The 67,186-nt window shown below is 36.9% G+C and overlaps 11 protein-coding genes and 1 pseudogene across 19 annotated transcripts in view; 5 read left to right on the top strand and 7 right to left on the bottom strand.

The window, feature by feature from the left end:
• The window catches only part of LOC147564784 (polyol transporter 5 pseudogene), a 6,078-nt pseudogene extending 5,329 nt beyond the window's left edge, over nucleotides 1-749 (bottom strand). For all 3 annotated transcript variants that reach the window (XR_015228109.1, XR_015228111.1, XR_015228112.1), the window contains exon 1: nucleotides 1-749. This exon is cut by the window's left edge. The product of XR_015228109.1 is annotated as a polyol transporter 5 pseudogene, transcript variant X1 (transcript).
• Nucleotides 750-6,709: 5,960 nt separating this feature from the next.
• LOC147564783 (uncharacterized) lies at nucleotides 6,710-8,600 on the bottom strand. Its single transcript, XM_086649986.1, has 3 exons — nucleotides 8,075-8,600; nucleotides 7,473-7,811; nucleotides 6,710-7,298 (listed from the first exon to the last, which is right to left on the bottom strand). The coding sequence occupies exons 1-3, from the start codon at nucleotides 8,381-8,383 to the stop codon at nucleotides 6,822-6,824; spliced, it is 1,125 nt and encodes a 374-aa protein (XP_086506112.1). The 5' UTR covers nucleotides 8,384-8,600; the 3' UTR covers nucleotides 6,710-6,821.
• Nucleotides 8,601-8,816: 216 nt separating this feature from the next.
• Nucleotides 8,817-12,307, top strand: LOC147564782 (outer envelope pore 24B-like protein). Its single transcript, XM_086649981.1, has 4 exons — nucleotides 8,817-9,236; nucleotides 9,300-9,654; nucleotides 9,767-10,126; nucleotides 12,049-12,307. Exons 2-4 carry the CDS (start codon nucleotides 9,448-9,450, stop codon nucleotides 12,127-12,129), a joined length of 648 nt encoding a protein of 215 aa, XP_086506107.1. The 5' UTR covers nucleotides 8,817-9,236; nucleotides 9,300-9,447; the 3' UTR covers nucleotides 12,130-12,307.
• Nucleotides 12,308-13,471: 1,164 nt separating this feature from the next.
• On the bottom strand, nucleotides 13,472-15,698 carry LOC147564781 (putative indole-3-pyruvate monooxygenase YUCCA5). Of its 2 annotated transcripts, none has more exons than XM_086649971.1 (4): nucleotides 14,640-15,698; nucleotides 14,302-14,550; nucleotides 14,035-14,157; nucleotides 13,472-13,846 (listed from the first exon to the last, which is right to left on the bottom strand). In XM_086649971.1, the coding sequence occupies exons 1-4, from the start codon at nucleotides 15,252-15,254 to the stop codon at nucleotides 13,649-13,651; spliced, it is 1,185 nt and encodes a 394-aa protein (XP_086506097.1). In that variant the 5' UTR covers nucleotides 15,255-15,698; the 3' UTR covers nucleotides 13,472-13,648. The 2 variants fall into 2 exon arrangements, with proteins under 2 accessions (XP_086506097.1, XP_086506100.1); XM_086649974.1 differs by having other exon boundaries at nucleotides 13,472-13,842; nucleotides 14,640-15,602.
• Nucleotides 15,699-17,449: 1,751 nt separating this feature from the next.
• SLO2 (Pentatricopeptide repeat (PPR) superfamily protein) lies at nucleotides 17,450-20,391 on the top strand. The gene has a single exon (XM_086649923.1). It carries the CDS (start codon nucleotides 17,651-17,653, stop codon nucleotides 19,712-19,714), a length of 2,064 nt encoding a protein of 687 aa, XP_086506049.1. The 5' UTR covers nucleotides 17,450-17,650; the 3' UTR covers nucleotides 19,715-20,391.
• COP8 (Proteasome component (PCI) domain protein) lies at nucleotides 19,943-26,454 on the bottom strand. The gene is made up of 15 exons (XM_086649933.1): nucleotides 24,446-26,454; nucleotides 24,146-24,335; nucleotides 23,899-24,053; nucleotides 22,989-23,092; nucleotides 22,836-22,896; nucleotides 22,647-22,739; nucleotides 22,442-22,542; nucleotides 22,084-22,192; nucleotides 21,581-21,625; nucleotides 21,384-21,452; nucleotides 21,052-21,143; nucleotides 20,909-20,951; nucleotides 20,552-20,611; nucleotides 20,425-20,484; nucleotides 19,943-20,262 (listed from the first exon to the last, which is right to left on the bottom strand). The coding sequence occupies exons 2-15, from the start codon at nucleotides 24,273-24,275 to the stop codon at nucleotides 20,188-20,190; spliced, it is 1,197 nt and encodes a 398-aa protein (XP_086506059.1). The 5' UTR covers nucleotides 24,276-24,335; nucleotides 24,446-26,454; the 3' UTR covers nucleotides 19,943-20,187.
• LOC147564778 (putative protein phosphatase 2C 55) lies at nucleotides 26,409-30,609 on the top strand. Its single transcript, XM_086649926.1, has 5 exons — nucleotides 26,409-26,754; nucleotides 26,982-27,887; nucleotides 28,611-28,935; nucleotides 29,480-29,629; nucleotides 30,049-30,609. Exons 2-5 carry the CDS (start codon nucleotides 27,151-27,153, stop codon nucleotides 30,343-30,345), a joined length of 1,509 nt encoding a protein of 502 aa, XP_086506052.1. The 5' UTR covers nucleotides 26,409-26,754; nucleotides 26,982-27,150; the 3' UTR covers nucleotides 30,346-30,609.
• A 796-nt stretch (nucleotides 30,610-31,405) lies between these two features.
• LOC147564777 (deSI-like protein At4g17486) lies at nucleotides 31,406-34,374 on the top strand. Of its 4 annotated transcripts, none has more exons than XM_086649961.1 (4): nucleotides 31,406-31,760; nucleotides 32,424-32,641; nucleotides 33,257-33,544; nucleotides 33,908-34,374. In XM_086649961.1, the coding sequence occupies exons 2-4, from the start codon at nucleotides 32,431-32,433 to the stop codon at nucleotides 34,153-34,155; spliced, it is 747 nt and encodes a 248-aa protein (XP_086506087.1). In that variant the 5' UTR covers nucleotides 31,406-31,760; nucleotides 32,424-32,430; the 3' UTR covers nucleotides 34,156-34,374. The 4 variants fall into 4 exon arrangements, with proteins under 4 accessions (XP_086506087.1, XP_086506076.1, XP_086506081.1 ...); XM_086649950.1 differs by having other exon boundaries at nucleotides 32,382-32,641; XM_086649955.1 differs by having other exon boundaries at nucleotides 31,406-31,765; nucleotides 32,382-32,641.
• Nucleotides 34,375-34,482: 108 nt separating this feature from the next.
• Nucleotides 34,483-36,531, bottom strand: LOC147564776 (Ubiquitin carboxyl-terminal hydrolase family protein). Its single transcript, XM_086649935.1, has one exon. It carries the CDS (start codon nucleotides 36,364-36,366, stop codon nucleotides 35,074-35,076), a length of 1,293 nt encoding a protein of 430 aa, XP_086506061.1. The 5' UTR covers nucleotides 36,367-36,531; the 3' UTR covers nucleotides 34,483-35,073.
• A 1,959-nt stretch (nucleotides 36,532-38,490) lies between these two features.
• On the bottom strand, nucleotides 38,491-42,132 carry LOC147564775 (mitochondrial phosphate carrier protein 3, mitochondrial-like). Its single transcript, XM_086649938.1, has 6 exons — nucleotides 41,357-42,132; nucleotides 40,319-40,680; nucleotides 40,201-40,244; nucleotides 39,722-39,936; nucleotides 39,514-39,638; nucleotides 38,491-38,908 (listed from the first exon to the last, which is right to left on the bottom strand). The coding sequence occupies exons 1-6, from the start codon at nucleotides 41,651-41,653 to the stop codon at nucleotides 38,839-38,841; spliced, it is 1,113 nt and encodes a 370-aa protein (XP_086506064.1). The 5' UTR covers nucleotides 41,654-42,132; the 3' UTR covers nucleotides 38,491-38,838.
• Nucleotides 42,133-46,125: 3,993 nt separating this feature from the next.
• LOC147564774 (Phosphoglycerate mutase family protein) lies at nucleotides 46,126-52,053 on the top strand. Of its 2 annotated transcripts, XR_015228108.1 has the most exons (7): nucleotides 46,135-46,314; nucleotides 47,229-47,389; nucleotides 49,465-49,564; nucleotides 49,663-49,842; nucleotides 50,064-50,166; nucleotides 51,144-51,261; nucleotides 51,679-52,053. XR_015228108.1 is itself a non-coding variant. In XM_086649966.1 (6 exons), exons 1-6 carry the CDS (start codon nucleotides 46,253-46,255, stop codon nucleotides 51,748-51,750), a joined length of 693 nt encoding a protein of 230 aa, XP_086506092.1. In that variant the 5' UTR covers nucleotides 46,126-46,252; the 3' UTR covers nucleotides 51,751-52,053. The 2 variants fall into 2 exon arrangements, 1 of the variants encoding a protein (XP_086506092.1); XM_086649966.1 differs by lacking the exon at nucleotides 50,064-50,166 and having other exon boundaries at nucleotides 46,126-46,314.
• A 14,886-nt stretch (nucleotides 52,054-66,939) lies between these two features.
• LOC147564773 (uncharacterized) overlaps nucleotides 66,940-67,186 on the bottom strand; it is a 3,849-nt gene continuing 3,602 nt past the window's right edge. The window contains exon 3 of the mRNA XM_086638164.1: nucleotides 66,940-67,186. This exon is cut by the window's right edge and continues 1,188 nt beyond it. Coding sequence (XP_086494290.1) covers nucleotides 66,940-67,186 — 247 coding nt within the window.

Raw genomic sequence — 67,186 nt, 5'->3', positions numbered from 1 at the left:
TAAAGACTTCGGGAAATGAGGTTAAGAAACCGCGAGAAGAAGCGGGTGAGACTTCCGCGGTGTAGACAGGGGCGATCATAAGAGCGTAACCGACACCGACTCCAGCAACAAATCGGCCGACCATTAGGAAAGCGTAGTTAGGGGCTAGACCCATCATAAGAGCACCAATAAAGAAGATAACGGCAGCGAGTACAATGGTGTAACGACGTCCAATCCAATCAGATGTTCTACCAGCTAAGGCAGATCCAATGAGTGAGTAGAGGTTAAGTACACCAACTAATACTTCAACTTGTACGTCTGTTATTTTAAGATCATCTTGGATGAATAAAACAGCTCCACTCATTACTCCAATATCATACCCAAGTAAAATAGAAGTCATGGAGGCCAAAATTGCACAAGCAAAGGCAAACTTGTTTCTTTTGGGAGGTGGTGAATCAGTGATAATGTTGTTGTTTGAGGTGGTGGTGGTGGTGGTGGGAAAAGCATTGTTTTCAATTTTCCCCTCATCTGCACCCATCCTGCTCTTACTTAGAAAGAGAGAGATTTGGTGGTAGCTAGGAGTGAGAAGATATGAGGTAGTATTTGGAGGGATGGGAAGATGAGTTGTGTATTTGGACTAGTTATATAGAGCCAATAGAAGTAGTCTCTTACACTAAGTCAGTCTTACAGCTTACATCATCACAAGACTATTAGTAGAGAGAAAAAGAAAAATGATAAAGGTATCTCCCTCCCACTCCCTAATCTACTTCATTGCTTAGGTGACTAATAAGATGAACAAAAGTGGTGTTATGTCCAACCAAATCCCGACCGAAGTACTTGAACGGGCATGATCGATTGAGAGAAAGTCAATCACTTTCTTTCATCAGATCTGAACCAGCCAAATAACCTGATCGCCATTCGACCGAGATATTGGTCAGACATAGCATATCCCTCTGAGATAAAAAGTGTTTTAGTCTTTTCACAGTCATACCCTTGTCTTATTAGAGGGAGTGCACCAGGAATTGTGGGACAGAGTCTCCCTTTAGGGTTGGAGAGAGAAAGACTAGAGATAAATGAGTTTCACTTCCACATGTTTTATGAGAGTCCACCAAATAATTTTGGGTTGGAAACTAAAAATGAGAGAGAGAGAGAAGATGAGAATCTTAATATCCCATTTTTCAGTACACTTCCAGCACTACAACTAAGTTAATAGTAGTAATTAAGATCAAGTATTTGTTTTTCTCAATTTTGGGGGTACCACATCACCACATGTATAACATTCAAAGTTGGCAACTACGATATACTAAAAGTTAGATCTCAACTCTTGACCACAGGAAAAGAGATAACTATATATATCTTTACATACAATAATTTAACCATGCATAATATATAGTATAAAATATATATGCATCCCAAATTTATGGGCAATTTGCTAGTTGACAGAGAAATGCCGACACTTTCCCAGTGTTTTTTTTCTTAGTCATGCTCATAGTGTTCAGTGTTCTTCTTTGTCATGACCTCAAAATAGCGTGCCCTTAAAATTGTCAAATTTGTAGTCATCCAACTCAAAATTAATTGACAATGAGTGGAGATGACCTAGACATTGTATGTTTGATTGCTAGATAGATAGTCCTTCTCCCATATAGGATTATCCTCACAAAAGTATCAGTCTATCTCTATGTCGTTCCTTCTTTTATTCAACAATCTATATGATTTTGGCGTTCTTCTGTAACTTAATTTAATGAAACATCTTAATAAAATCAGATATACGCCAAAATATGTTTAAATAAGAGAACGAAGAAAGACTAATTTTAAATTCTTAACTGCAATAGCCGGCACCTACTTTACATAGACAAATATAATTTATAGGATAAGATATTGTTTGATTATATTTTACTCATTTGGAGAGATTTATAATATGATGAAAGTAATAAAGAGAGGTAAGGCAGTAATATTGTAGTTATAAATTAAGTCAACAAATCAAACAGAAGTTGAGATAAGAAAAGAGTATGAGAAGAAAGGGGGGATTGGGATGGGAAACTGAAAATGCATGCATATTTTTAGGTTGTCTTCTTCACCCAAAGAGATAAACAAGGTAATTTTGAAGGTCAAAAGTGATGGGGTGTCATCTCCAAATGTAGAAACACCTCCTCTTCCTTGTCTCTTTCAAATATCTTTTTCTTTTCCAAGTTGCCAAGAGACACACTATGATTCCAACTTGTCTTTCCTTTCAACTCTCAATTATTGTGGTGATTTTTTTTCAATTATTTATTTTTTAATTTTAAAAACATTATTTTATATTTTATTTATATTTTAAATCGATATTCTCCACAGTTTTAGGGATTTTAGTTACGGTTCTAGAGATTCTTACAATTAGTTGGCCTGGCGCTTATAGAAACACTCTAATTAGTTTTCCCCTCTAACACAAACAAACTGATTAATTAATCCTAACACCTAACATAGTCGAAAATGAAATATTAATTCATTATGAACCAAAACCTCAAAGAACACGTGTTACTAACATTGTGGTTTCATAGTATTATTGTGATTTTGTTTTGTTAAAAGTATTATTGTGGCCGGTTAGTTCAATTGATTATTATTAGCCAGTTAGTCAAGAGTCAAGACAGAGTGATGTATTAATTTATCATGATTAATTAATAATAGAGCAAATAATAAGGTAATCTAGTTACATCACACTCAGTGTTCCTCTGTATGAGGACATGCCACGTCATTTTTTGAATTCAATTTCAAACTATAAAACGTCTGGCTTGTCAAAACTAAAATATTTGTGTCAATTATACGCTTATACCAACTTATATATATCAACAACAAATAAACGAATAATGTTGTGGCATGTGGTTTATAGACCGCTCCACGTAAGAAAAGAGAAATTATATTGATTTCCTAACTATTACATAAATTCTTTATAAAGGATTACACAAGAAAGCAGTTTTATCAATTTGACAATGTCGGACTATAACTATTCTAATACTCCAACCCTTAATTTCAAACTAATTTGAGTTTCAAAATGGGTTAACGCTGAAATATTTTGGATACACTAGTAGCGGAACTTTAGATAGTTACAAAACCCTCAATTTTAAGGGTTGAAGCCTTAGTCTTTAGTTTTTTTTTTTCTTCGATTACACGTAGAGTTTCTTTACATCAAATGAAACTATTTTTCTCAATCCAAAAACTTACTTTTGTGTAGAGAAGGGATAATAGACAATTGGGACATGGAGAATAGTAAAAAGTAAGGGGGGGGGGGGGGGGGGGGGGGGGTTGTGGAGCGGGACTTTCACAGACTTTTATAGACATAATGTCCCGTAGACATTTCAAGACATTTCAGATGACTTATTATAGACAACATGTGTTCATAGACATTTTCAAGACATTGAGAGTTTGTAGACAAAATGTCTTTATAGACATTTCAAGACATTTGATCCATAGACAAAATGTCCTGGGGACATTTTAAGATCTTGAGTCCATTGATAAAATGTGTAATGCATATTATATTTGTGCTAATCAAAAATATATTTTTCGACTTTTGTAGACATCTGTGAATATTTGTGGACATTGATGGACATTTGGTAGACATTTATTATTTTAATATTATTATTATTGTTTAATCACATGAAATAATATATTTATACTAACATTTCAAAAATATATTTTTCGACTTTCGTAGACATCTGTGAATATTTGTGGACAATGATGGACATTTGGTAGATATTTATTATTTTAATATTATTATTATTTTTAATTACATGAAATAATATATTTATACTAACATTTCAAAAATATATTTTTCGACTTTCGTAGACATCTGTAAATATTGTGGACATTGATGGACATTTGGTAGACATTTATTATTTTAATATTTTTATTATTGTTTAATCACATGAAATAATATGTTTATACTAACATTTCAAAAATATATTTTTAGACTTTCGTAGACATCTGTGAATATTTGTGGACATTGATGGACATTTGGTAGATATTTATTATTTTAATATTATTATCATTGTTTAATCACATGAAATAATTTATTTATACTAACATTTCAGAAATATATTTTTCGACTTTCGTAGACATCTGTGAATATTTGTGGACATTGATGGATATCTGGTAGACATTTATTATTTTAATATTATTATTGTTGTTTGATCACATGATGGACTTCAAATGTCTCTTGTTTTTTGAAAGACATTTTGGCTTCCAAATTTGTCCCAAATCCTTCACAAATCCATCAAACTATGAACTCCACCAAAGTCTGGGACATATTTTGTCTACAATCGAATGCCTCGGACTTTCATAGACTCTCAAATGTCTGGATTTGAATGCTCAGACTTTCGTGGACTCTCAAATGTCTGGATTTGAATGCCTCAGACTTTCGTGGACTCTCAAATGTCTGGATTTGAATGCCTCAGACTTTCGCGGACTCTCAAATGTCCACGAAAGTCTTGCTCCACTACCCCTCCCCCCCCTAAATCACATCAGATGTCATTCGAGTATTGACTAATGTGTTCCTTTGTCATCAAAAAAAAAAAAAAAAAAAAAGAAGACTAATGTGTTCCTATTAACTACCATAGATTATAAGAGTGATAAATTATATAATGACAAAGTTATATACATATATTCAACGGTCAAATAACATGTGCAGGTGATTTGAAATTTGAGTTTCAATTCAAATATGTCACTTTTTAACAAAAGAAAAAAAAAAAAAAAAATTCAAATATGTCACTTGCATAATAACTCTCTGACTACTACTGCTTGTACTACTACTAGTACTATTAGAGCATGTCCAACCCCAGCCGGGCTGAGGCCATAAATTCAAATTTATGGCCTCAGCCCCCCGCTCCAAACCCAGCCGCTTGGAGCGGAGGCTGGGGTAGGCCATTCAGTCGCCCCTAACATTAGGGGCGACTGAATGGAGGCCCCAAGTGACCGTTGGGGCCCCAACGGTCACTTGGGGGACAGATCTGGCCGTTGGTTTATCCAACGGCCAGATCTGTTTGTTCTTTTTTATTTTTATTTTTAAAAATTAAAAATAATTAAAAAATTATAAATAACTTAAAAATCAAAATACATTTTTTGTAATTCTAATTAGTTTTAATTTTTTTTTAAATTCTAGAAAAACATAAATATTAGTAATTAAAATACATCCCACCAAATGTCGGTCCCCGAATATATTTTTTTTCGAAAAATAGTTCAAACACGTATTTTATATATACATAAAATCACACACGTTCTTCGCACACCAACTAAAAGTGCACACACGTTCTTCGCACATGAACAAATTTTCGGCCTCAAGAGAGGCTGGGGCTGGAGCTGAATTTTAGAGGCTGAGCTGAGGCCAATAATTTTAGGTGAAAAAGTGGTTTTTTCGGCCTAAGACAGGCTGGGATTGGACTTGCTCTTAGTATTCTGATTTTCTTGTGGTCTTTAATTTAGCTTTTGTTTTTAAGCATAAGGTCATAAAAGTGTAAAGAAGAAGATGTTCACACTTCCACAAACTATCATTCATGTTTTGTTTTCAAACAGTTAGTATTTTTTTTTTTTTGACATCAAATGAATTAGATGCATCGTAACTCATAAGGCTTGGATACCTCGATACGAACTCACAAGTTTTATTAGAATCATCCCATAAAGAGAAAATTGTCCGTGTAGGTAACAAGAAACCTAATTGTCTTTACAGAAAAATTAGCACCTCATCAATGGGAGAGAAAATTATTTGAGCATACTTTGAGAATATGGAAGATAAGGAGAAGGAAAAGGTAAGGTCGACTTGCGATTAATAATTTAATTGAGAAGCGTCTTAAGTTGACCTGGACCATGACATTTGTCGTTAACGTTATATTTATATCCATTATCGGAATTCTAAATCATTTAAAAAAATAAATACTAATTGCTTCAATACTAATTTACTAAGGTCTAATGTATATATATAAGCACACTGCAATATTGAACATCTATGATCTTTTTTTTTTTTGTTCAACATTGAACATCTATGATCTATATTATTTTTTACCTCTTTCTATTTTTCTTCTTTCTTTCCTTCTTCGGGTGTGTCATACTCTTTATCTTTACTTGGTTTTGTTGGTCCACTCTATTCCGTGATCATGTTTTGGACTGTAACGTTGTTTTCAATTTTGTCAATCTTCCTTCTTTTCCAACCAACATCGTGTTCTCGCATTATCATATTACTTAAAAAGACAACTCTCAATAAAACAAAAGATTAGCTATCCCATTGCGGTCCAACACTCACTAGGCATACATACATACATACATACATACATATGAAAATTTTATGGTTTTAGAAATTTGTGATTTTATTGCAGGGCGATTGAACTAATGGTGTTGAGTGATACTAATAGTCACATTATTGCGTAGAAACACAATTTAACTTTTCAACAACAAAACTAAATTTATCAACAATGTTATTGAAACTAATGGTGTTTAGGAACACTATTAGCCCTATCAACAATGTTATTGAAACTAAATTTATCAACAATGTTATTGAAACTAATGGTGTTATTGAAACTAATGTTATTGAAACTAATGGTGTTTGTGATATGTTATAGTACATCATGTTCATCTTCTTGTAAAAAGTGTGGTTTTTAATTACTTTTAACTACAGTGTAGGCCTGGACTAGGAGTAAGTTATTGGACCAATTTAATTGTGTTGTATTTTGTGGTACTACAAAAAAATTGTTCCATAAGAAAGCACTACTAGATTAAAGGTTTTCATTTAATTTCAACTATCTACAAGATGAAATCTCTTTGTGAAAGTAATCAATCAATTAAGGATCTCTAATCCCTTACTTAATTCTCCTTGCTAATTATTAGGTCTTAAGATCTGCAGGAGGTAAGAAACAATCCATGGACAATCCCCAAATATTGAAATCAACTTCTTCAATAGACCATGTTTCCTCCATTTTTCTTTTATGGTTAGCCGATCCTGCTCCGTATCTGAATAACGTAACGACAGTCTTCCCACTGTGAGCTATATTTATTCCTTCGATATATTTGTAATCGTAAATCATAGATTCCATGCTTGTTTCCCAAAATACATCTTCTCCATTCTTAGTTTTCATGCTTAGCAAGTGAGAGTCCTCAAATTGAACCAATAGACCACTTCTTTGGCTGAAGTAGCCCCAAATGGTATGGTGTATAATCTCAAAAGTGTCACTGCTTCTTGCTTCAAGAGTCGCGGCACTCGCATCTAACTTAAGTATGAAGCAATCCTCATTATTGATGATTCTCTCCCCGATACATGTTGCATCTGAAAATAATTTTGACGTCGCCCTTGGGTCTAGCCCCTGCACATATACGTGTTAGGTACTTATCAGAATTTCAATATTTGAAAATGATGATTACAGTACAAGTTCACAACGAGCCGCATCCATTAGAAAGGGTTGCCTTTAGCAGGCCATTCCTAGTCCTACCATTGGGTTAGAGCATCTATAGTATACGTAAATAGGGGTTGAGTGTACCTGTAAAAAGCGACGTAAAGGTCTAGGAGGACCCCTAGAGGCATGGGACTGTTGAGTGCCGAATTGCCTCCAAACTACTTTACCATTGCTTCCAGAACTCAATTTGCATCCAGAAACAACAAGCTCAAGGTTCCAGAGGTCTGGGCTCTTTTGCCAAAGAACAAATCCTCCAATCTCACCGTTTTCCTTTAAGGTGACGTTCTCCCCGCCCATGTGGAATTCAGATGCACCCATTCTTACTTGTCCGATGGCGTACATGCTATTAACTGCGTTCAATGCTTGTTGTCCTCCAACTGCTGCTATGTAGGTATGTACTATGTACTTAGCAGTCGATGCTTGCTGCGCACACACATATATAGACATCAAAACATATCCACATTAATCAATATCATTCCAATTAAGACGCCATAACATATAACATATGGGAACATATATGCCCATTGAGATAGTGGTGTCAACAGGATCAGGCTGATCTTGTCAGAGGGTCCAAAAGGCGGCCTAGCTATCCTAGTGCTGCCGCGCCTGGCTTGGTTTATGTGCTTATTATAGGATGGATATAAAGAGAAAGATGATGGAGAAAGAGAGAGAGAGGGGTCACGTACAATGGAAGCGTCACGGATGGGGCGGTTGACGGCTTGAGTAGAGAGAACTTGAAGGGGAAGAAGAGGGGAACCGACGACATTGAGAAGGAGGTGTAGCTCAGCGGTACGACCAGCCAAGGAATGTTGGGAATTGGAAGACTTGTTTACAGAATGTGATTTCATCCAATTCCTCATGTTTTGCCATTGAATCTCATTATCATTATTGTTATTGTCTGTTTTGTTGTTAGTGAACATCTCATCCGGAATGGGTACTTCGAGTACCGTATCCAGGCCATCTTCTTGATCTAGATTTGGCCAAAGTTTCCTCATCTACCTATAGACAGAGAATCAATCAAGATGCATGCAGATGGGTTTCTAGCTAACTCCCGTTTAGATTGGGTAGATGATAGATGGATGTTCTTGGTGAACGATCGATGTGTGAGAGAAAGAGAGAGAGGAAAGAGAAATGTTTAGACGAATGAAGGAGAAATGTAGAGGGAGAGAGAGGTAACAACCAAAATAACTTTTGTTTTGTTAAACAAATACTGGTTGTCCTTTGTTGCAGGCACTATTTTAGCATAAATTCTTCCTTGTCCAAATTTAGAGGACAGAGTTGGTTTCACAAGTTAATTTCTACAACCAAAATGATAAGACTTACCCAGGTGCTTGTGAAAATTCTAATACCAAAAGATATGTGATTATGCTAATAATTAAAACATGAATCTCCACACCCTTATCTCAGATTCCCAACCCAACAAATGTTTTATTGCCATGTAAGATTGTAATAGTGTAACGGCATAATATAAAACCTTACAACAAAAAAGGAACTACGAACATAATATGAATATGGACATATAATCTGTAACCATAATGAACAATGAAATCCAATAGGAGCTCCTTCGAGAAATTGAAGCGGAAGGGAAATAAATAAGAAGCTATGGACACACCCCTAGATGAAGTCGTAGATGAAGCAAAAATATTAATTTTATTTTTTATTTTTTATGGAAGTGCTAAACAACCCATCAATTTAGTCAGCTAATCAGACATGTCAGAACATTCGACCAAGATGTAGATTGTTTATTTTAGTAGCTTAGGTTTTTATTTGTCCTAGTAATCCATAGATTGAGTTTTTTTGATGAAGGATCCATAGATTGAGTTGATATGTGAATTTTCTATTGAAGAGGCTTGAAAATCTAGTACTAGTACTTGACACGGAGCGAGGGAAGCTATCCAAGGAGGAAAATAGTGCGCAATGCGCACTTGGTTGACGTTAAAAACAACAAACAGCCCTCTATCGGGTAGCATTGGAAAATCCGCTCTACAACCACAAAACATTACTCATACTTTTAGACCTGCGGTGCCTGCCGGAAAACCCAAGTGTCTGTCAAGCAAATATGATGAAGGGTTCCGTCAAGGGTAGATATGACGCTGACAAAAGGACCGGCACCGCCGCCGCTTCCGTCGCCTTTAACGCCGGCGATATCAAGCTCAGAGCTTCTCTTACAGACGCCACTCTCATCAACGGCCCCACCTTGAACGGTCTCTCTCTTTCCCTCGAGAAACCTGGCTCCTTCATCATCGACTACAACGTCCCCAAAAAGGTAGGTAAACCACACACACTCTCTTCAACTTAATTAGGGTTTTCTTCTTCTTCTTTTTTTTTGAACTACTATATCTCAATCAAATTTCATCTATGTATCTACCCACCCACAGGATGTTAGGTTTCAATTCATGAACACAGTTAAAGTTGCTGATAAACCATTAAGACTTACTTACATTCATGGGAGAGGTAGTAACACAACGATGATGGATGGAACACTTGTGTTTGATTCTTCTAATAAAGTTTCAGCTAATTACAAGTTCAATTCTGGGAATTGTAAGTTGAAATATACATTTGTTCATGGTGGGTTGAGGACATTTGAGCCCTCTTATGATGTCTCTGAGAACACTTGGGATTTTGCTGTCTCTCAGAGGGTTTATGGAGATGATTTATTTAGGGCTTCTTATCAAACTTCAAGTAAAGTTTTAGGGTTGGAGTGGTCAAGGGATTCCAAGATTAACGGAACGTTTAAGGTATATACATTTTCTTATCATTTTCTCTGTTTTGTTGTATATTCACTTGCTTTTGCTTCATGGGTTTTTTCGATCTAGTACTTATGAACATTAACATTTGAATTACAGAAACTTGTTTACTAGATAGATAATCACTTTGATCATAACTTATATTGTATTTATTCAGTATTGTCCTTTCTAGCTAGGAAATTAGGAATAGGGTCAAGCAAGTAGTGGTTTACCTGCAGAAAGGGTTAACTTTGTTTTACGCTTTGAACGATTGTTAATGGTAATGAAGATTTTGTCATTTCTTATACTTAGTGGGAAGTGCCATGTTGTCATCCCCCAGGACTTGGGAAACTGCATTGAGGTCATATGTTGTTAGTTCGTTCATTCGATACATAAGACCGACAGTAGAAAACTTAGGAAGGTAAGAAAGTAAAAAATGAGCAGTCTTTAAATCAATTGTCGGTTTAGTTTAAAAGTACATGAAGAAATTGGTTGGCAAAGAACATCTTTGGGAGGAAAAGAGAACTCACTTTTTAACTTTTTTTTTTTTGAATAGTTAATCTGATATTTAGAAATTCAGAACTAGAAAATGTACACTTATGGGAAGGTGCCTGCAGTAAAATAAAGTTTGTAAATGTAACTTTTTTCCCCCAATCCTTTCCCCTGCCCTAATGATAGATTGTTGCCTTGATACTTTCCTTCAGTGTCTACTGTCTCATTTGAGTTTCATTTTTCCCTCAAAATGATATTGCTTCACCTTCAAACGATGCCACATGATAGCTAATTGGATCGCTTGCCATGTTTTTCTTCCTTTTCTTTTTTACCAATTCAGCTTTTACCATAATTCTAGACATTCCAGTGTTATCCTCGTGATACACCAGCACTACCCCAAACTTTCTAACATAGTAATTCCAACAAGTGGAGACTACAGTGAGATAAATCACCAAGTGATAGTTTGTTCCCCTGCCCACTCTGCACATATAGTATCTATTTACTCGTAAGACACCTTATAATTTAGTAGGTGGTTTTGTGTCATTTTCCTTGAAAGACTAACTGAAATATCCAATCATTTGACACTTTCATGACAATAAAGATTTCATTGAACTTTCATTAATCCGGTTCTCCAAAGGAGCTTCAATTGAATAGAACATGTATGTAGTAATTTGGGCGATCTAGGAATTAAGAAAACCAACTCAGTGCTTGTAAATGGGTTTCTTCGAGATGAAAAGTAACCAAATATTATTTTACTGTTCCTACATTAGAATAAGTTTAGGTGGTGGCCTAGAGGTTCTTCCTCAACTTTCACCAACCATTTCAATTTGGTGGCTCAGATATGTGATGTTTCTTCTTCTTTGTTTTGAGAATAATGTGTGATGCGGTTTAATTTTTGGTTCTTATAGTTTCTTTCCTTTGCCTTCCTGTTGGATTTTTAAATCACTGTTCTTTTTTCTAATAAAATTCGACATTTGAAAGGACGGACCTGTAACTAGCAGCAAGTGCTATTCTCAATATTCTTGTTCTTGTTCAGAAAAGAACTATAACAAGTGCTTTGGCAGGCCGAGTATCAGAGCTGTTAAAAGATTTCAGGAAGAACAGCTCAGCTAACTCTATGACTACTACCTTCTTTCGAGAACCAATTTTAGATATTGAAGTCGAACCTCTGACTTGTACAACATTTCAGCTTAATTAACTGAACATACGGGGGGAGTTCATTCTGGTCAATCTTCTGTTTTTGTGTGTGTGTGTGTGTGTGTGTGTGTGTGTGTTTATGGATTTGAAAGAAGTCCAGATATGCATCCTTATGTCTTCATCTGTTTCTTTACGTGGGTTGGGAAATGTTTCCGCTGAACCTTTCATAGTTATAGATTTCCAATTGTACTTGCAATTTGGGGCTTATGATTTTTTATTACTTTTTTGGGTTTGATTTTTTGCAGATTGCGGCATCAGTAAATTTGGCGGAAGAAGAAAAGAGGCCTAAATTGAGTGCTGAGACGGTTTGGAATTTTGAGATGTGACGCTTCCCCGCCCATCTGATAAAGTTGTTTAAACAAAGCTTTCTTCTTTATTGACCTTGAATGTTTCTCATTTATTTAGGCTGATAAATGACCAAATCAAACAGCTAGAAAATGTTTATTTTGAGGTCGTCATTTCTCATTTGAAATATGAATACATGGAATTTTGTGTTGGATCTTACACTTTTCTTCATCTTTGTCCACTTTTACTATGTTTTCCATGGAGATTCGGAACTATCAAGTATAGTTAATCTTAATTATCACGTGTAAGCGACCTAATATTCGCTTCTTCTTCTTGCTGATAAGATTTTGATGTAATCTAGATCTACTTCAATTTAGAAGAGAAGAGTGAAAATTGACTAGTTTGTTTTAAGCTTTCAATGATTGAGTATCTTTGACTTTTGAAAGCCATTGAAGGGGAAAGATCAATCATGTGTATGCAAAGATGGAAGAATATGCTTCTTCTCATGACAGGAACAAGGGCATGTCTCTTTTGGGTTGTGAGGCCCCATACATATCTTAGGTGGTTTTGCTTTTTGCCACATTAAGCACCTCTACCTAACCCATGCCGAACCACCCCAATCATTCATCCTCCGTTTATTATATACTAAGGAAGGATGATGACCTAGATGATTATAACACAATTGGTCGTAAGTACAAAAGAAACGTTTATTCAAAATCTCAGGTTATATCCATTGAAGAGCATCTTAGTGTCTAGTTGTCCTAAATGTAAATCAACACGAAAAAAGATCGCCAAGGCCATTGTCATTGTCATTGGTTGAGTAGTAACATGTGTCTCTCTACTGTGGAGAACAGGATTTGAACTATGTTCGAAATAAAAGGAGAGCCCATCAGCCCATGCTATACAGGAGTAGCTTTAATAATAAGAAGGCTGTGTGAGTGTGATGATGGGTATGTGAAATGGACCCCAACAATTATTTGCATTAACTAACTAAATGGACCATGAAGAAGCTTGGGATCTCTTTTTTCAGTAGTTGATCAATGGGTGGGGGGGAGGGGAGGGGACCAAATTTTCTTACTAGTGCTTTATCAACATACTCACAGGAACCTACCCAGTACAATGACATTGTAGCTTTTGGTATCAAAAAAGAGAGAGAGAGGATGATTTCATGCTCCACCAGGGCATGTTCGGCAGGCAATCAAGTGGCTGATAAGATATGTGACCCGCTTCGATGGAGTTGGTAGTCGTCAAAACAATAAAACCGAAAAAGATGCCCATCGATCACATGACCGTACTTAGTAGAATTTTAGATCCTGGTGTGTTTGGGTCTACTCACTCTTGAGCTAGCTATACTCAAAGGATAAGTTATCAGAGGTCTTGATATCATTGAAATGCTTTATCATATCTCTCTCTGTACAGGAACATATCACATAATTTTCGGACTAATTTATGAATTACATACACGAAAGTGGTCGATACATTATACCCTCTCTAATTTAACAAATACTAACAACTTAAAGATGCCTAGTTGTCAACTTGTTTTTATCATACTTTAGTCCTTTAAACTCTCAACTGAAAATGCTTTGTTTCAGAATTCCATTGCTGTGCTATGTCTTCTGCTACTCTCTGCGCGTCCATTGAAGCTCCCAACAGCCCTTTCTTGCTAAACCCTACACTGTATAGGCCATTCTTCCCCTTCCAACCGTTCGGAATTGTCGTTCTCGCACATCCGTCTTCTTTGCTAAAGAATCCTCCTTCCTTATTGTAATAACAACATACAAATATCAACTAAGCAGTAAGATTTTTTTTAACCGAAAAAACAACAAGAGGAAACTCGTAGTATGGAATTTCTCTAGAATTTGGTTTTACCGAACTCTATTTAGCCTTATTACATTTTTGTTTGGCTCTGGAAAAACACAGGATTGTTGATGTTTTTTGTCGCTTACCTTGAGCCAGGAAGGTACATTACTTCTATAACCTGTTGCTAGAATTATTGAATCAAATTCCCCTATTCTTCCATCCACAAATTCTGCCCCATTTCTGGTTAGTCTTTTTACACCGGGAACCACCTGAGATATAAAAGAATTAGACTATACATATAGTATTCGTGGGGTTTTCGAATGACTTATTTGTTGAATGATAATCTCTTTGTAATATACTACTTCATGCAGAGTCTAGTTTAATCTGAAAATACTGAATTTTTTGTTTGATACCTTAATTTCACCAGTCCTGATTTTGGCTAGAGCTCCGACGTCTAAGACCGGTGTCTTTCCCGTGATGTTTTTTAATTCGAGAGGGCCAAACTCGGGTCTTTTAAACCCAAGTTGTTCTACATCTCTAAGGATCAAGCACGAACAAAAGAGTAGGAATCGGTCGACCAACCATAGAGGAAACCACTTGAGCAACCACATTGATACATCAAAAGTTGATTTACCAAGTATATCTCTTGGCAAAATATGCAACTGCCAAAAGAACAGACACATATTACAGCCTTAGAAACAGAGACGAGATAGTTCGAAAAATAAAGATGAAGAGAATAAAATTGTGTTACCTTATTTCTTACAACAAGAGAAACTTGAGCACCACTGTTACATAGATCTAAGCTAATCTCCATGCCTGAATTTCCACAACCCAAAACCAAAACCTTCTCTCCTTCGAATTCAGCTCCACTTTTATACGAACTTGTATGTAAGACTCGGCCCTGGAAATCTGAAATTCCTTCGATTTCAGGTATAACGGGTTCTGCATTCTCCCCTGTCGCTACAATGAGCCACCGACAAACGAATTCTGACTTGTTAGTTTGGACTAGCCAGAATCCAGCAGTTGAATCATATTCAACTAATTGGACCTCCTCTTCAAATATGGGCTGGATGGAGAAGTGTTTAGTATATGCATCTAAGTAGTCTATAAACTGTTCCTTCGTTGGGTATGATGGAAATTGTGGTGGAAACACCATATGAGGAAGTTGACAGAATTTCTTAGGTAAGTGAAGTTTGAGACGATCGTAAGTTCTATTTTTCCACAGAGATACTACACAATTTTCTCGTTCGAGGATCAAAGAAGGAAGACCTTTCTGCTTAAGACATGCAGCTGTTGCTAGTCCTGAAGGTCCAGCACCAATTATCACTGGTTGTGAAACCCAAACACGCTTCGGTTCTGATGTCATTCTTTATTATAATACAACCATTCCATTTGAGCTTAGTCTCAAGAATCGCGTACCAGATATTGTTTTATCATAAGAATTGAGGATATAAAGTGATAATATCTAGCTAGCACAAGTCAGCCTTTCTTCCAAGTTTGCCCGAGTAACTCTCTGAGTAAGGCGAAAACCTGATCTAGTCCGTTGGCGGCGGAATCACGCAAGTGACCCTTGTAAGTAAGCTCTCTATTGAGAGGAATGAAGAAGGGTTCTTGGTGTGACTTAGAAGTTACAGAATCTCCAAGAGAGAAGGAGAAATTTTAGTTTATATGCAAGACTACTACTTGGGGGGGTGATTGAATTTAGGGTGTGGGCAAAGTGGGGGAAGAAAGTAACAAGAGATTTTATCTTGTGAAGGGCAAGGACCAATTGGGTGGGAGGGTCTGGCAAAGGAAACAGAATTACACCTATAAAGTATAAAAACCCAACTGTACTAACTTTATAGTCAGTTGATAAAAATATGACAAAAGGTCTGCTCAATTCTTTGTGCATTTTGCATGGGTTTTTGTTTTTAAAGCCCAGGGGTTGTCCAAATCATATCTTTAATGTGTCACGTGGCCGAAACCCTCGTTCACGTGAACCCCGATTAGTTATGTACTTACTCGCCCATCACCACCATGGCACCATCACCACCACCTTGTGTTTAGATTGTAGCTCAATCGAGATGAAAAAGAATAATAATCCCACATTGGATAAGAAAACCGACCTTTGTTTAGATGTGGATCTAATTAAATGCGATAGAAACTCGCTCTCTTACACCAAGACTTTATTTATTTTTTTGATAAAAACTTGCCCAACTCCGCTCAGTGGTCCAAGTAGTCTGTCATCACTTGGTCCAAATGAACTAAAAAGTGGAATCTACTACTAGGCATCCCACTAGCTAGCAGCTAGGGTTTGTAACTAGTAATGAGGAGGACGAGGAAATCTCCTCATTGAGGAATACCGGTTTTCCTGATGAGTTGTGTAATCTTCAATTACCAAACAAGTTGGCATATTAGAGAAACCAAGTGATTGTCAATTGGAGTGGGAAAATAAAGACAAACGTCAACAAAATAACAATTTTCGCCACCAAAGAGTTAAAGTTCTACGTATTTTAGTCCAAAAAGTACGTCTCTAATAAGAGTTTTAGCCATTTAGGCTAATATCTATTATATTAAAACACACTCCTTGTATGATTTAAGCCAACAAGTATTTGTTTCTTGTGCCACCTTATAACAACACATTTGCCATTTTAACCTTAAGTATATAAACATCAATAACTTCGTCTTTTCACATTTTTCTTATGTAGTTTTATCTGTTTTAAAACCCATTTTCTTTGTTGTTTTTCTCTTTTCTTTTTTGATGACAAAATTAATTTTGTTTATGACATAATTCGATAACGTTTGACATTGTCTTATTACAGAAATAAATACAGATAAATAACATTTCCTTTTACCGCTGCTAGTGTTAAGTTTTTGTTTCTCAAAACTATATATGTTTGCTTAAAACATTGTCAATACAACATAAATTGAAGCTGGTATCGTACGAAAATGCAGGAATGTCATGGCATGTGAGAATAACGCAAAAAGGTGGTACAAAATGATATTTTTGCACTTTTGGATGAAATTTTCTTAAGTTCTTTAAGTACACAATAATGGCCTCAATTTTGATGCAAACTTAATGGTTTTGGCAACAAACTCACAAATAATGATCTCAAACTTGGGGTTCTTTCATGTCTTCCACTAAAAATAGTAGGTCTTAACAAGCAAACAACTCTCACTTTATTTAAACAGAGCACTAGTCTTGAAAGCTCGACTAGCAAAGCAAAGGCAATTCTCCCGTGTCTCAAATGAGCAATTCAACATAATATTAACTAAGTGATAATCTAGGACATCAAAAACTTAAAATCTTCTTTTACCTCCATGTCTTTTCATTATATTTTTCAGAATCGTAATAAAACAACAAATATCTTCGCAATGTTGACAAAAAGAAACACATGGAAAGCGGATTTGGAGCTCAATTCTCTCTCCCCTTCACATAGTTGTTTTTTAATGAAGGAGCATCGACAATTGCAGTATGTTGTACATCAGAAGATGTGATGAGCACGATAACCATCTAATTTAAAACAAAACGAAAGAGGCCTAAAACCCAATTACATGAAAGAGGCCTAAAACCCAATTACATGAAAGAGGCCTAAAAAGCCCAACAAGTTTAGTATATGAGTTTCTCATCAAAAAAAAAAAAAAATTTAGTATATGAGATAAATCTTGATGGCAAGCTGCTTCCATTCCATCCCATGACCTTATCAGGTTAAGACGGGTGTCCACCGGTTGCACCAAATGCTGGTGGACATTACAACTTTGTAATAGGGGAGAGACGATGGGATGGCAATGTATCGAACAGTACGACGGTTCCTCGTCGTCGCCGGCGATCTCTCTCTTCCTGATTCATCATTTTTTGCCAATCTTCTTCAATCCTGCCTCAGATCTAAATCTCTACGAGATACTTCTCGTGTTCATGCTCGTCTCGTCAAGTCTCAATTCGCTTCTGAAATTTTCATTCAGAATCGACTCATCGACGTTTATGCAAAATGTGGATGTTTAAACGCCGCCCAGAAACTGTTCGACAAAATGTCTCACAAGAACACTTTCACTTGGAATTCTATTATTACTGCTTTCACTAAGTCCGGTCTCATCGACGAAGCTCTTCATCTTTTTAAATCCATGTCTGAACCAGACCAATGCTCTTGGAACTCTATGATATCTGGGTTTTCTCAGCATGATCGCTTCGAAGAAGCTATCGAATTCTTTGTTCATATGCACAAGGAAAATTTTATACTCAATGAGTACTCTTTCTCTAGTGCTTTAAGTGCTTGTGCTGGGTTAATTGATCTTAAAATGGGTACCCAAGTTCATGGTTCTATTTCAAAATCACCATATTCATCAGATGTTTATATGGGTTCAGCTTTGATTGATATGTATTCCAAATGTGGAAGTGTTTTAAGTGCGCGAAATGTTTTTGATGGAATGATTAATAGAAACGTAGTTTCGTGGAATAGTTTGATCACATGTTATGAGCAAAATGGTCCAGCTAGTGAAGCTCTAGTTTTTTTTGTCAGGATGATGGAGTTTGGGGTCGTGCACGATGAAGTTACTCTTGCTAGTGTAGTTAGTGCTTGTGCAACTTTGTCGGCTATCGATGAAGGTTTGCAAATTCATGCTCAAGTAATCAAATGTGATGAATTCAGAGATGATCTCATATTAAGTAATGCATTAGTTGATATGTACGCGAAATGTGGTAGAATTAGAGAAGCAAGGTGTGTTTTTGATAGGATGCCTATTAGAAATGTCGTCTCGGAGACATCTATGATTAGTGGATATGCAAAGTCTGTGAGTGTCAAAGCTGCAAGATCGATGTTTATGAAGATGACAGAGAAGAATGTAGTTTCCTGGAATGCACTTATAGCCGGTTACACACAGAATGGAGAGAATGAAGAATCACTTGAACTATTTTGTCTTCTGAAACGAGAGTCTATTCGCCCTACCCACTACACATTTGGAAATGTTTTAAACGCTTGTGCCAACCTTGCAAATCTGCAGTTAGGCAAGCAGACTCATACACATGTATTAAAACATGGGTTCAGGTTTGAATCTGGACCAGATTCTGATATCTTTGTAGGAAACTCACTTGTGGATATGTACACAAAATGTGGATCGGTTGAGGATGGGTATCGGGTGTTTGAGAAGATGGTGGATAGGGATAAGGTTTCATGGAATGCTATGATTGTAGGTTGCGCACAAAATGGGCATGGGAGTGAAGCTCTATGCCTCTTTCAAAGAATGTTGGCATCTGGGGAAAAACCAGATCATGTTACGATGATAGGAGTCATGTGCGCTTGTAGCCACACAGGGTTACTTGAAGAGGGTCGTAGGTACTTTCATTCGATGAGGGAGGAGCACGGTTTAGTGCCTTTAAAAGATCATTATACATGTATGGTAGATCTACTTGGTCGGGCTGGGTGCCTTGGCGAAGCGAAGAAGTTGATTGAAAGCATGCCAGTAGAGCCTGATACGGTTATCTGGGGATCTTTACTCTCGGCATGTAAAGTTCATGGTAATGTTGAGATTGGAGAAGGTGTGGCAAAGAAAATATTAGAGCTTGATCCAAGTAACTCTGGTCCATACGTTCTTCTATCGAATATGTATGCCGAGGTTGGAAGATGGGGGGAGGTTACGAGAGTAAGGAAGTTGATGAAACAAAGAGGAGTTGTCAAACAACCAGGGTGCAGTTGGATTGAGCTAGATAACAAAGTCCATGTTTTCTTGGTGAAAGATAGAAAACATCCATCCAAGAATGAGATCTATAAACTATTGAAGTCACTTACTGAACAGATGAAGCGTGTCGCATATGTTCTAGATGATGAGGGTCTACTAGTACAGCTCCGCTGACGGATGAGCTTTTGGAAGTAAACTGTGTGGCATCTGAAGGCCACGGGAGTAGAAATACTTAGACGATATCTCATCGACCTATTCAACCGTCTCACCAAGTCCGACTTGGATTACATGGTTACTTGGGTTTGTAAGTGAAGATGAGAAGATGATGAGGAACTTCGTCTACAGTAAGAGAAAAAAACTAACATTTTTGACAGTAGAATGCCTGCTCGAAGGAGATATTGCTAAAGCAGAAACTTAAGTATTTTCATAAACAAGATCATGTTATTCAAGTCTGCACAATAATATCAAGGTAACACCACAAAAGATGGAGAATATAATCGACTACTTCCATACTTCCAGTTCAACGGAATCATCAAGGTGTACTAATTAACATTCTTCCCTATCTAAAACTGCATTTCAGAGTACTACACAATCCTTCATGTTCACTTCTTACTGTCACCCCTCAGCTCAGCATTTTAAGAAGCTCGTCAGACAGGAATCGCCATTCCCTTCTTTGACATGCTGTCGAGAACATCATTCAGTGCCTGACACAGCCCTACGATCTGTAATATTGTCATCACGAAAGAGCACAAAAATGCAGTTACCATCAGTTTCCGGTCTCAGATACTTCAAATACTCTATGTTCTCTTTTACTTTTTATTTTAATCTAAATTTCTTTTATATTTTTAAAATCTCTATTATCTTATATTGACTACTGCAATTACCTGTTGATCCCACTGTTGAAGCTCCTCGGTATCGTCCTCAAAATGAATGAAGGCCTCAACCTGCAATTTCAAGTTTTATAAACCCATGCTCTAAAATCTCAATATTACCATCACAGATAAGTCATACCTGATCAATGGATCCTCTCATTCTGTCCTCGTAAATCATTCTCGACGCAATCTTCTCAGCCTACATAAGAACAATCACTAAATTTAAAACACTAATGCTGATTCCCCTCCAACCAAGACATATTTAGAAAGTAAAATGGTCTATTGTTTCCCTTCCAGATCCAATATATCATGGTGATCAGTCAAGGAAAGAGAAGTGAGGTACAAAATGATAACAGATTTAAGTTACCCCTCCACCTACTCAGTTCCAAAGACATAAGAATATCCACAAACATAAATATATTATCTCGTATATAATAAATTTTTACCACGAAGAACTAAAATTTACCCTTTTCAGTTAATGAAACATAAACAATACCTTTTGAGGAGCAATGCCCAGCAAAGTTCCTAATTCCTCAAAGCTACACAAGTAAGAAAGAGAATCCAAAGACGAATCAGCCAAGGAGTTGTTAGAAGTATTAGCTTCGCACAATCAGTAAAACTGGTTAAAAAAATGATAACCTTATGTTTGTATACAGTTTGCTTGCACTTAGAAGATTATGCTCAATCATAGCACGATCCAGCACAGTAAAATTGTCAGCCAAACGAGCTTTCTGTAGGATTAGAATAGCAAGTGAGAAAAATAGCTAATGGATAGACCCATGAAAGTTCCTGTCCTGACTAAAGGCCACTGCCTTGTCCTGTATTGCAGGCTTAGGCAGAACCACTAATATACTAGCCAAATGGACCCTGAAGTCCTGAAACCAAGTCGCAGCCTCACCCCCTTGATAGTTGATAATTTCATCAAACCTCGAATAGAGAGCGATTACTAAGGAAGGCAAAACATTTATAACCTGATGATCTTTCAGTTCTTCAGCAAATGCATCGATTTCTGGTTTCCTCAGAATCCTCTCCAGATAAACCTGGCAAGTATTAACAGAATATAGGTAATTACGTAGGTAACAAAGTACTTCACACATAGGAAAAAGAGAAAAGCGCAGGATAGATAAATTCAACTGGAGGATTTAGTTTTACAGATTTAATGAGCAACCTTTTGTAGTATTGGATAAATCTTCAACTTTGAACACCGCTCATCCTGGTAAGAAAGCCAATTTCCACAAGACACAATCAACAGATTAGCAACACTAGAGCTCTCAATAGTTTAAATATCTATCTACCGAAATGACACCATTCAACATAAAAAGAATGTGATCTGAGGCATGAATCGGTAATGAGCTGTCAATACTGGCTAAGATACATGAACAGGCTCGCGTGTGAACAGTATTGACTATTGACAACGATTACTTAATAATGGAACATAAATTAACTCCCTATTACAATAGGTTTAGACGATGAAAGTGGGTTTTGACTTTTGAACACATTGTGAAATTAAGGCGTTAATCCTAATAGTCCTAATTGCGTAGTTAGCGTGAAGACAGTTTCCTAACAAAGGTATATAAATCCCTACATAGCTTCAAGACTTTCTCGGGAAAGAATAAACGAATAGAAGAACGGAAAAAAATGCAAAGTGAAAACGCAGAGCAATATGGGCACCTTATATAAAGTGGCAAGAACACGAGATCGTTGAGGACCGGCAGCAGCCAAAATTGTACATGTCACAGCAGCAGTTAGAGCTTGCTCTAGCGCTTCCTCATCGATCCACCTGATTATCAGACCACCAAGTTACTGAGACATCTTCAACTTCTAATATTTACTTTCTTTAAATAAGAATAAACAAGATTTCATTCTAAGAAGTAAGAACCATGTATTCCGTTGTTAACATCATGGACATGTACAAAACTTATCATAACAATAAGCAAACGGATATAAATAATATTAGAAATAGAGCAAAGCAGGCTAAGTTAAAGATCAACACATATTATTAAAGACATAAGTTCCTCCGAGTACATACTCATCTCCAATTTGTCGCTTCTCAATTTGAGAAATGTCATAATAACGCAGTGCTGCTTCCAAGAACTTCCTTTTCAAATCTAATATCCTTGCATAACAAACCTAATATGTAGAAAAACTAAAATTAGAGCTTCAGATTATTTTAACATCCAATGTAACAATTCCATGAGTGACTCGGATATTTTAAATAGACTGAGAAAATGAACCTTGTACTGCAGATTGAGTACTTCATGTTGGCTAGAGTTAATCAAGAAAGAAGCTTTATTGATAAAAGCTTCTGCATTTACTGCATCGTCGTCCTGCCAAATAAAACCCACATAAATATGAGCAAAGTGATTGGTGTCAAAGACTGAGGTTCCTGCATGGCGAAGATAAAGGTTCTAAACTGTGAGTACCTCGAGATAGAGACGAGCAATTTGGACACACTTGGAGAGCTTAGCAGTCTCATCGAGCATTCTGGAAAAGAGATTTAGATTATCAGCCCAGAAAAGTTCTATCAACAATTACACAATTTTACAAATAATCAGACAACAAGGCATACTCCTGACCGGATTCCAGAGTCCAAATCAATCCCACTAAGCATTTGAGCTGCTTTTGACCATTGCTGCTCAGACTCGTATAATTCAGCGAGTTTCTCTCTGACAATGAGAACCTGTGATACAAATGAAGCACCTCCAGTATGTAAAGACGATACAAAAGAACATATGTCCTATATGACTGAAATTTTCTACTTATTCGAAGTGTTGTATACTGAAAATTACAACCGAAACATAGAATGTAAGGGAAGGAAACTAAAGGCTAGTAAAAGAATTAAACATAATCAGCGTAGTAGCAGAATTCACTAAACTGCATTTACATTTGGCCTAGGGGTCATCTTGCATACCCAAAGTAAATCCTGCGAGCTTCTTTTGCCTTTTTGTACAAATTTTAATTATTAGGCATTTCAATTACCAGGCCGTTATATTTCACTCGATTAAATCCACTCAGTCCTTCAATCAGGAAAACTCTTAAATAGCATGCACCCCATTTCAACCACTGACTTAGAATGTTAATAGCTGAGTTCAGAAGGCAACTTCCTTGGCAGACTGAAATTACCGAGACCAGCTTAAGTGGAGTAGGTTAACCTAGTCTCATATCATTAACAACAACATCCTTTCTATCCAGTGCTCCCGTACAATGAGAAGTAAAGTGGCATTCATGGGTTTGGTGCGCATAAGAGAGAAATCTGGTACCCAATGAACTAAGACCCATCCGATGCTCGGGTTCATTCTTTTAAAACTACTTTTTCCACGATTTGCAACTTTACCAACTTATTAAATCCTTAAAATAAACCAAAAAGAACAAGCACATTGTACCATATCAGACACTAGGCTTCTAATTTTCGAACTAAATGTATTACTAGTGCATAGGAAGTTGTAAAATCAATCAAGAAGAAGGGTGGGTTAGGATAAAATCTACCTGTTCTTCGAAAGAAACAACACGAGGTTGAATTTGAGTAAGAAAGTGATGAGCAATTTCCTTTTGGGTTTCAGACTCTAACCTACCCAATTCTTGAGCAAACAATTGTAGTAACTGTCTTGACACAACCAATGGAACAACATCATCTGATACCACTGCAACCCCAAAGAACCCAAACAAGTAAGTAGTAAGTAGAGTGAGAAAAACAAACTCAATCTTTTGGAATCAAAATCAAAGAAACTCTTACTGTGATCAATGAACTTCTTGTGTTGAATGATATCATTGGAAGCAATAACAGATGATAGAATATGCTTGTACTGTTCGATCTTTTGCCTTTGGTCACTAATCGCTGAAGCGTTTGCTAGGGCGCTATCCATTATCAATACTACTAATATTATAGGAGTATATCAAGGTTTGTTTCGTCGTCGGAAACCCTCCTGCGGAAAGAAAGAAAGAGAAAGAATTTGGGTTTTTAGGGTTTCTCGAGTATATCTATCTACTAATAACAAAAATTAAATTCACCGTAAAAGTTGCCCTCGTCGTCTACCTTTGTTCCTTGTCGAACGAAGAGTAGAGAGAGAGAGATAGTCGGAGTCCGTTCTCTAGGCTCTGTCCGTCGTCGTTGCTCCTAATTTTGGAAGAACAAAGGGAGGTTCTTCTATACTATACTATAGGCCCCGCTCTCCGTCCTCCGGGGTGCAAAACGCTAGAGTTTGTTTGATACGTGTGAAAATAGGCGGATAAAATCGATTTTCTGCCGTCTGGTGACCCTCATAAGTAAGAAAACGACTTTCTCATTGTAAAAGAAAGTGGGAAAATGTCTGATTTTTTTCCAAAAAATAGATGTTAAAACGGTTTTCACACGCTAAATACGCGTTATCTCTCTTCCGTCTTTCTCTCTTCCCGTCTTTCTCTCTCAACTGCCTCAAATTCTCATTTATTTTCGCGTTCTCTCTGTGTCTCAATGAAACTTGCAAGTTATTTAAGGTTGGTGATGATGAGAAGATGATAACTACTTTAGGAGAAGATGAAGATTGGGATCGGTTCTTGATGATGATGATGATGGTAATGAGTTTAATAGGTTTCAACTGAGAGGTGTTTTTCAGTGGCGGGAGAAATAAGAGAAAAATGAAATTAACGAATCTGTAATTAAACCCAAACCACTCTTCATCTTCATTATTCATTCTTCATCTCTGGCTATCTCACTTAAGAATTACTCTCTCACTCGCTCTCATCTCTACAACGTGCGAAGAACTCACGATTTCATCTATTAAAGCTCAGGCAAGAAAACCTTTGTTAAAGTTCAAATAAGGAAACCTACTAAATATTATCTTGGCAAAAGATATGAATGTAAATCAATCTCCATCAAACTCAAACAAGGAAATCTACCAAATATTAGTAATAATCCTCAATCTATTCAAACCATTAAACCCTAACTTAATATCTATAAATCCCCAATTTTTCGGAACCAAAAAAACCCTAATTTCTTCGGAGCAACAAAAAATGTCTGCATCCCTTCGAACCACCCAAAATCCTCCATTGGTGTATATCACAATACCCCAATTTCTTCAAACCACCATAAATACTCATATTGTTAGAATACAAAAAAACTTTAAACCAATTTCGATCTTTCTGTAACTTAACAGTGTGATTTGAATAGTTGAAAATTTCAACCTCTACTAATGTAGTTTCATCATTGAATGGTTGAATATTTGATTTGGTTTGATTTAATGTTATAAGTCTGTTATTAGGTTTGTGAATCAAAATTAGTGTTTGATGCAAGATCTATTCAAAGAAGAACTTTGGAAAAAATAATGCAGTTCGTTGTTATTTCACTCTTTTATGTTTATAAGTAATATTTTTGCGAAATATATTTTTGTGTTGTGGCAACAATCCCACATTGATGATGAGACGAAGTGTGGTGCTCCTCTTAAGAGGTTAAGCACCCTTCCCTAGCGATCGAGGCCTTTTAAAACCGTGAGGCCCAGGTGTGCCAAAGCGGACAGTATCACTAGCAGCCCGGAAGGTTGGTCCGCACCATCCTATACTTTTGGTTGCCAAACGACACCTAAGTCAATCTGGGGAAGAAACATGAGTTTTCTACAGGCATCTGATAGAAGTCCAATAAGTACCTCAAAGAAGTGAAATAAGTATAGTCCTTTTTAAAGGCACCTGATAATTTCTTAGGGCTCTACCAAACACCAATTGAATTTCTAATGCGAAAGAAAGTTTTTCTCTTCCCATTAAAAAATGATAGTTTTCCCACCAAGTATATTCACACGTATTAGACGGACCCTTAAAGAGAAACAAGTCATCTTCTTCTCCCTCGTGTCCTACTACCAACACCAAATCCGACCACCACCACTACTACTATTTTTTCCCTCTTTTTTTCTTTTTCTTTCCGTCCACCGTTACTTTCTTCTCTCTCTTCAATCCTCTCTTTGTTTAGTACGGCAAAGAGAAGGATTTCCATAGAAAAATATACCGTGAAAATTTTACAAAGAAACATGAATTAATTCTCCATAGATTTTTCTTTATTTTCCAGAGCTCCTTCCTAAAGCGCCAACCATGCCAAAATTAGGAGGCTAAAATACCCATCTAACGGTTGGTTACGGAGGGTTGACTAATTTCTACCATAAACATGACGGGTTCAAGGCTATTTACGGTAGCAATATATATTAGTTTAGGGTTTCTGGAGTTGAAAAAATCGACCAAAGAAACTTTCCTTTTTCTGCTTGAGCTTTTTTAAACCACACAAGAAGAAGAGAGAACAATATTAAGAAGACGACGACGCTCGTGCTCTCCACTCGAATAGGAGGATTAGGAATTACACTCAGAAGCAATTCGTTTCTCCAGGTATGAAATGAATTATCTTCTACTGATTCCTTGTTTTAATATGAAATGAAATATATTTGATTCTTGTTTATAATCTTTATCATCCAAATTGATCATTAACATTTCTGATGATTGAAGGAAGGAAAGTGATCATTTAACCTGTTAAAAGATATAATCTTTATTCAAATTGCGAATCTGCATATCTTTGGGGCAATAATAATTTCTGTTCAAATGTTTCTTTTTACCAGGGTTTTATGCATACCTAGTTTGAAGGTAGACGAGTCATGGGGCGTTTCTTTTCTTGAGAACAAATGTAGAGAGTCAGTCAAAACTTCCCTATCTGCCTTGTTATAACGTTTCCCCTTTACCTAAAGGAACACAATTTTTCAATCAGCTTTTTTTTTTTTTCTTTTTAATATGCAATCGTATATCTCTAAGCTAGCCCTAGCTACACGGCCTGGTTCCAGAGGACAAGTCCAAGGGTTCCGAAACACAATAGAGTCTCTAATTGGACGAGGAAAGTCGTTAATAGATTATTCTGGATTGAATCTTTCTCTACCACTTTCGACTCTTGGGGATGTACACTTTTTCTTGAGGGCTGGAACAGTTTTTGCTCTAAGGTTGGACTCCCATTTATGTCATCAAACGAGGAACATATCTTTTGTTGGAGCGCTTTCTCGAACATTTTCCGTTCCTTCTATTTCTGGGCCATCTTTTCAAGTCTGTGAATATCATGTAGATTCCATGGTATCAGAATCTTCCCCACTGAGCAAACTGTTAAGGAAGACACTGAATGTTACTTCTGGTTCTAAACTTTTTCCCCATGAAAAATGTCTATATAACTTGAATTCGAAGAGAGGTTTTATCTCAAATCCAACGAAACATGCTTATTTTCTCTACGGAAGTAAAAATCTTGTTAGAAGCACGAAAGCTAGTATGATTTTGAGAAACCAAGAACCCTCTAACATTGACCCTAGTCATGGGTATTTTCTTTTTTATGTAACCCATAAAAGTGGTAGCTATAACCAATTTATTAGCCCGGCGAGAAAAGGTTTTCATGGCTCTTCTTCTGCAAGTTATGCTGCTGGTGCTGCTCCCGACATTTCTAATGGATCTGCAAGCGGACAACAGCTTGGGAGCTCTTCAAGTGATCAGTATGTTCTCTTGTTCATTCTTTATATACGAGTCTATGACAATTAATACTTTTGGGCACTTATGACTATTAAGAATTTTCCACGTTGATATTGGGTAATTTAGATGTTGGCTAATAAAAGCTACTCTTTTTACTTGTTTAAACAAGTTTGCTTAGTAGTTGAACGCTTTGGTAAGATCTCGAAGCGGGAATGAGCCCAACAATGTACTTGCATTTTCCTTTTAGTTACATTTCAATTATAAATTCTTTATTACCCATTTGATCCTAGCTACAAGTCAATCAAAATTAACTACTTAAAATACAATGATTGGTTTTACGAATTCAGTTTCAAACTAGAAAGAGTTTTTTTAGCAAAAAAGTTTAACACTTGTCCGTGCCATTTCCACTTTTACGGGACTGCAAAATTGAACTTCATAAGAATATCTTTTTCAGTCCGAGTTTAATGTACAGTTCATCCTAACACACTGTCAATTTTCATTTAAAAAGAAATCCAAACAAATACCATATGTTGCCTAGTCTATACCACTTAAGAAGTCTCTTTCCTAACAGCTTTTGTATTCCGGCATTAACGCTATCACTGGCTCAGTATTCTCACGTTATTTTTCAGAACTCCAAAAACACATAATGTTATTAATGATTTAGAAATTTTGTCTTTTTATCACCTGTTCTTATAGAACCACTCCTCGTAAATTGAATTTACTTTTGTCAAATCTGTTAACTGCAGGAAGATTGTGAGTGAAAGGATGCTAAAGTTGCATTCAGGATCATGTTACTTGCCACACCCTGATAAGGAAGAAACTGGCGGGGAGGATGCACACTTCATATGTGTAGATGAGCAAGCAATAGGTGTGGCTGATGGAGTTGGAGGGTGGGCAGATTTGGGTGTAGATGCGGGACTCTATGCTCGAGAACTCATGTCTAATTCAGTGTCTGCGATTCAAGAGGAGCCAAAAGGCTCCATAGACCCAGTTAGAGTTTTAGAGAAAGCTCACTCAAGCACTAAAGCAAGAGGTTCCTCAACAGCATGCATCATTGCACTCACGAAGCAGGTATTAATTTTCTCACTATATCTTTCCGAAGTGCTAAAAATTTTTATGGTCACAATTTGGATATTGTTTCTTGGCTCTTAGCCCTTTCTTCTTTGAAATCTGGGTTTTCGCCGTTCTTGAAAGAAAGAGCAAAATGGAGTTTTTATCTTCTGGTTTATGGTCCAAATTACTTTTTATCATACTAATCTGTTAATAGTTAAAGCGGGTTCATGGTTATTCTTTTATTTCAAAATAGTCCTAATTAGGCCTGGGACGTGGGAATCAGGTGTGTACGTTTGGGTTATTAAGCAGCTGGATTGGGTTGGGAGCTAGCACTTACCCGTTTCCCGACCAGGTATCGGGTACCCACGAACCCCTTTCTGGACAGGCGGGCCTGTACTGGCCCATTTTCCCAGGCTTATTCCTACGTCTTACATCTACGCCTGGAATACAGTGTTTTGTCCGATTTGGTATTTCCACACTATTTGATGAGTTCTGGCTTTCTAAAGTTTATGTTGTCATTAGGATCAAAGTCTTGGCTCATTTTAAAAAAAATTTACTGCAGGGCCTCAATGCCATTAATCTTGGTGACAGTGGGTTTGTAGTTGTTAGAGATGGACATACTGTCTTCCGATCTCCTGTTCAGCAACATGATTTCAATTTCACATACCAACTCGAGAGTGGAAATGACGGTGATTTACCTAGCTCTGGTCAGGTCAGCTAATCCTCGTATTCTGTTCACATCTTTTAGATGCAATTGTTTTCCGTAACCATCATAATTAATGCCTTCTCCTAGTCTCCATCAGGAAATAGAAGTTTTACACTAATTTATACCCTTCCAGTTCCCTCAATTTCCTGCAACCTTGATGCTAAATGTGTCCCAATAGCTAAAATGACAATTAGACAACAATATCAAGAACATACAGAGGTAGCAAGTGTGCTTATCATTAACTTGTTATACTTACAAATTGAAGTAAACAAATAATTATTTTGTTAGGGAAATGTCGAAGATATTTATCTGAACAAATCCAGAAACATAGATAGCCATGTACGAACTCTAATATTTGAATGTTCGGCTTTTATGGTATTTGTAATCCTTGTGCTGACAGGCATCCTATATTTTGCATGAAGCAGGTTTTTAGTATTTCGGTAGCAGCAGGAGACGTCATAGTTGCTGGTACGGATGGACTGTTTGATAACTTGTACAACAATGAAGTGACAGGTGTGGTGGTTCATGGAGTAAGGGCTGGTTTTGGGCCTCAGGTGATGGCCCAAAAGATAGCGGCATTGGCTCGGCAACGTGCACAGGACAAGAACAGGCAAACACCCTTCTCGACAGCAGCCCAAGATGCTGGTATCCGCTATTATGGTGGGAAACTCGACGACATCACTGTAGTAGTCTCTTATGTCACAGGCAGTAGTAATCTGTAAAGTCGTGTATTTTGCATGGGGTGTCTCATTGTACAGTTTTTTGCAGTCATTTATGTGGTAGTTACGTAGGAGAAGTGATTGGGTGATCAGTAAACAGCATTTCTCTATCCCTAGTAAGGTTTAGGATTGTGATTTTAGATAGAAGTTTCATCCACATTTGTAGTTTGAATTTTTGACAAGTGAAAAAAGAGGTTGTATTCTTAAACCTTAACCATACATTCTTTTATAAATAAATACAAAATATACTCCTCGTTTATGATCTTATGATTCAGGAAAGCATTTTCGCATTCTTCTATGTTCGTAAATATCTTGGAGTATTACTCTCACAGTTTCTTTCTTCTCCACCATCTCTTCAGTCATTCCACAGATGGTAGGGGAGTATATCTTGATTGACATATGTTTATCCGTTTATGGTTTACACGATCGTTAGAACTAGAGGGTGAAGTAATCCGACATTTCCAATGAACTCTTTAGCAGATCTGTTCTCCCAACTCGAATGATCTGTTCTAGTATATGATTACAGCCACTGCACTCCAAAAAGAAAAGAAAAAAGTTGTAATCAAGTCAAAACTTTAGATTTCCTAGTGGTCGGATAACGTCTCACTACGACTAGAATGGGCAGTGTCTCCTCAATAACCTCATACGTTCACCACACGATGACAATATTCATAGATAGAGGACGGGCGGGGAATCAACTTCCCTGCCATTAGTTGTTTGTTGTTCAGATTGTCTATTGATCCTCCTGGTGTTGAGGAACTCTAGTCCCACTTCCATTTACCACTCCAATTATTGAACTTCACAGACAACTACTACATATTAGGAGATGAAGGATATAAAAACTTGGGTTTATTATGGCCTAAAGCTTCAATTAGTTTTACTAGGATTGAAAAGTAACCTACTCTTAAATATAAAATAGACTACTATTATCACCCCGACAAAGACCTTGTTGACTGGAAGTGGATAGAGACATATGTAGTTGTCAGAAACAAATTATATCAGGAGATATTTTTTGAGACATTTCACAATGCCTATAAGACACATTGACTCCCTACCTATATCCAAAGAAAAAGATTCAAAGGGCAAGTAGAGCTCTCAAAGAACATAATGAAAAAGAGGAGTTGAAGGACAAGGAGAGAGAAGAGTGTGTGTGTGTGTGTGTGTTACTAGTTACTAGTTGGAAAGAGAAAAGAAGGAATAATTTTTTTTTTTCCAACTTTGAAAGTTTTTCTTTTCCTTGTTTTATTCTTTTTACTAGGAGGCTGTAAAAAAGCTTTCATTTTCCTATTTCTGTCAGAAATGAACTTGGTTTCATGAGCAATTTTGCTGCTCAAAAGTGCTTTCTTTGTTCTGAGAAGAATGGAACTTCTGTATCTTCCCAGAATGGGTTAATGGGTTTTCTTCTTCTCTCCAAACAGGTAAGGTAAATATGGGGCTAGAATTGGTTTAGACTCTGAGTCTCTGATTTTCCAGTTCTATTTTTGCAATGCTGTAGTATTTCTTCTTTTGCCCATGGGTTTGGTTTCATATTAAGTTCAGATAGTTTCTCACTCTACTATTACTTCTTCCTGATGTTAGCTAGATCTGTACTTGAGGGGGTTTATTTTCATTATATACATTTCTTTGTTAATTTATAGGGAAAACAAAGTAAAACTTTAGTACTTATTATCTTACCCTAGCTGGATATGGTTTGGGAGATTTCATGGAGTCTCCTATCTCTTGCATTACTCACAAAATTTTCTTCTGTAAATTTCAAGTTGTTATTTTTGAAATTGGCCAAAAACCCCTTCTTTTATTCTCTGGTTCATGTTGAATGAGTAGTTCTAAGTAACATCTTGTGTTTGATAGATTAAGAAACACATTTATAACTTTATAGCCCACTTTGGGTTGGTGGAATTTTTCACAGTTAGGATGATATCAAGCACATCTATGGGCGATTTAAGGTTTTTTACAAGTGAAACATGATATCTGTAGTGCTAGGCGAGGTGAAGTGATAGACCTAAGTGAGATATTTACTTGGTTTCTTTCTCGTTTTGCAGATTGAGTACTAGGCATTAACATTTCTTGGTTTCTATATTCAGTACAAACATGAAAGCAGGATCAAAGAAGGGATGGAAATCCATCTTTCCTCTTCGTTTGAGGTCCAAGTCAGTCACACGTTTCTGCCTGTTCCCAAAAGTGCGTTCGACAGGTCTCAGTTTGGAGAGTACACCAGTTTATCTAAATGTGTACGATTTAACTCCCTTGAATGGCTATGTTTATTGGGCAGGCGTAGGGATATTTCATTCCGGTGTTGAAGGTACTACAATTTCTTTGTTGTATTACGTAAATATTGTGCTTTAAGAAGTATGATGCTTTTTTTACTTATATTCAAAATTGCAGGATCTATTTTTTATATGGATAGTAAACAATGAAAAATGTAGTCTAAATTGCTGACGAAGCTGGTGACCAAGTCGACCTATTAATTGTTAATAGTATTGCTTGACGGAGTGATGGTCGTTTGTGGGTTGTCTTCTTCACTTCTCTCTGTGATGGGTAGTTAGAAAATAGTCACTTAAAAAACAGCAAGGGCAAGGTCACACAATCATATAAAGCTAGCGTAGAACTATTCAACGAATAGTTCTCAAACCTCTCAGCCGGTTGAATGTTGACGTGCTTGAGTGATTTTTGTTTAACTCCATTAACTTGATTTAGTAGAATTATTAGATCAAGTATTTTTTTAAGGTTTTGCAATGGTTGGCATGGCTTATAAAGGTGATCGAGAACCCTATCGTCGTCGACCGAACCCTGCTCTCCTCTACGGAAACCAACACAGGAAATCTGCAAATGTCTTATTTTCTCTATGGATATTAAGGTTTCTCGTATCCACAAGTATAGATTTTATGGTGGCTCACTTCTTATTTTTGTTTTACAGTTCAAGGTGTAGAATATGCATTTGGAGCACACGACTGTGCAACCAGCGGGGTATTTGAAGTTGAGCCACGACAGTGCCCTGGGTTCAAATTCAGGAAGTCCATATTTATCGGAACAACATGCTTGGACCCAATTCAGGTTAGGAAGTTCATGGAGCGTCTCTCTTCAAACTATAGTGGCGATACATATCACTTGATCATTAAGAACTGCAACCATTTCTGCAAGGATGTCTGCTACAAGCTGACTGGGAATTCAATCCCAAAGTGGGTGAATCGTCTGGCTAGAATAGGTATTTGATTTGATCTTTTACTTCATCATTATCTCATTTTTTGTTGCTTAAAAAGTCTTGGATGTATCTTTGATACGTACCAGATTCTTGCCTTCTTTTTTTTATCTCCCTCCGAGCAAGAAAACAATCATCTAGTTTTTAATGGGCTTCTTGGACTTGAAATCTGAGTCCTTGTAGTTACTGTGATTAGATATATCAGAATTCAATTTAGAATGACAGTGGACTGGTTTTTGAGGATTAAGTTGGCATTAACCCTTTTTGGTTGTCTGATCAAGTGGTCTTCTTATGGTCTCAGCATTGATTTCTATTTTGATTGTTCTTCATTCAGAACCTTACTTGTTATTTTGTTTTACTGAAATATAGGATCGCTATGCAACTTCCTACTTCCTGAGGCCTTTAAGGTGCCTGGTGTGCGACATGACTTCAATAATGATGAGAGTGAAGAGAAGAGGTTGAGAAGTATATTCGGCTGTCTCTCTTCAATCTCAACGCGGCAAAAGCAGTTATCAACATCATCGCAATTACTGCACTCTCCTTTGAAAGGCTGTCTACTGCCATGGGAGCTTAGAAGGTCTGGTAGTAATAATAGTAGACCCTCAAAGCGGATGTAAACTCGGGTTTCATAATTCCTTTAACTGGAATAGGAGAATGGACACAGAACTGGGACGAGAGGAGTTTTGGCTAGTTGTTATCAGTGTAGTATGCGCGCTTTTTCTTTTTAGATACAATTTGTGGTTCCTGTATATTTTGTAGTATGAAAATCTATTTAAGTTAAGTTTGTGGATATTAAAACCAATTAGCAATGGTAGAGATCCCCAGATATTCGTTAATTTGATCTCTATTATCTCCAAATAAGCTTGGAAGAGCCATTTTTATATTTTTGAGAACAGGGAAGCATTGCTGATGATCAAATCCAAGGAAACGGAATCTGAAAAGTGTTTTCTTTTTTAGTTGAAAGGAAACATATATTAGCTAATAACGAAGAGTACCGTTACAATACATATCAACAATTAAAGTAGGAATGGAGTTCCAGATCTTGTCTACCTTTTGATGTCGAGCCCATTTCGCTAATTTGTCTGCTTGGATATTGCTTGTTATGTGGGTGTATGCCAATTTGATACCACTAAATCTGGGAATCAACTACTTTATTTGCTTCATGTGAAGAAGAGATTGTCATTCAATGATTCTCTTGGCGCCCTGCAGGTGTTGAATTAGGGGTTGATTCACTCTCTATGATAATGCAATTGTACCTGTTTTTTGCCGCCCATTTGATGCTTTATACTATTGCTTTAAGCTTCGCTTTCTTTACTCTTTCTTGCTCTATCATATACCTTTGGGGAAAGTTATAATCTGATCAATAACTTGAGATGGTAACTTGATCGATTATTATAAGCAACGATTACATCGCGCTTTTCCAATGTACCAAAGAATAGTGGTGCAATTAGCTTGTAGAGTTTCCGAGTTTCCTTTATATTGTCATTAAGATCTTTCCAAGAAATAATCCAATCCGAAAGAGATGAACCGCCTACTCAGTCGATCAGAGGAGCATTTGAACTCCTCCCATTGACAACGGGCAGGAGGACTCTGTCTGTGTTCTCTTCTTCTTCATGATCCGACTGAGCATAAGAATAGTCATCATCATCATCATCATCCCCACTCCTAATAGACACTGCTGCTTCCATATCCCTCAGAACTGTCTCCCTCTTCAATCTAACCTGCTCAGCTCTCATCCTATGTCCCTCTTTTAACAACTCCACAAACTTATCTTTTATAACTAACAACGGATCTCGATCGATCAACTGTTCATTCTCATAAGCTTCCCTAAGTATAGCAGTTCTTATCCCACCTTTCAAAGAAACATAAAATATCCCTGAATGTCTAGTAAATATATTAGGAAACGCATTCGAAAACCTATATTCCTCTTTAAATTTCCCTAATATAGGTATCGGCATTCTCTTCATAATCGAAAGAGAAAGCAATTCATGAAAAACTCCGACCGTTCTCTTCTCCATTTCAGGTGAAGCTTGATCCATATGAGAAACATCTTCATAAGGAGATACATAAGGAAGTTCCATCCAATCTCTAACCCATTCTCTCATTTCTTTCTTCAAGAAAAAACCCGGCGGAAGCTTCACGTTGAACGACGGCCGTATCGGTATCCCTGTTAACCTAGTTTCTTCCTCAGCTCTTTCTTCAATAACTGATTTCGCTAACTCTGGATTCCAATCAACTAATTCTATAAATGATTTACCTTCACCAGGAGGACTACCAATTAGTCTAAAATAATTAGGGTATTTGGGTATCAAATTGCATAATATATCATTAGGGAAACCAAATTCTCTCTTAACATGAACTAATTTATCAGCACTAACAACTTTGTTTTTACCCATCATAAGTAATTTACATAGTTTAGCAACTACAAGTTGTTCATTTTCATCTCGAATACGTTTCTCTTCGTCGAGATACGATCGAAGACGATCGCTAACCCTAAGGAATGGAACAGGTTGAGTTTTAGGTTTGATTTTATCAAGGTAAATATCGAAAAGACCAGGATTACGATTAAGAAAAGTTTTGATTTTGACTGAAAGTTTTAACCTTTCTCTTCTTTTTTCAAGATAACGAAGAGGGATAACCTGACCGGGTTCGTTAAGAACTTCTTTAACGACTCTAGAGCAGAGACGCCATACTTTATCTTGTTCCATTGCTTCGTCAAGTTTTTGATCTTTTCTCCATACAACTTTCAGGCTTGAGACTGTTGAGAATGAAATTGAAGTTATCTTCTTCTTCATAAGGGGAGTGGTTTTTAGGGTTGTTGATAACATTAGTAGAAAGCTGTTGCTTCAACAAAACAAGGAAAAGGGAGTTTAGAGATGGTAAAACCCCGAATAGATCCCTTGATATAGTAGGGTTTAGAGATGGTGGTGTTACCTTAAGATGATGCTTGAATTGAGTGAAATATATTTGCCCAAGTGAGAGAGAGGACCCTAGATTTCAAGTGGAGATCAGAAAATGACTGTTTTGTAGGGTAAAATAGTCATCTTTTTCTCTTTTTACCCATGTGTGATAAAAGATTTATTCCATGTAATTGAGGTTATATATTAAGTACATAATGTAATAATTTGTCGCGCTTCAGGGCTCTTTCATGTGTTGGAATTTATTAGGCCTCTTTCATTCACGGTTTGAATTAGGCGAGCGTAGATCGTAGTCGAATTCTCAAAAAAAACAAATGATCGTGATTTGTCTGAATGATTTGGGTTCAAGTTCAGTCCATTGGCGAGCGATTTGGGTGAATAAAGAAATTTTTCAGAGTACAAAGCTTATGGTGGAAACAAGAAAAATTGTACTTTTGTTGTCTCCAAACCCTTATATTCTTCAACTTCTTCATTCCTTTTTTCCTCTCCCACTACCACTATAAACTCCAGCGATTTCCACAGATTTCGACGACACTTCTACCATCTCCTGCATTACTTCTTCGAAGCTCAACATGCGTAGTGAACGCCTAGCCCGCCTATAGCTGATGGGCGGATTGTGGCTTCACAAAAGAAACCCGTATCTCTCGTATAACTCAAAAAATGAGCCCAATTTTACTACCTTTATTAGAAGCTCGATATTAAAAATAGGGTTTTTTGGGCTTACCCCCTCGTCACTAATTGGTAATTGAGTTTACCCCCCTCAATAATGGGTAATTGAGCTTACCCCCTTGAACTTATTATTAGTGACAAAAACACAAAGGCTATGTTTGGCGTACGTGAAATAATTGCCACTACCAAGAACAACTATTCTTCAATATGATTCATATTAGGGATTCTACTTCATTTTATTGTTTGATTTGGTCAGGAATATGATTAGTAAAGATTGATTTTGTTTATATATTATTTACTTTCTAATTTTATTATCACATACCAAACATATTCTTAGTAGTTTTGACAAAAAATCTAAATTCAAGGGGGTAAGCTCAATTACCAATTACTGAAGGGGGTAAACTCAATTACCAATTAATTTTGATGGGGTAAGTTCAAAAAACCCTTAAAAATATGTATAGGCGCCCCCAACTTAGGTTTTCAATAGAAAAAGCTAGATGTAACTACCCGTACTTGCTCCTAATTTCCACCGCTCAAAAATATAGAAAGAGAGAGATAGAAAGAGATACACCAAGAGAGAAAAACGAGAGCGAGAGACCGACAAGAGAGAAGTTTTTTTTTTGTTGAGAGGGAGAGAAGTTAGAGGTTTCCTTTTAGTTTTCCGATGCGAAGAAACAATGATTATAGGTCTTTGAGTTTCTACCATTTTATGTACAATTTTCTTGTATCTAAACTTTGTTAAGGTTTAAAGAATATATTCGTCAGATTTATAGCTTTTATCTCACTCTCAGTGTGATAATGATGATGATATTAGATATTAGATGAACGAGTTCTTGATAATGATGATGGGTTGAGGACTATAGATATACAAAGCTTTTATCTCACTCTAGATCTTTAATATATACTAGGTTTCCGTTGCATCTTACAGAAGCAGCAAAACCGTCATGACTAGTGATGATAGATCACATTTAATTCTAATTAACACCAACTAAAACAGATGATCTCTCATCAAAAAAAAAAACTAAAACAGATGAAAATGGTTAAATTTTTTTTAAAAAGAAGAAACGTAATATAAGTAATTAAGGGGCGTGCAGCTTGCACAGGCAGAATTAGTGTTGTTTTTGTTACAAGACCTGCCCTAGTGAAGATCATAGCAACTCTGGACATCAAAACTTGACTCGAGGGCAATTAGTACCCAAATATGAAAGCCACCACAAATGACCCTCCATGTGAACTTGAGTTCGTAGTTACAAGGGCATCATCAAACAAGTGCATCTCAAAATACAAACATAAAATGGACAAGAGAATCTGAAGTGAAGTTATGAGCTATAAGAAACTACAATCCCACCGAAAACTAGATCATAAGATATAAAAAACATAATTCAGGATTATTGTGGGATTTCCCCTCTTTACTTCATGAAGACACTACATCTCCACAAGTTTTGCCCCCATGGTTTAATGACTACAGATTAAGAAGTATCCCTAAGGTTTTAAGGATGAAAACAAAACCATCCTTCCAATTCCAAAAACAAAATTAACCCCAAAAGGAAAAGGAAATCCTATGTCTGTAACAGTAAAAGAGTAAACTTAGCACCTCCTAACTGGAGTAGTTGAGGCAAGCAATCAATCTCAACAACCAAACAAAAATTATTAATCAGTCTGATTCCCTTTTTCAATAAACCTACCACCTTCATAAATGGTTTCCAGTATGATTTATGCCGTCACGACCTCAGAAGCTGCAATAGCAGCAGCAGCAGCAGGCGCGGCACCTCCTGTGGTGGGCCTGAACATTGCACCAGAAGCCAACAACATAGCAGAGAATTCAGTAATGGTGTGTTTGGATGGCGGAATCATGAATCCGTGGATTCATGAGTCCTTGGGATTCATGATTCCACGGATTCATGAATTCTAGTAATATTTTTTGGCTTGTTTGGCAACTAAGAATCTTATGATTTATTATTATTTGAGTATTTTTAAAAGTCTTTAGAAAAAATATGATTTTTGAAAAAAAATAATGATTTTGAAAAAAAATAATGATTTTGTAGAAGGAAATATTTTTTTGTTGATTTTAAGTTTGAAATTTAGGTTCATTAATCCAAAATCCTAGCAAATCCTATGGGGTAAGGTGGGATTTTGGTCCAATACAATTTTTGGAATTAGGAATCCTTAGGATTCAAGAGTCCTAGGATTCTTGGTAGCCAAACAGACCAAGGATTCATGATTCCTACCAAATTCCACTTTTGATAGGAATCCTACTTAGGAATCCTGCAACCAAACACACCATAAAATTAAAGACAAAATAGTTGAGAGTTCAAAGAGAAGATAAATTATTGGGATCTGAAAAAAACAAATGTAACTGCAAGACAAAGAGGGAACAGAGGAACTTACAGGCCCACAAAGACCTTAAATGCATCGTAGATACCCCATTGTGCTCCAGTAAGTGTTCCAATCATCACAATACGCAGAGGAAGACCGCGAGTGAACAAACCCCACAAACCAAGGTTTTTCACAGCCTGAAAGATGGAATCGACAATATTAAATAAGATAGTAAATGTCAACAAGAACCTATAGCAGAAGTAATGTGAAGACGACTCACATCACCAACAGTGGCACCCTTGGCGTTGTTGAGGAATGACACAAGATTGTCAGCTGGATGAGAAACAATGGCACAGAAAACACCAGCAACATATCCACCAGCAAAGCTGACACCAAGTTGAAGTGATTTGCTGCATTGATCCTTCGGTACGGGGATCGCGTGCTTGTAAATATTTTCCACAATGGTCTCGAATGATGCAAATTTCATCATAGTGTCTGCACAGTAGCACTTTGATCAGAGACTACTTGGAGAAAAAGAGTTCCAGTGAGATACAACAAAATGTTTTTAACATTGACACGAAAGTTAACATAGACAGCAGAGCAGAACCGAACTCATACAGCCTGACTCGACGGGAGGCATCAGATCGAGTCAAAACCTTGCTATGTGGGCTCTGAACTGTTGAGCCATTAATTTTTGTTTCTAAGGAAACCCCATATAGTAATACGAAAATAGAAATTGGTTTACAGATTTCATCTTACAGGGAATTTGTCGACCCCAGAGAGGAACGAGACCCTTGTACAACCTACAAATATTTCAACAAATTAGTAAAAAGATTTGTAGAAACATAATTACAAAATCACCTGAGTTAGAACATACCCTCCATAACCCTCAGCCTTGACAAACTTGGGAAATCCATCAGACAAACCTCTAGCAAATCCAGGTTGTGTTTGGACTCGGACCTTAACAGCCTCCATGGGACACAAGGCAATATCAGCAATGACTTCAGCAGATGCAGAACCAGCAAGGTAGATCAAGGTCTTATATTTGGCTGCATTTTCAGGCCCAGCAAGGTCAGAGTAGTATTTCTTGAAGAACTCGTAGAACCCGAACTTGCATGCACCCTGTGCACTGTAACCGAGGAGGGTGGGCACCCATCCCCTAAAGAAACCTCTAGCTCCCTGTTCTTTCAGCAACACACCAAATCCAGAAGAAATGCTCTTGTACTTGGCAGGATCAATCTGAAGATTAGGGTGTAAAAGTTCATACACAATATCAATAAATCGTAAAGAAATTAAATTAGCATTTCACATCTCAAAGCAGAGCTGAAATGCTAGCTAAGTAAACAAGCCCAAGGATCACAACAAGGAGATCTACTTTCTTTCACTGCTCTGAGACAACACATTGTTTAGGTGTCAAAGACCATTAAAAGGGACGAATAGACTAAAATTAAGGGAGCACAACACAATCTCTAGGCCATCTTCGAATTCAATTTGGGATCGAGAGAAAGGGTTTACTATGCATTTGACCTAGATAATAGCTCACCCCAAAAGATGATGTGAAAGCTCAAAATAACTAGAAATAGAAGAAATCAAACATCAAATTCAAAGAGATGAATTTAAAGTGAAGGGCGGTTGTTTAAGTTTGTGGGTCATTCAACTCAAAACCAATTGGCAATGGGTGAAGAAGACCTAGACATTACATTCTTGGTTACTAGTCCACCCATTTCCAAAACAAGAAGCATGGGAAAAGCTTTTACCATCAGTTTCAAATACACAAATAACTCATTACTCCTCCGTAATTTTTACTTAAGGATAGATCTAATACTAACAGATCGAAACAAAGAAATGAACATATCAGACTCTAAAAAATGAAATCCAGAAATCTAAATCAGTAGAAAAGAGTTAAAGATCGAACCTGCATATTACACTTGACGAGATCTAGAGGAGTGACAGTCATGTGAGTAAGACCACAACTCAGAATTCCACCAACAGTACAAGCAGCATAAAATGTAGGAGAATACATCTCGATCTTGCCTGGCTCGTTTGGAGCGGCCACAACGAAACTCTTTCTCGATACACCACCCTCTGATGATGATGATGATGAAGGAGAAGGGAAACAACTACGGTTTCCGTTCACCAAATCTGATCTCCTTGGTGAAGAGTAAAGGAAACTAGGGATAAGAGATTGACGATTGTTATCAGACATAGTCATTTTTGCAGATCCAGGAATTAGGGTTTCAAAGACGCGAGATAACCAAGGAGGAGCCTCTCTCCCTCGATATCTCACTGCCCGGCGCTGGTTTATAACAGGAAGAAGGTGTGAAGAAGAACCTTTACGTTATTTATAGGCAAGAGGGTCAAAATGTTCTAAAGGGGTTGGTTCTCTCCTCCCACTCTCTTGCGTCATTTAGCAGCGGAATTCATCTATCTAATTCTAGGGTCGAACCTTGTGAAGGAATATTCTTCACATATTTTTTTTCTTTGAATTGCGTGTTAGACCATTAAGCACTACATATCCTACTACTATTTCAGTTGAATTTCAATATATGGAGGGACAAAATTTTGAGAACTGTTTGATTAGTATTTAGTCAAAACAATAATCAAGAAAAACTTTGGTTGAAGCTTCTGTTAAAGAGGAAGAAAGAAGAATTTGGTGGTCGGATATTTGTGAGCCAGCGCTTTACGGAAATCAAAATAGTTTTTGGAGTGGAAAATTTTAAAGAGAACATGTGAAATTGTGGAGATTTTCCGCAAATTTTAAGGGGAAACAAAACATTTCTTCTTCTTCATCATCTTCAACAACCATCAACTCCGACCACCATTTCCGGCCACAACCACCACCACCACCACCACCATTTTCTCTTTTTGTTTCTTCCTCCTCTCCTCACTCCCCCTCTCTCTCTTTCTTATAGTTTGTCTCTCTTAATCTCACAATCTCTCTCTCTTACAGTCTCTCTCTCTTACAGTCTCTTTCTTTCATACACAATTTCGGCGAAGGAAAGTTTTTCCTTCGCGGAACAAGACCTCAAGGAGGGTTTCGCCTAACCCTCCTTGAGGGTTTCATGGTCAACCCGCCACAAACTTTTCGTACCCCGCCCGACCACAAATTTTGAAACTGCGAGAGAGAGAGAGAGTTTAGGGATAATGAGAGTGAAATCGAGTATTAGGGTTTGGTGATCGGAGAAACCGAGATACAATGAGAGAGAGAACGAGATATAGTGAAAGAGAGGCAATGAGAGCGATAAAGAGAGAAGGGGAGAAAGAGAGAGAGAGATGCAAATGATGATGGTGGTGGGGAGATTTTGGTGGTCGGATTTTAGTGATGATGGTGGTGGGCGGATTTTGGTGATGATGGTGGTGGCCGGATTTTGGTGATGATGGTGGTGGTCGGATTCCGATGACCTTTGCCGGAATGGAGAAGAAATGATCAACAAATTTGTTTTTCCCTAACAATTAGAAAATATACTGGTCAACTAAAGTTGACTAGTTTTTGACAAAGTGTTCACACTCCAGAAACTATTTTAATTTTCCCAAAGCACTGACATATTGGTGGTGGGAGGAGGAGAGAAATCAGAACATAAAAAAGTTTTTTAATGGTCATAAAGAATAGTTGTATATTGGCAACCCTTCTTCCATATATGTAGAGATAATAAGTGGTTAATCAATTTGATTATTTTAAAATTCGAATGCCCCACAATCAAAATAATATTCTCCCTGAGATAGGAAAAAAAGAAAAGGTGCATATTTGTCAAAGGACACTGATGATCTAAAAATGGTCATTACACTTCGCCAATAAGTCAATAAAAAACAAAAAGTCCAACGGGTCAACCTATATCAAGTCAAAAAGGAAGTTGATTTTAAAAGAGGTTTGTCATTCAAACTCAGAATTAGGGGGTCAGTACGATTGTCATAGGCGCTTAAGCTCTCTGGCTCAAGTACAACCAGGTCTGCCTTGAGATTTAAGAAAAGATAAGGGGGTTTGCGTAAGTGGGTTCGATACCTTAATTTCGAAATATGGGGAAATAGGAGTGTTCCTAATACTTTACCGACTTAATCTCAAACCTATCAAAGATCCTAGTCGGTATGATCTCAAGTATTTATTAAATTTAAGGTACAATAGTCCCGCAAAGAGGCTCTTACAGAATTTACAAGATCGAAAACACTGTCCATCAACAATCCGTCAAAGACCCCTATAAAAGGTAATGTTCTCGATCGAAGAAGACATGAATACAACGAATAAGTCACAACTCCATAACTTGGGTTCAATCAATACTCAATTATTTAACTGCAAAGGCAATCTGACTGTCTTGAGAGTCAGAGGAATTTCTGATTTCTTGCAAGTTTCGTCCCTAAATCGAGAGGAGCAAAACGAGATTCAGGGCAGCAATCTCAACATCTCGAGTGATAGCGGAAGGACAAATTTTGACATTATCAAATTGCCGTTGAAAGGAGGTTTGTCTCCAGCAAACTATCATCGTCTTGTAATCGAACCCAAAACTTGATTCCTAGTTGAATCTCAGCTTTGCTTTACTTTCGAAATTTACTTTGAAATCAAACAATGTCTTCGAAAGAAGAGTCAAAAACTATTATCATTCGATCCGAGAAACAAAAAGGACTTCAGCGATATGGAATTCGATAAGGAAAACGCATTGGGTAACCCCACGCAGGAGGAAGCCGTCGTCCTGGAATCACGGGACCAAGTAATGGAAGAAGCAAATCCAAGCCCTAGAGGAGGATTGTTTGTTGATAAAGCTTGATTTGAATGCACTGTACTTTGATTCTTAGAAATTGTTGGAGATTTCTTTTTCTCTCTAAAAGTTGAGTTTCTCTGTAGAAGAATGAAGAGGGGAACAAAAAGAAGGAAGAAGAAGAGGGAAATGACCAAACTGAAAAGATTTCAAAATGTTTAGACTATTTGTAACTTATTTATATATTTTAATATAAGATATCCTAGAAAACTTGTTTCCGCTTAAGGGTCCGTTTGATACGTGTGAAAATAAGCTGAGAAAGCTGATTTTCGTAAGAAAGTGCATTTTCCACTGTTTGGTAAGGCCAAAAGCATGGGAAAGTCGTTTTCAGTAGTAAAATAAAGTGGGAAAAAGGCTTGATATATTTTCTCATTAAAAAGGTGAGAAAGTGGATTTCTCACCCTCAATGACGCGCTCTCTCTCCTCTCCGTCACAAACTTTCTGAGTCCCTCAAATCTATTTCTTCCTCTATCTCTTCTTGGCAAGAACACAACAATGGGCAAAAGAATAGTCAACGAGGTAAGTCTCTTTGATGAAATCGTTCTTTTCATTGAATTTGTTTCGAATGGTTTAATCAACTATTGATTTGATTATCTTGATGAAACCGTTATCTTGATAAAATCGTTCTCTTGATGAAACCGTTCGGTTACCGACGCCTAAGCTTCAACCATTATTGATGATTCTAGTTAAATCCTCTCATCATAAAGTCAAGCTAAATGAGTCATCTTTGTATCCATTACTGATTGATCTCCGTGATGAAAGTTTAGCCTCAAGGATGAAATTTGTAAATTTGATGATTCTAGTTAAACATGTAAAATTTGTAAATTTGTTCTTCAACCCAGTTTTGCCTTAAGGATGAAATGATTTACATCAACCGATCAATTAAAACCAATAAGAAGAAGAGAAGACGAAATTTCTAAAGGACAAAAGAACTCAACTCTAACCTCTCTCTCTCTCTATACTTGTTAATCTAATCAATTTGGGGTTAACTCCAAAAAAAAAGATCGATTTGGGGAACAAGGGTTTTGACCAATTTGGGGGAAATGATAGATCTGGGCCATTTTGGGGGAAATAAGACACGAAATTATAAAGGCACCACTGACAGTTCATAACCTTTTTAAGGCACTCACTCAGTTTTCCTACATTCTACCAAACACTTAAACTTTGATTTCACATGTGAAAGCAATTGGTTTTCTTTCCCATTAGAAAAAGGTTGATTTTCTTACTCACGCATTCTAACGTATTAAACGGACCCTAAAATCTTTTAAAATTCACATCCTCTCTTTGAAAATTTTCACCCTAGAAACTTATTTCCCTAACTTGTCGACCCTTATTTGTTGGGTTATCTTAATGGTGGGTGATATGAAAAACAAAACACAGTTTTCGCGAAAAAAATGTGGAAAATCCGAAAAACATTCACCAAACACACCCTTTGAGTCGTCAACAGAAAGTCGTCGACCGGAGATAGCCTACGACAACTGGCGATCTCTCTCTTTTGATTTCCCTTTCTCCATCATTCTATCTCTAAGTTCCAACAAAGAGAATGACCCATACGCCAGAGCCCTTCGCTTGGTAAAACCTGAGAACCTCATGTGGAAAATCAGATGAGGGTTCCGACGAAGGGCCTCCGACGTCCCATTCGTCGAAACCTAAGAAGACAGTAGAAAGAGAGGAAGAGAGAAAAGAGTGAAGGATGAAGAGAAAGATAGTCGCCGAAGTTAGTCTTGGTCCTTGCACCGGAGTTAGTCTTGGTCCTTGCATCGGAGTTAGTCTTGGTCCTTTCGTCGTAGTTAGTGGTCACCGTAGTTGATCGTGGTAGGAAGGAAAGACGGAGAAAGAAGAAAACGAAAAAACAAAAGTGGGTAGTGTTTGAAGGAAATCTTATTTCCACCCAAATTATTGTGTCCGTAAATTTTCCTTATTTCCCCAAATAATTGGTGCTCCGGTGGCCCTTAAATTTGGTGGCCAGACCAGACGAGAGCGTATTTCAACTAGGATTACTTCTAGCTCTAGTTTTGTTTTCCGCAAAGTTTCCCACAGATTTATCCTTCCTCAACTAATCAATGGAAGCAGCTTCAAATGGGTTCCGAATGCTGAATGTTTTATCATCTTCACGAACTCCCAGGTTAGCAATTTCTTCAACACCTTCTCTTTCTAACTATAATAAAGAATCTTTCTTCCCTCCTGATACAACTTCTTATTATCATCAATACCAAATTCAAAACCCTAGAAATTATGGTTCATCTCTTACTTATGTTCCATAAAACTGTTAAAAAGGGACACGATGGGACGTACAAATATTCAATTGGAGTTTGAAACTTCAATCACAAAATATGAATAACAAGTCTCCAATTCATCTCTCAATTAAACACCCACATCCTAGTTATATTCTTGTAGAGTATTAGTATCTGAAACCCTATTTTCTGTTTTCTCTATGCAAATGAATGGCCCAATTCTCAGTTCAAACCCACCACGAATTAGGCCCACTTCGAGTGCCCTTGGATGGCCCAATACGTGGGGGCGCTAAGAGTGAGGGCGGCCTACACCCTCTTTCATGTTGTTGGGCTTTATAGTGTTTATCACATCTTCATGATGTATCAATGCCTTGTAACGACTAGCGTGGATCGTAGTTGATTTCCGAAAAAAATAAAAATAAAATTCGGAGCGTCTAATAGACCCTCCCTAGTGACATTCAAATCCAATCTAAGTCACTTTTTGAATTTATTGGTGTGTAATTGCAGTAAATAGTTTACTCATACAGTCATACTTCTTCTTCTTGTACCACTAAAATATGTATTTAAAATATCAAAATTTGAAGTATTGAATCTTCAAAATTTTTGTGATTATTTTTCCCCGTTGATGAAGAAGTAGAAAAGGTGAAGATGAGAGAAGAAAATGAAGATTAGTTATTATTTAAGTGTTCTAATATAACATTGATATTGATCTCATATTGAGAAACTTTTGTAGAGAGAAAAAGAAGATTCAATGTTATTACCAAAATGTGTTAAAAAATTGAAATGAAAAGAGGTGGAATTTCAGAAACCTCAAATGCCTTCGTACCACTGCTGCTGCTCAACCATTATCGTCTATCGTCATCGAGACCAGCATGGATACCTCCTTGTCAAATTTATCACCGGTAGCTCGTCGCCTCGTTCTCCTTCGCCATGCTGAGAGCTGTTGGCAAGATCGTTCCCTTCGAGGTATTCTTCTTCTATCAATTTCAGTAACCACTCGACTAGGGAAGCAAAATCATTTTTCTCCTACAAGTAGAAAAATTCTGAGCTCCTCTCACACAAAAGAACACCATTTGGGATAAAAATTCACATAAGTTTTTTTGGACAAATTGTCCACCCCATTTTTGTTAAATTCTAATAATAGAAACATAGACATGTTCAAAATCCTGACATGACTTCAAGTTGACATAATACAACGAGAAGACCAGATCATCATATTCTGATAGATCACTTGCTAACGGGACTTTGTTTTCCCGTAGTACTCAAGGTCATGTTTGGTGCGTGAGAATGTAATGTGATTACTATGAATAACAACCCCCTAACGTGATTCCTAAATAATTGCAATACCTTACTATATTTTTTCGTTTGTCAGGATTATGATAGGTAATGATTGATTTTGCCCATATATTATTTGATTGAAATATGAGTTCAAATTCCTAGAGAAAGGGAATCACAAACCCGCCCATCCTTGAATTTGGGTTACCCATTTTTTGAGGAAGTGCATTCCTCTTCTGAATGTGATTCCTAATTCATCCCGTGCACTAGAAACCACTTTGAAATGCGATTATGCACTTTAATTACAGCCTAGGTGTTTAGGTAGAATATAATAACTATTTATAATTTCTCTCGCACAATAAATCATGTCATGAAACTATTTATTTATAGGGTTACTTCCTTTTTGGCCCCCAATATGTGACTAACTCGCCGTTTCGCCCCCGTAAGTGGCTGTTCGGTTTGGCACCCAAAGACAAAAGACGTTTTAACTTTTTCCAGAAATACCCTTAGAGGCGAAAATGAAATTAATTTTAAAAAATCTTAAAACACTTATATCCACCTCATCACTCCTTCTCTCTTCTATTTCGTCACTCCTCTCTGTTGGAAATCAAAGCTCAAAGATCTATGGGCTAGCCCATGCTTGACTAGCCAAACAGGTAAACGCCCTTGCATCTCTCTTTCTCTTTCGTACCATCTTCTTCGGCAGTTGGTCGTCGGCCGGTCACTTTTTCCGGCAACCTTCAAATGAATTTTTTTCCTTCTTCTCCTCCCACCACCATCCCCATTGGCTTTTCTCTCTCTTACTTTCTCCCTTCTTTCTCTCTCTAGGTTCCCGTTCGTCGGGGTTGCATGAAGAAGGGTTTCCTGATTGGTAACCCTTAATCTGCACGAAGGGCTTCCAGATCTGGAAACCCTTCGTGAAGAAAGAAGGCTTCTGATATGGAAACACTTTGTGAAGGGTTCCCAATCAGGAAACCCTTACTCCCGGAGGTGTTCTCGTTCGTCGAGGTTCGTGCCGGTGAAGGGGCACCTATAGAGAAAATAAGAAAAAGAGACAAAGATAAGCCAATGGTGGTGGTGGGAGGAAAATAAGAAGTTTTTTTTTTTAAAGTTTGAAGGTCGCCGGAAGAAAGTGGCCTCCGACGACTTTCTGTCGGGAAGATGTTGAGAAATAAATGAAATGGAGGAAAAAAGTGAACAAACGAAGAAGAGAAGGAGAGAAGAGGTGGATATAAGTGTTTTGACTCTTTTTAGAATAAATTTCATTTCGACCCCTAAGGGTATTTCGTGGAAAAGTTGAAACTTGTTTGGGCCGTGGTGCCAAATTGAACTGCCATACACTTATGGGGGCAAAAACGACAAGTTGGTTACAAATTGGTGACTAAAACAGAATTAACCGTTATTTATATTAGAATAAAATGCATTAATGGAATCTGCTAATCTAAAATGCTATAAGGTTCTAAATCCTGAGATATCCAAAATACATAGAATCATTTAAATATTTAGCATCTTGCTATGCAAATCTTGGTCCTCTAATGGCTCACTTTGATGGAACTCTTGATCATCCGATATATCTATTATCCTTAGTAGTTTCCATACGAGGGGTACAAAAATTAAGAAGAGGAGAAGGAAATCCATATGTGGAATCATATTTTTGTTTTGAAATGGACCATGGAATCATATTTTTGGTTTGAATTTTGAAATGGACCATGAAATCATTTATAGGCCCTCTAACGTCCTTGTTTTGTTACTTTTTTTTTGTGTAGATCATGATCGTCCTTTAAGTAAAGCAGGGCGCTCTGATGCTATCAATGTCTCGCGCAAACTGCAACAGCTAGGTTGGGTACCCGAAATTATCTTATCTAGGTTTGGTTCTCCTCATAAAGGTTTCCACTTTTTTGTTTCTTTACCATGCATTAACTACATATTTATTTGAAGATTTCCCGATTGATGAATTTGTCCAGTGATTCAACTCGGACACGGGAAACCCTTAATATTATGCAGGAGCAAGTAAAAGGTATCTTAGAAGCTGAGGTGCATTTCATTCCGAGCTTTTATTCCATTGCAGCATTGGATGGACAGACTGCCGACCACCTTCGGCAGGCTATATGTGAATATTCGCGCGATGAGATACTCACGGTGATGTATGTTCCCATTTAAATTGAATATCCTTAATTGTTTCTCTGTATGCTAGAATTATGTCGGACTATTGCTTGAATAATCATTAAGCAAGTTGCATTTGTTGAGTGCTTAAGTTCAGAAATTTGTTTTTGAAGTTCGGTCGCTAGTGAAATAATTTCGAGTTTACCTATGAAACCTTGTTGCAACTCTTAGTAGGTCTGATTACTTACCGGCTTTTTGATAGAAAAGAGAGTGAAACACTCAGATTTCTGGTGGGCTTGAATACTTCTTATGAAGTTTAAGTAAAATGGATGTTCTCCGAAGCAGTGAAACTACCTACAGATCACGTAAGTCCTTTTCTTAATGAAGAAATGAATGTAGATTGACAGAAGATGAGCGAAAAAGTATATATAGTTTTAGTTGCTGACAGAATCAACCCAACTGGGTAGAAAATTACAAAGTACGAATAAAGGCATCCAAATTCAATTTGAGATCTCTCTAAGACATTTTAGCACGAGTTGTCCTCTGGTGAAATAGGAAAGAGTACCTCGCAGCCTTCAAGACAATGTATTAAAATGTCGATTTCGGTTTAATATTCGGTCGACGTAAAAAGCAAAATCTTGTGGAAATATATCAGTCTGTGTTACAATAATAACAGATTTATACAAATGATGCAAAAGTTGAATAAATGATGGAAATATTACCTTCCAAACATCTCTTCCATAGCCTTAATATTTTCTTTCTAAAACTCCAGTATGTTTTCACATTGTTTTATGTACCATGATGTTTACCTTTGAACGGTCGTAGAAAAAACTAGTGACTTAAAAACAAAATGATCTAGGGAAGATAACTGCACCTTGCAAAATATGAAATACACGTGTAAACAAGTATTTGAAGATCTCAGGCGTACCGCGATAGGGCCAAAGAAAGTTTTCTCATCCATTCATCTGTCATCATGTGCATATAGGTAGGAGCTACGTAACATAGACTCGTTTTTAGTATTTTTTGACAGACTGTACACTCGGGCGCATGAAAACTCAATTACTCGTTATTTTAGTGTCGGTGGGATTTGCATGTACATCTTATGCATACACTGACAAAATCTGCAAGTAAAACTGAAGGATCTAAAAAATCCTGCACGCTCTAGTTACATTTTAGTCCACCTTCCATTTTGTCCCAATCCTCTTGCATCTTCTGCATATTGCCGTATATGTCAAAAAATGTTATATCAAATGCTTGATCTATGGACTTTCAGTGTTTCACTATATGTTCTAATTGTTTTTCACAGAAATTTATAGTCTCAAAATTTTCAATTCAACTACAGGTGTATGGGACATAACAGGGGCTGGGAGGAAGCAGCCTCAATGTTTTCGGGTACCACAATAGAGTTAAAGACATGTAATGCCGCTTTGCTTGAAGCATCTGGCAAATCCTGGAATGAGGTTTGGAATCTAGTGCTGCTTCATTATGATTCTGATTCAGTAATTTTGCACACACATGAATCTAATTTAAACGCGATAAGATGGTGCGGTATGCACAATATAGAAATCTTGTGTTTCAAAAAAAATATAGAAATCTTGGCTTTTAACTTTATCCTTCTGGTTTCAAAAAAAAAATTTATCCTTCTGAAAGTCGGTGTCCCGAAAATTCATTTCTCACCCTTCCGAGTAAGAACCTACAGTCCAATGTTGTAGAAAGCAGGTTTCGCTTGTTAGTATGTAAATTAGGTAAGGTATAACATACATAATGGTTCTTACACAAAAATTCATAAAAAAGAGCGTTTCTTTTGTAGTGGCTGATGACACGAATTAACTTACGTCAAAAACCACTGCAACTCAGTAATATAGTATCTTCTGCAGGCATTTGATTTGGCAGGACGTGGGGGGTGGAAGCTTCATAGCATTGTGAGGCCCAACGAAAAGAGATTGTAGAAAATAGTGTTCTTAAATTCGCTTCTGGTAATGGCCATCCTCCGGTTGCTTCCCTCATCTTTTTTCCATTGTATATCAATATCAAGGTCCTTCTTTAGCAAAGAAGTCACTTTGTAAATTGTGGGAACTTACGGGCTTACAATTACAAATTCACCTGTTTGAATCAAGCGAGTCTCTAATTGCTCCTTTAATTTGATTGTAGAAGGAGCAAACGGTTTCTTCTCTTGCGTTAAACTGAATTATTTTGGTCTTTGTTTGTACCGAAGTTGTATTTGAAAGGAAATGAAATTTGAATATTCTCTACATTTTAGTTCTTGCAAGTTTCATCACATCTTCATTTCAATAGTTCTATTTTTTTTCAGAAAGGAACTTTCATTTCATTCATGAAGCAATATCATAAAATACATATCTCTGAATACAAAGAGGAAGGTTAGAACTATTCCATTATCCTTCGATGTGTTGGTTTTCCACTAGTGCTGCGAGTTCATGATCCACTTTTATGCAATAATGTGGACAATGGATTAACTGAATGGACTCGAAAGTTGATTCTTGAGATCTGGTATTAAGTAAGGAGTGAAAGGCCAAAGAGGGGTTGTTGTATTAGGAATTTAGGATTACGGTCAATGAGTTCTTTTGCATCACTTTTATTATCTTACCAATCTCTTGTTGCAGTCAAATGAAGACCTAATAGAATTGCATTTGCCATCGTCAAGTTGGATGAAATGGGTGATAATAATTTCGAAATCGTGCCAGGAATTCTCCCCGACTGGTTCTTGTCAGTTGCCACCGTCAAATAGCTGCATCTGGAGTTTGAACACGCTCCATCGACATTAATTTTGATCAATGATTCCGGCGGGGGAGTCCACTTTGGATGGGTCTGAGTGGGAATTTGATTTGAGGAGGAGATACCTAGTGCAACTGTCTGGCATTCCATAAGTATCATGTCTTTATTGTTAGAGGTCCAATGGTTTGAGTTTGAGGTAAACAAATTGCGGTCCAGTTAACAAAATGAAGTTTCTTTGACTTTCCATCACGTCTCCAGAAAATGATATTTCAATTTTTTTCCATTTGATTAATGATTCCGATTGGGATATCCGTGGTATTCATGTAAAACACCTAAAGTGAGGAGATGACTTAGTAATAACCTTCGTTCCTTCTTGTGAGATCATTTTTTGTTTCCAACCTAACATCTTTGACCGAAATTATCTAATTAGAAAGTCAAATGATTTAAGATTGGGTATTCAACTTTAATAGTTTAGTACCCAAAATTTTTCTACGACTTCCATTTGGCTTACCCCTAACATTTGTGCAGTTTCCATAACATCTTCGTCTGTTACCCCCTCAGTGAAGTAAATTGTTGATTTTTCGGGGTTGATTAATTGGACAAAAAACTTGAATACAAATCAATTATTTGTTGGAGACTAGTGATATTATTTGGAGGACAACTTTTAAAAATAAAAAGACCGTCTGCAAAAAGCAAATGCGAAATTAAGAGTATCATACTATTAATTTTATAACTTTGATACGATTGTTCAGCTTGTGCCATCAATACCAAAACCAATTGGAAGTAAGAACGAAGGATACGGGAAAAAAAGACAACCTTGTCTTATCCCTCTACCAGTTACGAATCTAAGGCCAATGGTGCCCTTGTGTAAGGCCACCCCAATATCGTCCAATAAGTGGGATCAGAGTCTGAATACAATCACAGCAGTGGAATGTCAGATAACACTTTCTGAGTTATAGTGTCCTCCACTTGGGAAGTATTTAACTTCTTTCTTGTTCTCTTTTTTTTGGGAAGTTAAACCATTAAATTTTATAGGTTAATTGGATTTCTATGAACACTAGTTGGAATTATCAAAGGAGAGAGGCAAGAATAATACCTAGTTTATATGGAGATCAGTGCTTTATACTGCATGCTAATTACTAAAGAGATTTTAGTTGGAACTTCGAAGAAGTCACAACTACTTTAGTGGTCGAGATGTCTCGTTATTATTTTTCCACAGTTTATTTGGAAACTACTTTATTTCCCTATCAGTTATCCAAAATAAAAAAAACTATACATGAGTTGGGGCTAAGTACAAATTAGTACATGTTTTTATAAGGAATTTTTTCTTAGAAGTTATAAATCTCAAGCAAAAGTAGTTCTCTTTTTCAACTAGTATCTTAGAATTATGAGAAAATCTCAAGCGAAATCAATAATCCTAAATATGAAAAACTAAAAGAGTTCAGTGGTCGTTTTATGTGTGGTTGTCTATGTGGCGATGTTATGAGCTACTACTGAACAAGTAGAAGAGTTTTTTTTTTTTTGAGAAAGTAGAAAAGTTGTCAGCTTTGTGAACCAGACTTTAGTTGGTCAGTGATTTATCTTTCTATTTCGAATAACAAAATTTTTGCCTGTATATTAACACTATCTTTCTCTTTAAAAACCCATTATATATATCAAGAGCAAATGTGATATTATTATTATTAACACTCACTTTAGTTGGCTACTATTATTGATACTGACTCTTTTTTTTGTTATTAATACTGACTTTAGTTTTTTTTTTTTGTTGAAGGAATACTAACTTTAGTTGGCTACTATTTTGTGTCTCTAACATTGAGTAGAATTGTGTTCAAATCTATAGGGAAATATTTCAAAAAAGAAAAAAAAAAATGTTAGCTCAACTATACTATCATTGGATTGGGGTTAAAAAAAGGGAATTAGGTCAAGAGAAAATTTTGATATGGTCCACGTGGTAACCACCAAATATTGTTGCACCAAATGTTTTTGTTGTTGAGAGGATGACTTCAAAGTATCCAACCAATAAGAAGTTGGGTTTTGAGTTGATGTCTACTTTTCCTTTTTTTGGTTAAAGTAAGATACCTGACATTGCACCCTACCTGTTCACCCACCTAAATTATACTATTATCTAGTTTAAGATTTACCGAATTTATTTTCATATCGATAGAGTACTATAGCCGATGGAATTTTTAATTTTTGTCAAAAATTTCATATTCTTTTAGTTAAAGTTTTTTTCGTAAGTACAATAAACAATTAGATATTGTTTGACATAATTTCTAAATTCTAAAGGTCAACCAAACCAACGTGTTATTTACATCTTTAATAAACCAATATCAATAAATTACAAATTTTTGGTCCCACTGAAAATCAAAATTGATATTTCCACGTTTTTTGAGTGAATTTTTAAGGACTCCATCAAGAAATAGGAAAATAGTTGCTTAAGCTTTTTCTCTATTCAAATAATCTTAAATTTTTCAACAAAAAGAGATAATCTTAATTTAGAAAGCACCATTTATTATTATTATTACTTGATTGTTAAATATTTCAATTTTCAACAAAAAAATAAAAGTTGGTTGTTAAATAAATACATCACAATCACTTTGACATATATTTGTAAACAACTTTCTTGTTTACCATATTTTATATAGATTAAAATATATAGCTCTTTTATTCATTATTTTAAGACATTTTTCATTTTATATAACTACCCTTAGTAGGTAATAAATAATTTATCAACTCAAAAAAATATTTGACTAGTTAGGGTGACGGTGATGGTGGTGGTAGTAGTGATCTGGGAAGATGAAAGACCAAGATGGTGGTCAGTGGCGGACCCAGAATTTTTCTTTTGTGGGGGCACTTTTAATTATAAAATGAAGCTTTAATTGTCCAAGATCTCGATATGACATTCAAGCGATCGATCTGTGTATCTTATACCTAAACTTTCAACAAAATCGATTATTGTTAACTTGTAAGATGTATTTACTATCTCAATTAAAATAACTAGTCTTATATACGTTCAAGTCATATAAAAATTAATGTATAAATTTTATTCGCCACATTTTACGTTCTTAAAGAAGTTATGAAAAGAGAAAGCTGATTAAGTTAAGAAAAAATAGTTCAAAATAAATATATATATATGTATATACAAAAAAGTAAAATAAAATAAGAAGACATATAATAATATGAAAAAAAAATAGTTCTAACAAAGTTAAAAGGGAAATGAAATGTCATCGAATACGGAACTCAATAGAGCCAAAACAGAGAAATATATGGACCACACGATAATTAGTTAAAGACTAGGGGGCAGACACAAATTTATCCATACAAAACCAAACACAAAATGTAGTGGTTGGTGTGAGTCGAACTCCTGTCTCTTGCACGGAAGACTCAATCACACACCACCACGCCAAGAGCTCTTATAAGATAACAGAATGCAGTTACTTTTACATATAAGGTTCAGCTCTATCCAAAGTAAAAATTATCTTGGGCCTGTGGGGGCACGTGACCCCACAGGCCCCTATGTGGGTCCGCCCCTGATGGTGGTGATGGTCAGTGGTGGTCGGGCTAAGATGATGGTGAAAGTGGAGTGGGGAGAGTTGTGGTAGGAGAAGGTGGTAATGGCCAGGGGCCTCAATTAGGAAGTTACTTTAATAGTATTCATTTGGAGTACCATTGTTGGTTGTTACGAATTTTTTTTTTCAATTTTTCTCTACGAACCTAGTCACCTAGAGAAGCATGGTAGGTCAACTTTTTTCAGTCTCATATTGAATTGAAATAATCTAATTTTCTTTTTAACAAGGAATCGAAGGGGTTCAAAAAAAAAAAAAAAAAGAACAAGGAATCGAAGGGTCATTTCGTTATACTATGAATTGAATGTACTATATATAACTCTCATCGTCAAAAGTATATTAGGATCGAAGGTCATGTAAAAACTTTTGAGGTCATCCTATAGAGCCCAAAGTCCCTACATTTCTATCTTTGGGTGGTTTATATCTTTAATAACTAAATTTCAATACATCATGAAAATTTACTTTCACCGAGAATCAAACTTGGGACACCGAGTTCTGGAATGGGTGTCCAACTACTACACGAAAAAATAAATGACTTAACAATTCACATTGATACATTAATTAATAATTCATTTGTTGAAGTACTAAGTATTTAGTAAATAAGGCAGTTAGGGTATGCAAATCTCATTTTTCATTTACTCTCGCCGTCTGGTCTCTTTCTCTCGCAAATCTGCATCTTTGCAACTTTTTTTCGCTACCTCTCATAAATCTTTATCACGGGAGTATATATCATGGGCGACTATATCAGTTGTTCTAAAAAACTGAGGGTTTGGTCCTAATATCTACATCAAAGTTGGGGTGGGTTACTGTAAAAGAAAAGGTTAACTCTATTTTTGTGTCTTTAAGATGACCCATTGAAATTGTTTGTTAAAACTGACCTTTCATTATGATTCATGACTACCTAGATCTCTTTTCAGTCCACTTTCCATCAACAAAATTACTCTTTATTTTTGTTGCGACCAAATCAAGTAAATCAAGAAAAATAATAGGAAATAAACAGTCACACAGAACACAAGAGATTACGTGGTTTGATTGGTGAAACTTACTCCACGGCGAACAACAACTCAACAATTTTCACTATGATAAGCAAACAAGTTACATAAGGTATTCGTGAGAATTCGACTTCTAGATATCACTAGGCACTAGGATTTTAATTTATATAGTCATTACAACCCTAATTCCATCGACACATCGCCTCACCGACTCACTGACTTTCTATTCAGATTCTAGAAATATATATATGAAAACCGCCAACACTAATAACTGACATAACATGAGTCCTGCTTCGCATACCAACCCTGCCTCGGAGACCAGCCCTGCTAACGGTCTAAAATTTTACGCGGGTTGGCGGATCGCAAACCGGGTTAGATATCAACCTACATTCAAGACCCTTAACAATTCTCCACCTTGACTTAAATATGTCGCCTTAACTTGAATTTGCCACCACCATAAATTTGAGTCGGTGTTGCACCAGTCCGGCAGGGCTTGCTCAGTGCCCACCAAAGGGCTCAACATTTGAAAATTCCAATCAAGTCTAAGCAATATTTAAACTTAAAAGTTGTCACTGTCTTAATCAACATATTAGATGGATTCTCTTTCCTGGACACCTTCTTCACTGTGATTTTTCCTTCTTCAATCACATCCTTGATAAAGAGATACCTGACATCAATGTGTTTTCTTCTCTCGTGGTACTTTTGATTTTTGGTCAAATGAATTGCGAACTGGTAGTCAAAGTAAACCTCCACCACCTCTTGCTTCAAACTCAAATTACCAACTAAACCCCTTAGTGTAGGGATTTACACCCTTCTACTAGTGTTTATAGCGGAAATATGACATCTAATGTCTACACTAGTATTCCCAGGATCACATGCAAAACTAGTAATTAATCTAATGGAGATAGTAGATTACCTTAATCGCTTTTCCCTCGAACTAGTTGAATTGATTGAAGAAGACCAAGAGCTTCAAGTGTAGCTCCTCTACTTGGGACACGAGCAATCAATTTGATCTCCCACCTTGTTGTATAGCTAGCACACCAATGGTGGTTGGAAAAGAAGAACACCTTCTTCTTTGACTAGATTGATAGTTAATGGGAATTAGCTCACTTTCTCCTCTCTACTTGATGTGGTAGAGTAAGAAAGCTTAGAGAGAAATTCCACACCTTATTCTTTGCCCTAAGAGTGTTTATATAGAACCCTAATAAGAATCCACCTCCTTTTAGGTTTCCTAAAACACCCTTTAGAATAAGATTTAGGGAAATAGTCGAAAATAGCAACTATTGGTATTTTCTCAATTCCCTAAGGAGGAGGTTCCCAAACACCACGAAAATTGGCAGATATAATGTTTATTATATCAGCAACTAACCCTCCAAAATTCAGCCCAATCCGAGTCCTAGAAGTACCCGAACCGGTCTAGGCCCAAAAACCCTGTTTTTGGCCTTTTGTACTATCTTTGCCTAATTCCTTTTTAGGCCTATGAGATATGTTTATGGGACACTCCCATGATTATATCTCACTCCCACTAGTCATATCCTAGATCAATTTGTCACTCTTATGTGTAACCCGTTGTAGGATCCGATCGAAGTTAGCCGCGAATTACTTCGTAATTCGACGATCGTAGTTGGTCTCTAGCTACAACTCTACGATCCCTAAATCAATCGGACTTGATGATCTTCCACATCAATTGTCCTATCCGACAAATTGTTCGCATTGTCACCTTGGTCGAAGGACATCTCCTTCAACTCCTTCAGACTCCCACTTGGACTTAGAACAAGTGCAATGCCTCGATTGCCGTGTCAATTTAGTATCCCATCTGATACGTCACATCTTTCAGACTTTCTTGATATCCGAGTACAACTGTAAAAGACAAACGATTAACTTTTAATCCGTTTGAGCGCGGCCACGCATTTTCAGTTGCTACTCATCAAGTGGCCTTGAGACACTTTGTACCTAATGTGATTAGGGTGACACAATCCATTCTTGCGCTCCCACTTAACTTCATGTCTATCCTGTCCTTCCCAGTATCCGTCTTTATAACCTCCTTTTACGGCGCGGCGTTTAACGGAACCAAAGTCGGGCATTCCTTACATAAGATGAGTGGAGCACTCATGTTTTGAGGAATCTCTCCAATTGTCTTTATGAGAAGTATTGACGTTCATCACGAATGATGTACTTCTCATTTGAGGGTTATCCAGTGTATAAACCTTTTACACACCCACGTAGTCGAATAGAATATACTATTCATATAGCCCATGAAACTGCGCTATCCCATCGACTCCCGTGCTAGTCTTCGTGAGTCATTGTTGTCCATGCAATGACCTGGACCAGGGATTTTTGATAATAATTATTCCAAGTTCACTTAATAGGGTTTCATTCATCAGATCACGTATCTGACAAACCTATTCGGAACGTTTTATTATCGATGGACTGTCGTTTAAACACTAAACCAAGTTTAGACGACTGGTGAAATAATTCTTATTATTTCTGATAACGAGAGTTGTAAATCTGAGCCTCTTCCGTAAAACTCCTTTTACCCACTCAGTTTTACTTGTCGAGGTTTAAAATTACACCTCATGCCTTAGACTGTGTATGAATCTCATACTATGTCTTAGGTGACAGTTTAGTTTGACTACCGTGGTAGTCGGTTTTAAACTTTGCTTATTATCAATTAATTTGAAGATTACTATCTTCAACCTTGATAATATCTAGTAATCTTTACTAGAGTTAAGGCCTTTAATTCTTTGTGTAGTATTTGCAACAGTTCCCGGCTTAAAACACTTTTAGCCTACTTTCCTTCCATGTCTGGAAGTTTGCTACGATGACATGTTCAACTTTGTACTACTTCATCCTTTAGCCTTCTAGGATGTACTAAGTAGTGTTTCGGTTTTCCAATCCGAATTCGGATGTTTAAATGCTAATCATGTCCAACATGATTGACTTTATGTTTTCGAACATAAATGTCTCTCTCATGCGTGCTAGCTCATCGGTGTCTTTTAGACTCCGAGTTTTGCAACGCCCTCTGTTATGAGTTTTTGGGTCGAAATTCTTTTAGACTTTCCGAGTCTTAGATTTTCTGTTTCGGATCTCAAGCATCTCAGCGTACTGAGTCTCTCTAATCCTATCATCCTTTTGATCTATGCTTATAGATCTTCAGATGCCCAAAATGGCATTTTATCCTTTTGTGTGTGGTCCTTTATTGAGTCAGTTCGTTACTGTTATACAACACCTTATGTCGTACTCAATCTTTTGTATGTACTCTGCATACGGACCCGGAAGGTTTGTTTACTCCCACTTACCTTCTTGAAACTCGTGATTCAAGATTTTCTTCATTCTCCAGGAATCAAATTTCTCTGATTGCCTTTTGAATCGAAGATTCTAACTCTTGCGTGCTTTTAATCCGTCGATAGATTTCTGAAGCATGCTTGTGGACATAACTTGATTGGAAGAATCTTTATTCTTCTTGTCTCGTTTCGGGAAACACGAATGTTTCCATCCTTCTCAGTTTTCTATTTTGGAAAACCAATTTAGGTCTTTTGTTGACTTAAATTATCAAGCTTCATGTCTTGACGAGATATGGATTCCACGATGATTTTGGCTTCTAGCCAAAATCTAGAGTCAGTTTCCGTTTCTGCGCAGGTCTTTTATCTCTTCAGAAATAACCTTTATTTTCTGTGTCTTTGAGATTTGACCTTTTAGGGCTTTTGAACAACAATTTGGAATTTTCTCAACTACTTTGAGATATTCCTTTAGAGACACTTTCACTTGTTTTGAGAGTTCTCCGGCGAATGACATTCGCTTTTGTGCGGTGGGTTTATAAGATTATATCTTTAACCTTTCCTTTTCCAAGGAGTCGCAGTTTGTTGCTCTTGGTCGAATTAAATCGACTTGTACAAGTTTCATGATTGTTCTTCATGACCCTCCATGATTTTTCTCATGATCGAATTAAATCGACTTGTACTTTTCTCCCACTTATTCTTGTAATAATTAGTGTTTTCTCACAGACTACTAGGTGTGCTAATTATTAGAAGAATACTATCATGAACAACAAACACTTTGTTCTCTTGATTGGTTATGGAAGAAGCCCAAATTTCTTTTTTTTTTAAAAAGAAATTGCGTCAGATATTAGCTAGTTTTGTAATGCTTTTACAAATTTAGCTTTAGACGGAATTTTGGTAAGTGTGAAAACAATCGTTTATAGAATATGTCCCAAAATATTCGGAAGACTGGCTTAAACTCATCTTTGATCGAATTATGCATAGCAATGTTCGATTGCTCCCACTGAATCCACCATCCGTCGGATGTGTTCCATGGAGCAGAGTTGGGAAACTGTTTCTCAACTCCTTTGATGGTTATCAAGTGTTTGACTTAAGTTTTCACTATCTTGTCAAAGTGATTCTTTACTTCGGTTTGTACTTTGTTTGAACCTTTCAAACATTCTGACTTATACTTTATGATTTGTACGTTTCCATACTTCATGAAGTTGTCAGAGTACGTATTTGAAGTTTCTCTCGTTAGCTTCTGCAAGTAAACTTATAGGTCTGCATAACACCGTATGAGTCCTAATAGATTACTAGTCTTTATGCCTTTTGAAAGGGGTGACTTTGTCAATTAGTCCTTAAGACCCAATTGACAATGCTGAAGTTTAATGAGTTTGAATCTCTTGATTTTAGCCATTATCAATGTTAACCTTCAGTTAATTTTGTCACTGGTTTAAAACATCAGACGTTTCTAGAAGAACAAAATAATCACTATTAAGTTCTAAGCTAGATCAGTGTCTAAAAGAAGACTTCGATCCCTTTCAGCATCCCTAGCATTACTGCTTCTGCTCCCTCTTGGATCTTTACTTCTTTTAGTCAAGTATGTGATTTCCTTGAGCTCCCACTGAGCCGCTCATCTGGTCTTAAATACCTGATGAAGGAATTTTACGATACTTGTTTTTAACTTTGTTAACAAGGATACGGAATCGGAATTCATAATTCCATTCCTTTTGTCCTCCAGGTGCTAAAGGTAGTTTCCTTTTAAATGGTCTAGCCATTGTTCAGAAACATTCACAGTAATGAGAAATACTCTTGATCATGTACTCGGTAGCTGCTTTTCTTTGATCAAATGTTTGTCTCACTTGACTGATCCTTTTGCCCTTTTGAATCTATTTCTTAGATTCTTTGTACCAAATCTCAAGAACCTTTCTTAGACTGGATATTCCCGTATGTTCTGCTCAGTTTGTTTGTAACAACCTGAGTGACTCATCTAAGGTCTTATCTATCTTTGTTCAATCAATATTGAATTGGGTGATAGATGTATTCTGTTGTCTTCCGTTAGGATGACTTTCAGATTGCCTTGGAGGTCTCGTACCTCTCCATTTATGACTTCTGTGGGAAATTCTTCCTTAGTTTGTCTTAATGGTTATGCTAGCATTCATTATTCTTCCAAAGAGAATGTTATACGATTGCTTGCAAATGGCTTTTGACCTTCTCTTGTATGAGTCAACATTGGGATTGGGTATTCTAGTGACCTTCCTTTTGAATCTGAGAATTATTCTCGGATTCATTCTTCCTTTCTAGGAAGTGGATCAGCACCTCCCTTAGGTGTGATTCAATGTTGAAATCGTTTGTGTCATCTTAAAACTACATAAAGAAATGGCAAAGTTTTAAAACTCGTTATCGTTTTGAAAAACATTAGTTTTCCCACATTATTCAATAAAAATCGTCCCCGATTGAATAAGTGATTCCAAGACCCCAGTTCTTCGAAGTAAAGCGGACGAAGGCCCTACCCTTTGACTCCGTCGTTCCGGGTGAGTGAATTCCTTCACTGATCATACCTTATGACTCTTGGTTAATAGATTTCATTAATGAATGACTAATCTATCCTTTTGCCTCGAGTATCCAAGACTCTCTTGCTGATCTCGTTGAGTAGAACCATTTAGACGTGTAGGCCTCTTCTATAGACCTACCCGCATTGTCCCAAGGTAGAGGAGGTACTCTGCGAAGGCCGACCCACCTTCCTCGAACAAGGGCGCAACGAGTGTCTTAATCTGGATAGGCGATTACTCAAGATTACTTTTGGGGACTTTTACGCTAGTCTGGTGTTTGTTATAGTGAACTATTTAGCCTAACTAACATCCACGACATAAAGCGTAAATAAGTAAGTAAATGCGCGCGAGAAAGTAAATCAAGCAGACATGGATCCTAGTATGGCCCCTAACCTAGAAGATCTAATCTCCCTTGGTTTTCTTCTTGTTTCGCCTTTTGGTTCGTCTTGGATCGCCATCTTTGAACCTCCATTGATTTCTCCCACTCGCCTTTGGATTTCATCCTCGAGTTTCTTCAATGGACTCATAGACCCTAAACTCTAATTACAAGACTCTAACGATTCGCAGATCGTATAAACTTGAAATTAAAATTAATTACAAAGCATGCACCCATCCGTGCTTAAAACAAGAATAAGGAAATAAATCTATGGCCATACTAGTTTCCCGCATTCACATCACATGCAATCATATAATATATAAAGGCTAAGAATTATATATGCATGATTATCTTGGGAGATACTTTTGTTGACATCACATGTCACATTACGGACCTTAAGTCTAAATTCGAAGAATTCAACTAATGGTGTTTTCCGGTTTTATCTTTTATGATTAAAATCATCTTTTAAGAAAAACTCCGTTTTGGGCTCGAGAAAGCCCGGGTCAATTTCGGAAAAAATATTGGTTCGATTCTTAATGATTTCATAAATCAGTTTAAAGAGAAATCCGTTTTGGGCTCTTGGATGGCCCGGATTGATTTTGGAATTATTTGGTTGGAATCGGAAAATAATTTTTGGCAAAAACTCCCACTCGAATGATGGTCCCTTTTCGTGGTCCGAAAAGCCTCGAAAAAGCCCGGGACAAGTCCTAGACAAGTCCCGGCCCAAACCCAAAAAGGGCTCGGACAAGGTCCGGACATAGCACGGCCCATAGGGCCGGCATGTCCTGGCCGAGGCCTATCAAGGCCTGGTCTCGTCCTGGCCGGAGCCAGGACGCTAGTCCATGTACCAGACGCGTCCTAGACGTGTCTGGTACTGGACCGGACCAGCACTAGGTGTCTCGGACTAGTCCGAGACACCCAGAACCTCCCAGACGCGTCTCCAAGACGCGTTTGGTCGAGTGCTCTGGACGCGTCCTAGACGCGTCCAGGAAGCTCCTTCGCAGCTGCTGGTCGCGTCTTCAAGACGCGTCCTTAGTAGCTGCTCTGGACGCGTCTCAAAGACGCGTCCAGAAGCTTCTGTCGCAGCTGCTGGTCGCGTCTTCAAGACGCGTCTCAGCAGCTGCTCTGGACGCGTCCAGAGGACGCATCCAGGAGCTTCTGGTCCGGCCAGGAAGCTTCCTGGCCGGACACTAGGGTTTTTCAAAACCCTAGTTTCCAAAAAGAAAAAAAAAAAATTTTTTTTTTCTTATGCAACTCTAAGTTGCTATTTTCCAATTTTAAAACTTTTCTTAAATTTTTGAAATTCCTTTTAGAACACTTCTAAAAAATTTTTTTTTAAAACTTTTAGAAACTTTTAAATTTTTCCAAATTTGTTTTGAGAGCTTCCTAAAGTCAAAACTACTCTTTTTCGAACACTTCTAAAATTCTAAAATTCCAAAATTTTGTTTTTCAAAAGTTTCCAAAACTTAAAAACAACTCTTAATCAAACCAATTTTGGATCAAAATCTAGGTTTTTGAAATTTTTCAAAGAACAATTTTGAAATCAATTTTGAATCCAATTCAAAATTAATCAAATTTTATGTTTTAAAATCTTTTTAAACATAACTATCAATTTAATCAAGCATGGATTAGTTTGAAATTCAATCAAATTGAGACTTTTAAAACACTTTTAATCATCAATGTGATTCTCAATTTGAAAATTTATTGAATCCTATCAAATTATGAGTTAAAAATACCTTTTAAAACACCTTTTAAAATACTTTTATAAACTCAATTTTCAAACTATCAAGCATATGAATTAGTTCGATTCTTAGCAAAAACTAGTTAATAGCAAGAGGCTCTGACGCCACTGTAGGGATTTACACCCTTCTACTAGTGTTTATAGCGGAAATATGACATCTAATGTCTACACTAGTATTCCCAGGATCACATGCAAAACTAGTAATTAATCTAATGGAGATAGTAGATTACCTTAATCGCTTTTCCCTCGAACTAGTTGAATTGATTGAAGAAGACCAAGAGCTTCAAGTGTAGCTCCTCTACTTGGGACACGAGCAATCAATTTGATCTCCCACCTTGTTGTATAGCTAGCACACCAATGGTGGTTGGAAAAGAAGAACACCTTCTTCTTTGACTAGATTGATAGTTAATGGGAATTAGCTCACTTTCTCCTCTCTACTTGATGTGGTAGAGTAAGAAAGCTTAGAGAGAAATTCCACACCTTATTCTTTGCCCTAAGAGTGTTTATATAGAACCCTAATAAGAATCCACCTCCTTTTAGGTTTCCTAAAACACCCTTTAGAATAAGATTTAGGGAAATAGTCGAAAATAGCAACTATTGGTATTTTCTCAATTCCCTAAGGAGGAGGTTCCCAAACACCACGAAAATTGGCAGATATAATGTTTATTATATCAGCAACTAACCCTCCAAAATTCAGCCCAATCCGAGTCCTAGAAGTACCCGAACCGGTCTAGGCCCAAAAACCCTGTTTTTGGCCTTTTGTACTATCTTTGCCTAATTCCTTTTTAGGCCTATGAGATATGTTTATGGGACACTCCCATGATTATATCTCACTCCCACTAGTCATATCCTAGATCAATTTGTCACTCTTATGTGTAACCCGTTGTAGGATCCGATCGAAGTTAGCCGCGAATTACTTCGTAATTCGACGATCGTAGTTGGTCTCTAGCTACAACTCTACGATCCCTAAATCAATCGGACTTGATGATCTTCCACATCAATTGTCCTATCCGACAAATTGTTCGCATTGTCACCTTGGTCGAAGGACATCTCCTTTAACTCCTTCACTTAGTCATATTGTCTCCTTCACTGCCACTGCCTCTGTTGAGTTCTAATTTCTACTGATGATAAACAATGGAAGCAGGATCTGTTATTATTTGAAAGTATAATTTGGTTATTGGTTTAAGGATTCTATACATACAAAAACAATTGGAACTTCTAATTGTTTTGCAGTTTGATTGTGCCTATTGTTTCAAGGATTCTATACATACAAAAGGTAAATAGACGTCTATTGTTTTAATTACAGTTTGATTGTTTCAATGTATAATCCTAAACCACTTTGTAGCCCTGCTACGAAGTTCGTGCAAATGGTTTTAAAATTATTGCAATACTACTACAAATCATTGCAAACAGGTTGCAATGATTTGAAAATAGTTTCAGTCACTTTGCAAGAAGTTTGCAGGACTTCGCAAACAGTTTGTAAGAAGATTGCTTCCGGACGAGACTAATGTTTTATTACGGACTGAGAAGCAAAAACCTGAAAGACTAAGGCAAAAGAGGATACCGAACAGTGGATCAAAGTGGAAGATGCCGATAAAGTGTAGCGTGTCATACATCTGGTTATAACAAAAAGATTTGAATGTTTGAATTAGTTTCAATTACGTTTTCACTTACCATTTGAATATATATATTTTTTTTGGGGAAAATTAAATCTCATAAATAAACTCACAAGTTTACAACTAAAGAAGAAAACTTATGATAGTTAACCGAGAAAGGGCTAAAAAGCTAAAGCCACCAAGTTAAGGGACGAAAGCGTTCATGGCCAAATTATGGGCCACCTGATTGCAATTCCGGGGAGTAAAGAGCACTTCGACTTGTCGTTCCTCCACTCTACCACGAATCCATTCAATCTCATCCATCAGTTTCCATGGGGCCTCGAATCGACGGTATTTAGAAGCTCCACAATAACCTTACAATCACTTTCGAGTATATAATCCCAAAGCCCTAATTCCTCAGCCAACTCGCATCCCAGACGAAACCCTAGAGTTTCGCTATGTAGTGGAGAAATTGGTCTGAAGCAAGAACTCCTTGTTCCGATGATCTCTCCCTTGAAATCTCGAGCTACTGCTGCCGCCGAAGTTTTGTTTTCAGTATATGATCCATCA

This window comes from Eschscholzia californica, unplaced genomic scaffold (genome assembly GCF_041429995.1).
Source record: "Eschscholzia californica isolate CP2 unplaced genomic scaffold, dmEscCali1.0.p SCAF_1, whole genome shotgun sequence".
NCBI lineage: Eukaryota > Viridiplantae > Streptophyta > Magnoliopsida > Ranunculales > Papaveraceae > Eschscholzia > Eschscholzia californica.
This window is presented reverse-complemented; position numbering and strand designations above follow the sequence as displayed.

What these genes read in the sequence shown, in the direction of transcription:
- LOC147564783 (XM_086649986.1), bottom strand. Translation starts at nt 8,383, where the DNA reads ATGAGGAAACTTTGGCCAAATCTAGATCAAGAAGATGGCCTGGATACG. An exon ending in CCATCCGTGACGCTTCCATT is followed by an intron (nt 7,812 to 8,074) that starts GTACGTGACCCC and finishes GTGTGTGCGCAG; the next exon opens with CAAGCATCGACTGCTAAGTA. An exon ending in CTTTACGTCGCTTTTTACAG is followed by an intron (nt 7,299 to 7,472) that starts GTACACTCAACC and finishes GTATATGTGCAG; the next exon opens with GGGCTAGACCCAAGGGCGAC.
- LOC147564782 (XM_086649981.1), top strand. Translation starts at nt 9,448, where the DNA reads ATGATGAAGGGTTCCGTCAAGGGTAGATATGACGCTGACAAAAGGACC. An exon ending in ACTACAACGTCCCCAAAAAG is followed by an intron (nt 9,655 to 9,766) that starts GTAGGTAAACCA and finishes ACCCACCCACAG; the next exon opens with GATGTTAGGTTTCAATTCAT. An exon ending in AGATTAACGGAACGTTTAAG is followed by an intron (nt 10,127 to 12,048) that starts GTATATACATTT and finishes GATTTTTTGCAG; the next exon opens with ATTGCGGCATCAGTAAATTT.
- LOC147564781 (XM_086649971.1), bottom strand. Translation starts at nt 15,254, where the DNA reads ATGACATCAGAACCGAAGCGTGTTTGGGTTTCACAACCAGTGATAATT. An exon ending in CTCTTGTTGTAAGAAATAAG is followed by an intron (nt 14,551 to 14,639) that starts GTAACACAATTT and finishes TTCTTTTGGCAG; the next exon opens with TTGCATATTTTGCCAAGAGA. An exon ending in TCAGGACTGGTGAAATTAAG is followed by an intron (nt 14,158 to 14,301) that starts GTATCAAACAAA and finishes TTTATATCTCAG; the next exon opens with GTGGTTCCCGGTGTAAAAAG.
- SLO2 (XM_086649923.1), top strand. Translation starts at nt 17,651, where the DNA reads ATGGCAATGTATCGAACAGTACGACGGTTCCTCGTCGTCGCCGGCGAT.
- COP8 (XM_086649933.1), bottom strand. Translation starts at nt 24,275, where the DNA reads ATGGATAGCGCCCTAGCAAACGCTTCAGCGATTAGTGACCAAAGGCAA. An exon ending in CAAGAAGTTCATTGATCACA is followed by an intron (nt 24,054 to 24,145) that starts GTAAGAGTTTCT and finishes TTGGGGTTGCAG; the next exon opens with TGGTATCAGATGATGTTGTT. An exon ending in TTTATCCAATACTACAAAAG is followed by an intron (nt 21,453 to 21,580) that starts GTTGCTCATTAA and finishes AATACTTGCCAG; the next exon opens with GTTTATCTGGAGAGGATTCT.
- LOC147564778 (XM_086649926.1), top strand. Translation starts at nt 27,151, where the DNA reads ATGCAATCGTATATCTCTAAGCTAGCCCTAGCTACACGGCCTGGTTCC. An exon ending in GGGAGCTCTTCAAGTGATCA is followed by an intron (nt 27,888 to 28,610) that starts GTATGTTCTCTT and finishes TGTTAACTGCAG; the next exon opens with GAAGATTGTGAGTGAAAGGA. An exon ending in TCATTGCACTCACGAAGCAG is followed by an intron (nt 28,936 to 29,479) that starts GTATTAATTTTC and finishes AATTTACTGCAG; the next exon opens with GGCCTCAATGCCATTAATCT.
- LOC147564777 (XM_086649949.1), top strand. Translation starts at nt 31,656, where the DNA reads ATGAGCAATTTTGCTGCTCAAAAGTGCTTTCTTTGTTCTGAGAAGAAT. An exon ending in CTTCTCTCCAAACAGGTAAG is followed by an intron (nt 31,766 to 32,423) that starts GTAAATATGGGG and finishes TTCTATATTCAG; the next exon opens with TACAAACATGAAAGCAGGAT. An exon ending in GAATCGTCTGGCTAGAATAG is followed by an intron (nt 33,545 to 33,907) that starts GTATTTGATTTG and finishes ACTGAAATATAG; the next exon opens with GATCGCTATGCAACTTCCTA.
- LOC147564776 (XM_086649935.1), bottom strand. Translation starts at nt 36,366, where the DNA reads ATGTTATCAACAACCCTAAAAACCACTCCCCTTATGAAGAAGAAGATA.
- LOC147564775 (XM_086649938.1), bottom strand. Translation starts at nt 41,653, where the DNA reads ATGACTATGTCTGATAACAATCGTCAATCTCTTATCCCTAGTTTCCTT. An exon ending in AGGGTGCCACTGTTGGTGAT is followed by an intron (nt 39,639 to 39,721) that starts GTGAGTCGTCTT and finishes TCCATCTTTCAG; the next exon opens with GCTGTGAAAAACCTTGGTTT. An exon ending in TTTAAGGTCTTTGTGGGCCT is followed by an intron (nt 38,909 to 39,513) that starts GTAAGTTCCTCT and finishes TGCAATGTTCAG; the next exon opens with GCCCACCACAGGAGGTGCCG.
- LOC147564774 (XM_086649966.1), top strand. Translation starts at nt 46,253, where the DNA reads ATGGAAGCAGCTTCAAATGGGTTCCGAATGCTGAATGTTTTATCATCT. An exon ending in GATGAGATACTCACGGTGAT is followed by an intron (nt 49,843 to 51,143) that starts GTATGTTCCCAT and finishes ATTCAACTACAG; the next exon opens with GTGTATGGGACATAACAGGG. An exon ending in CTGGCAAATCCTGGAATGAG is followed by an intron (nt 51,262 to 51,678) that starts GTTTGGAATCTA and finishes TATCTTCTGCAG; the next exon opens with GCATTTGATTTGGCAGGACG.